Raw genomic sequence first — 72,089 nt, 5'->3', positions numbered from 1 at the left:
GTCAGTGGGTGGATGGGTGGGTCGGTGTGGGTGGGTCGGTTTGGGTCGGTGGGTGGGTTGGTCGGTCGGTGTGTGGGTCGGTGGGTGGGTGGGTGGGTCGGTCGATGGGTGGGTGGCCACTCACATTGATTGACATCACGTTGTCCTGGACGCACACGGGGAGGCAAGGGGAGGTCACGCTCAGAGGCTGCCCTGTGAGCGGTCAGCCAGCAGTGGATCGACCCACGAACAACGACAATTACAAAGGTCCCCTCGTGTAGCCGCTAGCAGGCTGTAGGGCCAAGTGCTGTTAGAAGTAGCTAGTAGCAGCACTGCCTATGCAAGCTGACAATGTGGCACACACAGAGGGAGTGGGTGGCCAGTACCACAGCCGGCCGCCTTTGTCTCCCCCATTGGGCGATGTTTACTACACACCACCGCTACAACAGGAGCGAGCGCGAGTGCGTCGTGGGGAGCGTGCGCGCCCCCAGAGTGCCCTCCGCTATCACCGGCTTTGATGACCGCGTGGACGATGCCGCGGGACTTGGTCTGGGCCAGGAAGCGGACGATTCCACTGGTGTATGACCTCAACGCGGCGTCGTTGATGCGCCAGATCACCGCTCGCTTGCTCAAGTCGTAGAGGCAATCCCGGCGGCGGCAGCAGCAGCAACGACGACGATAGCGATGATGACGGTAATGAAGATGATGATGATGACGATGATGATAATGACGATAATGATGACAATGACGATGGTGATAATCACGATGACGATGGTGATGATGACGATAGTGATAATGACGATAATGATGACGATAATAACAATGGTGATGATGCGTACTTCAACAGCTGCAGCACGAGGCAGTTGTGTCCGCGGAAGTGGAACGAGTGCAGGACGCGGATGACGCCGTGCAGCTCAGCACTGCCCTCCCCTGCAGCTCCGTGATCACCTTCAGCTCCATCCTCTGCATCTCCATCTTGGTAGGGCTGCGTGCACACAGCAAGTCTGTAGGTCTCTGGGTCTCTGTGGGTCTCTGTGGGTTTCTACGTGTGTCTATGGATCTCTATGGGTGTTTGGGGGTCATAGTAGTTTTACGGAGGTTATTATTATTTTTTACTATTTTACTCATTATTTTGTAACCACGTATTTACTTCCATTATCTATTATTTTCTTCATTTATAATTATTACGACAGCGGCCGCTTTGTTAAGACCACCACCACCCACACCATTTCCAACCACACCAAAACACCACCACCCACCCACACCACCATCCCCATCACCCCCGCAACAACCCACTTGATGGGCAGTGCCAGCATCTTCACAGCCACCAGGAATCCCATCTTGTGGTCCACACACCGCAGCACTACTCCCTGCCCTTCCTCGCCAAATTATTCTCTCGCACCTCGAAGTGGTATTGGAGCTGCTCCTGGGGAATATAAAATGGAGCAGATGAGGCAGCAGCGCCGCCACAAGCCAGTCAGTCACAATCACGATGTGAATGTTTAACGCTTAGTGGTAGGAGCAGCAGTGGTAGTAGTGGTTAGTAGTAGCAGTAGTGTGTGTGTGTCTGTATGTGCGAGTCTCACAGGGATATAGTTGTGGGTCTCTGTGGGTGTCTCTGTGTCTGTGCGTCTCACTGGGATGTAGCTGTGGGTCTCTATTGGTGCCTCTTTGAGTCTCAATGGGTATCTGTAGATCTCTATGGGTGTCTGTGAGTCTCACAGGGATGTAGTTGTGGGTCGTTATGGGTGTATCTATGGGTGTCTCAATGGGTGTCTCAATGAGTGTGTCTATGAGTGTCTGTCTTTGTGAGCCTCACAGGGATATATTTGTGTTCTTGGTTGTCGTAGCCATCGTTGTTGATGCAACCGCGGGATTTGCCCTCGTCCATAGAGACAAAACAAACTTGACAGACGTCGGCCAGCTCCTCATGTCGCTCGGTCAGGCGAGGCAGGAAGAGTGCCAGGATCACTGCACACCTGACAACAACTATGGGTTTTTTTTTCTTTACCGACAGAACCAGAGTGTTTCTTACACACCAATAAGCCCAGTAAATTGGCACAGTAGGGGGCACAGGTGGTGCATCAGCCACTCGTCTCAGTCGGTCGACCCGTGGCACCTGTTGGGTCTGCCCCGTGACCTCCTGCCAGCGGGAGTTCGACACTTCACTTGGCTTAAAAGTGCACATAGCCTGGCACAAGCGTCGTTATGATGTCACCGCCACTTAGTGGCGAATGGCGGTTGTTGTGTGTGTGTGTATATTCAATCAGGCCAAGAATGTGTGCACCACAGAGTGAATCTCACTGCGGTACAGTGGACAGGCCATGCCGCGCCGCTGCAACTCGAAGATGCAGCGGCGGCACGTGGCAAGGTGGCCGCCGTCGCCGTGAACCAACGTGCAGCTACGCGGCTCACACTGGCACACCACGCACCCACCCACAACACCACCACTACCCACACCACAACCACCACCCACAACACCACCACCACCCACAACACCACGCACCCACCCACAAGACCACCACCATCAGCCACACCAACACCACCCACACCACCAACACCACCAACCACACTTCCAGCACCACCACCCATGCCACCACCACCTATACCAACACCCGCACCAAAACCACCCACACCACCAGCACCACCCACAACAACACCACCACCCACAACACCACCACCACCCACACCACCACCCACACCAACGCCACCCGCACCACCAACACCACCAACCACACTACCAGCAGCACTACCCAGGCCACAACCACCCATGCCACCACTACCTACATCACCACCACCCACACCACCACCAACAACCACACCACCACCACCACCCACACCACGCACCCACCCACAACACCACCACCCACACCATCACCACCACCCACACCACCACCGCTACCGGCTGGAGTGTAAGAAGGAGAGGCAGTGGTGGAGGTGGTGTTGACGCTGGCACCTGCTCGCCTGTTGTCGGCTGTCACTACGGAGAATATCTTCATGAGCAGCGCTAATACTGAGTGTCTGAGATATCTGAGTGAGAATCCCTCCACACCAAACACCTCCCCCAGGGGGTCCCCCGCCACACCTCACCAGGTACTGCCTCTCTTCATCGTAAAGTCGCCTCCGCTTGATGTACTGTTCCACGTAGTGGAACACCTGCTCCACAGTGAATGTGTCGCCCTCGGCACCGACCGACTGCAGCAGTGGAAGCATCCGAGGCACCGGCTTCAGGAGTGTTCCTCCGAGCTTGTCAGAGACATGGACAATTCCATGCACTGTATGTGTTCTGTATTTGTACGTGGATAGTAACGACAGTGGATGTACATTCACTCCGAGTCTTTACTGGGTCGTTAAACAGCATGGGGTACACAATGACGTGAAACTTCACATCTACCCTACCTCCGTGCTCCATGCCGAAAAGCCACTGCAGTGGTAATAAAACTGCAACGTATTTTATTCATCAACCTGCATTTTCTTATTTTTCCCAAATTTTAACCCGGGTTGGGCTGTCGCCATCCTGCCCTGGAACCAATTATTCATTCGTGTCTCTGGCAGACCATTGCAAGCTTTGTGTTAGAGAATGGCTCACTGAAGCTGATATCACAGAGCTACTTCTGAGTACCCTTCAAGTGCCCTCTGGTCCACAGTAAAGAGCAGCACCCTCCCACCTGTCCTTTAAGTAGGAGTAACGTTGGTCATAACAATGTTCTTTTCGTTGAAATTTATCCAAATTAAGTGCAGAACCACATTGCAGCAATGTGATGGTTTATTTTGTGCTGTCAATGACGACAAGGCTGAGATCATTTACTCGCTAGACTTGAGAACCCGTTTTAATCACTTGCGGGTGCCTGTATTCAAACCCAAGTACTCCGTGGTGCCAGTTCCGTGCTATGACCTCTTGGCCACTGGGCCGCCTCTAAACACCCCCCATGTCAAATACATAAGCAGCAACCTGTACCGTGAGCAGCAGCATTCTTTGAATACTCTGCCAAAATAATTTTTATCGTGGAATGCTGACACAATTCCTCTCCTCAGTGGGCGTCCCCAGCCCAAATGCTCGCAGGAAGCGCCCCCAGCCTCCCTGCTCGACGAGCCAGTTCCCGCACGCGTTCACCAGCAGGGCGGCCACCGCGTCCGTCACGGCCGACGTCTCCTCCGCGTTGCTCAGACGTACGCATTCCACCAGCCTCTTCGCGAGGGAGGAGCGAGCAGACCACCACCAGGACCACCACGCGGCCCCAGCTCGCGGAGCCATCGCGGAGGACCTCCCAGGCCACGTCCACGAGCAGCCGGCGGGGCCCTCGGTGCTCCACCCGCTCCTCCGTGTAGCTCACCAAGTCCAGAACGGAGTCTCTGAACCGCGCGAGGGACAGGTCTCCCAGGCAGTTGACCACCTCCTGCACCAGCTGCGTTGGCTGAACCTCCTGCAGCTGCTGAACCTTCTGCACCTTCTGCAGCTGCTCCTGCACCTGCAGCCACTCCGTCTGTGTCGCTAGGTGAGCCATGAAGCCGGCGACCAGATTCGCTGGCAAGACGGTCAGCAGCTGCAGCGCCTCCTTCTCTTCCTCCCCCTCGTCTTCCTCCTCCACCTCATCATCTTCCTCCTCCCCCTCCTTAGACTCCTTCTCCTCTGTCTCCCTCTAACTCCCTGTGTGACCCTCCTCCCCCGGTCTCCTTCCTCGTCCCCGTGCGTCCCTCCTCCTTCCCCCGTCTCCCTCTTCCCTGTGTCTCCCTCTTTTTTCTTTTTGCTGATGAAGTTTTTTTTTTATTTCCACAAGGTGTAAACGCCGTATCCCTTATTTTGTAATTGTAATTCTGGGCCAAAGAGGTCCCACAAACGTAAACGTTTTGTATTTAAAATATAACACAACAACAATGAATGGCTTAGTGGGTAAAGTAAGACGCACGCCAAAACGGGTGAGTTAAATAAATCCAATCTCTCCTACCGGATTATAGGACGCAAACCAAACTTTGTTGTAACAAGAACATAAAAAAACTGATTCTCTTAATCAGGTGAATACGGTAAAGGGGCTGAGTCTGTGGTTGCCGGTGTGGTGAGTCTGTGGGTCTCTGTGTGGTGACGATGTCTATGGGTCTCTGTGGTGATGGCAATGTCGGGTGGTGGCGGGTTTAACCACACAACATTTATATATTCACGCGATCTAACCCAAACAAAACCTGTACTACGGAGTCAACAACAACGACGTGAGGGCTCTCCGACGCGCGTCTCGGTTGGGGTGAGGGTGCTTTCTGTTGTATATGTAGGTTATGAAAATTTGATGTAAATAATAAAAATTAAATGAAATTTGCATAATAATCCGACATTATGCTAATTGATGTAAGTGCATAGACTATGCTAATTCGAGAGATAATCGTATTAATTTATGCTAGTGTATGTGTGATTATGCTACTGCGAGCCGTTATGATAATTAGGCCCCGCCTCGTTGACGAGGGTCGTTTATCAATCGGGATAATGCAATTAATCGTATGCAGTTATGCAGGTACTGTGAGCATGTCACATTAAACTCGGCTGTGTTGTTTAACTTCGTATTATCGATGGGTATAATACAATTATTCTCGCTTTAACATTTACTGAGTATGTGTTAGTGTGTTCAGCCAGGTCTCCAAGTTCAGATCTCAGCACAGAATACAGTTCTTATGCATAAATTTCAGGAAAGAACACACAACACTTCCGTGTTAATCAATTTTAATGACGATAGTGATAATGACGATAATGATGACGATGGTGATAATGATGACGATGGTGATAATGATGACGATAATAACAATGGTGATGATGCGTACTTCAACAGCTCCAGCACGAGACAGTTGTGTCCGCGGAAGTGGAACGAGTGCAGGACGCGGATGACGCCGTGCAGCTCAGCACTGCCCTCCCCCTGCAGCTCCGTGATCACCTTCAGCTCCATCCTCTGCATCTCCATCTTGGTAGGGCTGCGTGCACACAGCAATTCTTTGGGTCAGTTTAACACGTAGGCTTTCGCGACCAATATCATTCATAATAAAGGTTTTTGGGTTAGATCGCGTTTATTTATAAATGTGTCGCAACCCTCCACCACCCGACACGGCCAATCAGCAAAAAAGTGTCACGTTGACAAAAGACAAACAATTCACTACTTCAGCCCACCGGTGTGTTGAAGAGTCAATCCACATTTACAGTTTGAGTACGACGTTTCGCTGGTAAATACATCCAGCATCATCAATTGCTTGATGATGGTAAATACATCCAGCATCATCAATTGCTTGATGATGCTGGATGTATTTACCAGCGAAACGTCGTACTCAAACTGTAAATGTGGATTGACTCTTCAACACACCGGTGGGCTGAAGTAGTGAATTGTTTGTCTTTTGTCAACGTGACACTTTTTTGCTGATTGGCCGTGTCGGGTGGTGGAGGGTTGCGACACATTTATAAATAAACGCGATCTAACCCAAACACCTTTATTATGAATTATTTGGGTCTCTGTGGGTCTCTATGAGTGTCTAAGGGTGTCTATGGATCTCTATGGTTGTCTCTAGTTTATAGTAGTCTTAAGAGGGTTATTATTTTAGTGAGATAGTTTCAGTTTATATTTAGAGAGTTTTACGGAGGTTATTATCATTGCTGTTTACTATTATACTCATTATTTTGTAACCATGTTGTATTTACTACCATTTATGATCTATTATTATTTTATTCATGTATAATTATTACGACTGCTCCCACTGTGTTAAGACCACCACCACCCACACCATTTCCAACCACGCCACATCACCACTACCCACCCACCCCCCCACCAACCCCATCACCCCTGCCCCAACCCACTTTCCGTGCAGTACCAGCATCTTGACAGCCACCAGGAATCCCATCTTGTGGTCCACGCACTGCAGCACCACACCCTGCCCTCTCTAGCCAATCTTCTCTTGCACCTCGAAGCCCTATTGGTGCTGATCCTGGGGTATCTAAAAAGCAGCCGAAGCAGCAGCAGCGCCGCCACAGCCAGTCAGAGTCACAATCACGATGGGAATATTTAACGCTTAGTGGTAGGAGCAGCAGTGGTCGTAGTGGTTAGTAGTTAGTAGTAGCAGTAGTGCCTGTGTGTCTGTGTGCCTTTGTGTGTGTGCCTGTGTTTGTGTGTCTGTCTGTGCGAGTCTCACAGGGATATAGTTGTGGGTCTCTGTGGGTATCTCTGTGTCTGTGCATCTCACTGATATATAGCTGTGGGTCTCGATTGGTGCCTCTGTGAGTCTCTATGAGTGTCTCTGTGGATCTCTAAGGGTGTCTGAATGGGCTCTGTGGGTGTCTCTGTGAGCCTCACAGGGATGTAGTTGTGGGTCGTTATGGGTGTTATCTATGGGTCTCTATAGGTGTCTCAATGGGTGTATCTATGGATGTCTGGGTCTCTGTGAGCCTCACAGGGATGTATTTGTTTTCTTGGTCGTCGTAGCCATCGTTGTAGATGCCACCGCGGGATTTGCCCTCGTCCATAGAGAAAAACCAAACTTGACAGACGTCGGCCAGCTCCTCCTCCTGGCGCTCGGTCAGGCGAGGCTCGAAGAGAGCCAGGATCGCTGCAGACGTGACAACAACAACTTAAATCATTAACTATGTTTTTTTTCTTTACCGAAACAACCAAAGAGTGTTTTTACACACACCAAAAAGCCCAGCAAGTTGGCGGTTGTTGTGTGTCTGTGTGTGTGTCTGTGTGTGTGTTCTGTAGCGGTTAGCGCGCTGCGCTATGAACCTGGCGACCCGGGTTTGATTCCCGCTCACGGCCAACACCAGTGACGATTTTCTGAACCGGTCCCGGGCTTCCCCTAGGTCGACTCAGCCTCAAATGAGTACCTGGTGCGGTGTGTAAACATTGCCACTGGGGAGACAAAGGCGGTCGGGCGTGGTGCTGGCCACCCACCCCCTCGTGTACCGTTCCGGCCTTCATAGGTGCTCGCTAACAGCACTTGCCCCTACAGTCTGTTAAGGCTATATGGGGGATCTTTATCTTTGTGTTCTGTCAGACCAGGAATGTGTGCACCACAGAGTGAATCTCCCTGCGGCACAGGGGACAGGCCATGCCGCGCCGCTGCAACTCGAAGACGCAGTGGCGGCATGTGGCAAGGTTTTCGCTGTCGCCGTGAACCAACGTGCAGCTACGTGGCTCACACCGGCACACCACGCACCCACCCACAACACCACCACCACCCACAACACCACCCACAACACCACCAGCACCACCACCCATGCCACCACTACCTACACCACCACCAACCACACCACCCACACCATCACCATCCACCACCGCTACCGGCTGGAGTGTAAGAAGGAGAGGCAGTGGTGGAGGTGGTGTTGACGCTGGCACCGGCTCGCCTGTTGTCGGCCGTCACTACGGAGAATAACTTAATGAGCAGCGCTGCCACCGAGTGTCTGAGATCTCTGAGTGAGAATCCCTCCAGACAAAACACCTCCTCCAGGGGGTCCCTGCCACACCTCACCAGGTACTGCCTCTCTTCATCGTAAAGTCGCCTCCGCTTGATGTACTGTTCCACGTAGTGGAACACCTGTACCACCGTGAATGTGTCGCCCTAGGCACCGACCGAATGCAGCAGAGGAATCATCCGAGGCACCGGCTTCAGGAGAATGTTCCTGCGAGCTTGTCAGAGACATGGACAATTCCATGCACTGTATGTGTTCTGTATTTGTACGTGGATAGTAACGAGAGTGGATGTGCATTCACTCCGAGTCTTTACTGTGTCGTTAAACAGCATGGGGTACACAATGACGTGAAACTTTACATCTACCCTACCTCTGTGCTCCATGCCGAAAAGCCACTGCAGTGGTAATAAAACTGCAACGCATTTTATTCATCAACCTGCATTTTCTTATTTTTCCCAAATTTTAACCTGGGTTGGGCTGTCGCCATCCTGCCCTGGAACCAATTATTAATTCGTGTCTCTAGCAGACCATTGCAGGCCTTGTGTTAGAGAATGGCTCACTGAAGCTGATATCACAGAGCTACTTCTAATTACCCTTCAAACGCCCTCTGGTCCACAGTAAAGAGCAGCACCCTCCCACCTGTCCTTTAAGTAGGAGTAACGTTGGTCATAACAACGTTCTTTTCGATGAAATTTATCCAAATTAAGTGCAGAACCACATTGCAGCCATGTAATGGTTTATTTTGTGCTGTCAATGACGACTGGGCTGAGATCATTAGCTCGCTAGAATTGAGAACCTGCTTTGATCACAGGCGGTGTGGATTCAAACCCAAGTACTCCGTGGTGCCTGGTCAGTGCTATGACCTCTGGGTCACTTAGCCGCCTCCAAACACCCCCCATGTCAAATACATAAGCAGCAACCTGTATCGTGGGCAGCAGCATTCTTTGAATACTCTGTCAAAAAATGTTTATTGTGGAGTGGTGGCACAATTCCGCAATTGCTTTCTCATACCTCTGGTGACAGGAAGAATTTCTACAAGACGGAGTTCTAGAGAACCCCTTTACTCGATGTTTTGGTCTACTCTTCCACACTGGGCAGATGAAGAGGAAGTAGTACCTACACTTTAACACACCGCATCCGCAGCCCCTCTCCTAAGTGGGCGTCCCCAGCCCGAATGCTCGCAGGAAGCCCTCCTAGCCTCCCTGCTCGACGAGCCAGGCCCCGCACGCGTTCACCAGCAGGGCGTCCACCGCGTCCATCACGGCCGCCGTCTTCTCCGCGTTGCGCAGACGTATGCAGTCGACCAGCCTCTTTGCGAGGGAGGAGCGAGCAGAGCACCACCAGGACCACCACGCGGCTCCGGCTCGCAGAGCCGTCGTGGAGGACTTCCCAGGCCACGTCCACGAGCAGCCGGCGGGGCCCTCGGTGCTCCACCCGCTCCTCCGCGTGGCTCACCAGAACGGAGTTTCTGAACCGCGCGAGGAACAGGTCTCCCAGGCAGTTGACCACCTCCTGCGCCAGCTGTGCTGGCTGAACCTTCTGCAGCTGCTGGAGCTGCAGCTGCTCCTGCACCTGCAGCTACTCCTGCACCTACATCTACTCCGTCTGTGTCGCCATGTGAGCCATGTAGCCGGCGATCAGATTCGCTATCAAGACGCTCAACAGCTGCAGCGCCTCCTTCTTTTCCTCACCTTCCTCCTCCCCCTCGTTTTCCTCCTCCCCCTCCTCCTCCTCCTCCCCCTCCTCCTCCACTTTCAAAACAAAGAGTGAGGACATAATATCAATAACCCGGGAATTTTATAGTGACCTCTTCTTTCCTGATAAAACGTCTATGCCTGCCCAGAATTTCCTAAAGAGCTCGGTGAAAGTACTGTCCTCCAGCAGGGCGTTGTTGAAGTGCCAGTAGGCCTCACCACTTGGTGTTCCACGCAGCCTGAGGTCCAGCAGGATCAGGCTGTGGTCTGTTAGTGATGCAGCCCCTGATGTCAGCAGTCAGAATGCTCGAGACAAGACTTCTGGAGATGTAGAAACGGTCGATCCTGGACTGTGTAGCTGGTTCATTGCCCCGTGTCCGCGTGAAGGTGAAGCCTCGCCGCCTAGGGTGGTGAAGCCGCCACACGTCCACCAGATCGGAGGCGTTCAGAAGGGCTTGGAGCTCTCCCCGGAGATTGGCGTTGCAGTGCCCCTTCCCTGTGTGGTCGAGAGCATCCAGCGTGCAGTTGTAGTCACCTCCCGTGACCACAAACTCGTCCCCTGGAATGCCACCGAGGTGGTTCCGCAGAAGTTGCAGGAACCCGGGTCTCTCACTGTCAGTGGTGGGAGCGTACACGTTGACGAGGTGGATGGCGGTGACGCCGACCTGCACCGTGAGGTCCAGGATCCTCCCCTTGATCACCTCCACCTGGCTGACGGTGTCGGGGGAAAAGTTTGGTGACAGCACGGTTGCTACTCCTGAGGAGGTGTTGCTGAAGTGGCTGATGAAGGGCTTCGCTCTCCACTCCGTCCTCCAGGCAACGTCATTGTCCATGGCGAGATGGGTCTCCTGCACGAACAGCACGGAGACCTTATGCTGCTTTGCAAGGTATCCTACGTAGTATATTCTCAGCGCCCCTCTGCACCCATTCATGTTCAGGGAGGCGTTGCGCAACGTCATTGTGAGTGAGTCGCCCGCCTGTTCCAATGAGTCACCTTGCTGAGGAGGCTCCTTACCCTGGACGTCTCCAGGTCTCTCGATTGTTTTCCTTCCTGCTGGAGCTCTGTGAGGATGCGTCAGAGGGAGACCTCTATGGCGTCTGGCTCGCCATCTTGTCAAGGCCTCCATCACCTTGTTTGGTTTCCTGGGGGTCTCTTTGAAGAATCTCCACAGGTCTTCCTGGCAGAAGATGGGTGCCCGCGAAGATGACCTCTTTGAGACCTGGTTGGTTTCGCTACCCACACGGAGGTCATCATCCGAGTCCCCCTTCTTGCTTCCATGCCCTGCATGTGGGGGCCAAGAGTCGGGGGCCCATGGTTGGCTCCATGTGGCCTCCCCCAGGGGCCGTGGCAGGTGGAATGCTACCGCACGCCTCTTCCACATTAGCAGGGCACTCTGCGAGGCTTGCAGGGTGTCCTTATTCTGTCTTTTTAATTCTGGGCCAAAGAGGTCCCATGAACGTAAACGTGTTGTATTTAAAATATAACACAAACAACAGCAATGAATGGCTTCGTGGGTAAAGTAAGACGCACCCCAAAACCGGTGAGTTAAATAAATCTGATCTTTCCTATTACCGGATGATAGGACGCAAACCAAACTTTGTTGTAACAAGAACATGGAAAAAACTGAGTCTCTTAATCAGGTGAATACGGTAAAGGGGCTGAGTCTGTGGGTGTCAGTGTGGTGAGTCTGTGGGTCTCTGTGTGGTGAGTCTGTGGGTCTCTGTGTGGTGATGGCCATGTCGGGTGGTGGCGGGTTTAACGACACAAAATTAATATATTCACGCGATCTAACCCAAACAAAGCCTGTACTACGGATTCAACAACAATGACATGAGGGTTCTCCGACGCGCGTCTCGGTTGGGGTGAGGGTGCGGTCGTGCCGTCTCCTCCGTACGGATTGTTTCTTCCTTTCCCAACTGCGATGTTCTCGCTCTCTCCTTTCTTTTTGTCTCCACCGTCGCCAACCGTCGGAGCTCGGCATCCGCGGCCCCTCTCCTAGGTGGGCGTCCCCAGCCCGAATTCTCGCAGGAAGCCCTCCCAGCCTCCCTGCTCGACGAACCAGGCCCAGCACGCGTTCACCAGCAGGGCGGCCACCACGTCCGTCACTGCCGCCGTCTTCTCCGCGTCACTAAGACGTACGCAGTCCACCAGCCTCTTCGCGAGGGAGGAGCGAGCAGAGCACCACCAGGACCACCACGCGGCCCCAGCTCGCGAAGACGTCACGGAGGACCTCCCAGGCCACGTCCACGAGCAGCCGGCGGGGACCTCGGTGCTCCACGCGCTCCTCCGCGTGGCTCACCAGAACAGAGTCTCTGAACCGCGCGAGGAACAGGTCCCCAGGCAGTTGACCATCTCCTGCACCAGCTGTGCTGGCTGAACCTCTGCAGCTGCTGGACCTGCAGCTGCTCCTGCACCTGCAGCTACTCTGTCTGTTTCGCTAGGTGAGCCATGAAGCCCGCGATCAGATTCGCTGTCAAGACAGTCAACAGCTGCAGCGCCTCCTTTTTCTTCCTCCCCCTCACCTTCTTCTTCCTCCTCCTCCACTCATAAAACAAAGAGTGAGGACATAATATCAATAACCTGGGAATTTTATAGTGACCTCTTCTCTCCTGATAAAACGTCTATGCCTGCCCAGAATTTCCTAAAGAGGTCGGTGAACGTACTGTCCTCCAGCAGGGCGTTGTTGAAGTGCCAGTAGGCCGCAGCACTTGGTGTTCCACGCAGCCTAAGGTCCAGCAGGATCAGGCTGTGGTCTGTTAGTGGTGCAGCCCTGATGTCAGCAGGCAGAATGCTCGAGACAAGACTTCTGGAGATATAGAAGCGGTCGATCCTGGACTGGGTAGCTGGTTCATTGCCCCTTGTCCTCGTGTAGGTGAAGCTTCGCCACCTCGGGTGGTGAAGCTGCCACACGTCCACCAGATCGGAGGGGTCCAGAAGGGCTTGGAGCTCTCCCCAGAGCTTGGCGTTGCAGTGACCCTTCCCTGTACGGTCGAGAGCATCCAGCGTGCAGTTGTAGTCACCTCCCATGACCACAAACTCGTCCTCTGGAATGCCACCGAGGTGGTTCCGCAGAAGTTGCAGGAACCCGGGTCTCTCACTGTCAGTGGTGGGAGCGTACACGTTGACGAGGTGGATGGCGGTGTTGCCGACCTGCGCCCGGACGTCCAGGACCCTCCCCTTGATCACCTCCACCTGGCTGACGGTGTCAGGAGTGAAGTTTGGTGACAGCACGGTTGCTACTCCTGAGGAGGTGTTGCTGAAGTGGCTGAAAAAAGGCTCCCATTTTCCACTCCGTCATCCAGGCAACCTCATCGTCCATGGCGAGATGGGTCTCCTGCACGAACAGCACAGAGACATTATGCTGCTTTGCAAGGGACGCTGCGTAGTATCTTCTCAGCGCCTCTCGGCACCCATTCATGTTCAGGGAGGCGATGCGCAGTGTCATTGTGAGCGAGTGGCCCGCCTGTTCCAATCAGTCACCTTGCTGAGAAGGCTCCTTACCCTGGACCTCTCCAGGTCTCTCGATTGTTGTCCTTCCTGCTGGAGCTCCCCTAGGATGCGTCTGAGGGAGACTTCTATGGCGTCTGGCTCGCCATCCTGACAAGGCCTCCATCACCTTGTTTGGTTTCCTGTGGGTCTCTTCGAAGAATCTCCACAGGTCTTCCTGGCAGAAGATGGTGCCCGCGAAGATGACCTCTTTGAGACCTGGCTGGTTTCGCTACCCACACGGAGGTCATAATCCGAGTCCCCCTTCTTGCTTCCATGCCCTGCATGTGGGGGCCAAGAGTCGGGTGCCCATGGTTGGCTCCATGTGGCCTCTGTTGTATATGTGGGTGTGTGAAAATTGATGAAAAATAATTAAAATTAAATGAAATTCGAAATTTGCATAATTAATCCGAAATTATGCTAATTTGTGTACTTATGCGTGTAACTATGCTAATTAGAGAGGTAATCGTATTAATTTATACGAGTGGGTGTGGCTGTGTTAATGATAGCCTTTATGATGATCAGGCCCCGCCTTGTTGACGAGGTTGGGTTATCAATCAGGATAACGCAATCAATCGTGTGCCGTTACGCTAGTGTCAATTCGGCCTCGTTGTCTAACTTCGTATTATTGATCAGCATAATACAATGATTCTCGCTTTAACACTCCCCGAGTGTTCATATTTTAGGTCCCATGTTCACATCGTTCGTTTTAGTTTAATGAGTGTGGATTGGTGTGTTTATAGTTTAGGTTCCCGAGTTCATATCTCGTCGCAGGATACAGATCTTATGCAAAAACTTCAGGAAAGAATCACACGACCACTTCTGTATTAATCAATTTATTTTCTAATTAAACCTTAACTATAATATGTATGTGACTCTCAATCTCGGAACTTCAAAACGGTATCCACAAGGTATCAAGACAGTATCATCAACGACTGTACGATTTCACTTTGATAACACATGGACCCCGCATAAAGCGATTGCTGTTAGTGAGAGAGAGAGTCAGAATATGCAAATGCTATGTTACACAAAAGCTTATACATTATAATATGAACGATCATTATGCTTGAAATAGTCAGCACATTATCACAGGCGACTGATTAACATGCAACGGTATTCATATAAAAAAGACAATCAAACAGTTATTATTTCCAAAGGCATGAATGTAACAACAGATCCACCGGACAGACTATAAGATTATCGAAATGGCTTAGTGTGAGGGTATGCGGCGGAATGTGTTATCTCACGGGAGATTAATTAATTAATTCGTGAATAAGAATGTATGATCAGAAAATCGGTTTAGCACGATTCCTCCCCGGGAGCGTAGCTCCGTGGCGAAGGTGCCAAGGGTTAATTCGTATTGATGGATCGGTTGGTAACTTATGCGATTAGAAGTACAGTCCAAAACAAAATATTAAAGAGGGAAATTATGAATATACTTATAAATGACGGACTGTTATCACACGATCGATGCTTCCACAGCCAGATGGTTCACGGACTTGAGTGTTCGCTTCTGGTTAAGGACCTGTGTATGTTTGAGTGATATGAATTGTTTTGAATAGTCAGTGTTTGGAATTAATTATTTGCGTTGCCATATGCTGAAGTTGGCATCGCTTGTAGGAGAAGTAGCCTCGCTCCCTTTAGAGCGGTGAGGTGTGTGGGAGTGCATCATACGAATCGCCGCCCTCCTCCACGCAGCAGCCAGCCTCTGTCCACGGGGGAGAGTTGCTTGATCGCTCTCAGTTCTGCTCAGTGGACACCTCTCTCCACTGCTGGATGAGCTGCGCGATCATGCTCGTGCTGGTTCGCTGACAGCAGTTTCTCTCCGCTGTTGGATGAGCTGCATCGGCACGCTCCCTCTCTCTGGGTGGAGAACTCGAACGTGCTCGTTGCTGGTTTGCTGAAAGCAGGTTTTTCTCCACTGCTGGATGACTCAAGTCGCACGTGCTCTTGCTCTGGTTTGCAGAAGCTCTTGCTTGGTGCGTCGGTCGCTCTGCAGCTGGACTCAATGTAGAATAATCTTTCAGCAATACTCTGTCTTTCAGCTCTTGGAAATCACACTAGGTGACGCCTCACTACCTTGCGAGTCTTGCCAACGTCAGTGGGTAGCGACGGGGCCACTTTGGCTTCTGCTCGCCGCCTCCTGCTCTGCAGCTCGCCGGCTGGCGACCTGTTGCTCTCGTTCCCGATTGGAACTGCTCCTGAGCCGGCCCACTGGTCGAACTCCCCGCGTTCCGACCTCCTCCGATTCGAACTCCCCGAGTTCCGATCCCCCTGGTAGAACTCCCCGAGTTCCGACCCCTCCGAGTCGAACTGTCTCCCGAGAGTCGACCCCCCCCGGTCGAACTCTGGTGAGCCGACCCCCCCCGGGTCGAACTCTTCCGAGTTGCTCCTCCGAGGCGAACTGTCTCCCGAGAGTCGACCCCCCGGTCGAACTCTGGTGAGCCGACCCCCCCCCCCCCCCAGTCGAACTGAGGTTTCAATGCTCAGGATTCTCTTTTTATGCCCAAAAATCCGGCCCACAAGGCGAGGTTTCTTTCGATTTTTGCTGTGTCAGGGTTTGTCCGTATGTATCTGCGTCCGTGTGTGTGTCCGTACATGTGTCAGTGTGTGTCCTTGTGTGGATCACCCACGGTATATTCCGTTGTCATACTCCTACCATAAAACCCACAATTAAAACAATCAAATGTTATAAATTGTCTCGAAGGCGCCTCTCTGTCTGGGTGCACAACCTGAGGGAGGGGCGATATTCCCTCCGACTTTCACCGACGCACAAAGAAATGGTTAAAAAGTTTTAAGTTAACATTTCATTTCATCAGAGTTCCATAGTTATGATTCTGTATTAATCCAAGGTCTGAGTCAGCTTCTCGTTGTGGTGTTTGACTCGTGTTTCCCCAAGCGTATACACACTCCTACCCCGCGCTGCAGGGATACAAAGACGGTCGGGATTTGTCTTTCTCTCCGACCCTGGGTTTAACATCACCCTTTGCTTACGTTGCAGTTTTGCTGTGCGCTTGCATTTCTTTTCCTCTCTACTCTTACTTTAACCCTGCATATTATTTGCTTATGGGTGGAGGCTAGAGCATTTATGTTGACTTAGGAAAACCTGATTGTTATAGGCTTCGGGTCAAGTCGTATAGACATTATTAAAATATGGAAATACATTTCATATTAAATTAATAGACGGGTGATGGTTACATTGACGTAGCTTGTGGCAGGGTTCAATTGAAGTGGGTGTGAAGATCAATAACTTTAGCCTACCCTGTCGTTAAATTCCGACTTTAAGTTACTTTAATAGTAATGCAGAACCAATTAGCTTTTTTTGACTTAACTAGATCTAGGCTAACGCAACCTCCCAGTGACCCTGGCTTTGTGTTTACGTCAGCCCTTTGCAATCCACTGCGCTCTGCTCTCTATCTGCTCCCTCTGACCCTGGGAGGGCTCTGAACGTCAAAATCGTGTTAGTGGGTCAAGGTAAATATGACCCCCACATGCCATGCTGAGGCCTGGTTTGGTGTTTTTATTCATTATTCAAATTAAAAGAAACAATAGAAATATGTATCTATATGTATTGAAAAATTACTTGTTAATATTAAGATGGAAAAGGTGCCTAGATACAACATTCCGCCCTTTTAAAAATGATCGGTGGTCAATTGGCCACGGGTCATTTTTAAAACAAAGAATCTATGTACTTTTCCATCATGAATCATCAATATTACTCAAGTAATTTTTCCTTACAACGCGCGCACGTCACAACTTATGATTACATTTGAAATAAGAAAAGAAATACTAAAAGGAAGGTAAAACAAGGGGAAATTGTTTAACTGGCTACATGTTATAGGAGATGTCGTTATTCCATGTACCCACATTCAATACTGTCCGCAATCGAAATACATTTTCGGGTTTGACCAGTGGGAAATTCAACAAAAATCCCACCTGTCCGGTCTGGGAGTCCCCATGTATGGGTGTGGCTGTACCCATTTTAAAGTCAATTTGTACCTGTGTTGTACTGATTGTTTCCAGGGATGCTAATGGTATCACATTTTTTTTAGTGTTGGAGTTACCAGATATGAAGGAAATTGTCCTTGGAGAAGATCACTGATGCTGCCGCTGGTGCAATGCAACAAGTCTTTGGATCAACTATTGAATTTGCTGTCGAGTATTCTCTTCTTCGTACAGATCTCGGATTGCGAAACCCAATTCTTGGATTGTTAAGTTAACCATGGCGGAGTGCAGGTTAACGAGAACCACGGTGTCTCTCTGACTTTCTCATGTTACCTCTCTGCCACCTTGTACCAAGTCATTGATAACCTGACTGACTCTTTTAGTCACGAGTGTATCATATCTCTCATGGCCAGGTATCTTAGAGTTACCGATGACCCTTCCATGCAACATCATCACATCATCGTCCCGGCTCATCGTCGTGATGGCTTTGGCCTAATGAACATGGCTCACTGGTTCGTATCGGTAATTTATTTTATCACTCCCTTTCCATGTGAGATTGTGTGGCGTGAAGTTATGCTGTGCGTAACCAGGATCAACATACACCACGAGTTTCCGTACTCGACTGTTGGGGTCATTTGTATTCTCCGCAGCCCTGTGCACATCTGCTGCCTCTGGGAGTCGATTTGACTCTGGGCCACGATTCCCTTCTGCGCTACGATTCGATTCCGTGCCACGATTCGATTCTGGGTCACGATTCGATTCCGTGCTTTTGAGTATGCTGTGTTTCAACACAATTCCCGATCCGTCACGGATATTCTTCTCCTCCACTTCAACACTCTGATCTCCATCCCTCCTTAGTGTGCCCGAGCACAATTTAACATCCAAAGGCTGATGTCTGCATTCATCTGCCTCTTCCACAGTACACTCACGCACTTCCGCGACACAAGGGATGGCATTTATATTTACCAGACAATCAGGTTTTCCTTCCCCTCCCTGCGGTTGGTTATCATCTCCTGTAGGATCACACTTTAATGCAGTTATGTTTCCCTGCTCGATAGGTGTGTCAATTACGGGAGCAACACTTGCGCTCTCCACCACATTATCAGAACTGGTGCCCGACACATTTATTGTTTCCCAATCATTGGGACCCTCCTGGTTTACCTTGTCAACCGCAGCCTGCTTAATTTTTTTAACGGGTCCATAATTTCCCTGCAGCTCCACGGACACCACTCTCACTGAAAGCTCCCTCTCAACCAATGTGATTGATTCATCACGTGCCCGTGTCATTTTTTGTGTCTCAGCCAAGCTCACGCCTGTCTCCCTATTCCTCATGCCTCTGCTCTCTCCTGGTAAAACTGGTGGGGGAATCGATCGGAAGTGGGCCGATTGTGTTTGATCCCTCGTGTGTCGTGGCATTGGGACCCGGCATGATTCTGCTCTTGGTCTACACACACCGCGATTCTCGCAAATATGCGTCCCTGCACACTGCGATCGCTCCCAGCCTGCGGGCCATTGCCTCGCTGGTGGTGCTGTGTTTCTGCTCACGTGATTTTTATTTCCCTCTGAAACGCTGGTTACATCATCCCTCTCTCTGGGTGTCGTAGAACTATTGTCTTTAGCTCTGTACAGCCAAGCTCTGTGCGCCTTATCCTCTATATGGTGTAAGGAGGCTGTTTCTGGATTCAATACCATTCCCACAATTTCTGTAATCTCTGGACTCAAAGACCCGAAAAACATAACTTTGAACCTTTTGTCACCTTCGTGATACTGATCCACATCACCCGCGTAGTACGCTCTTTTAAACCGTAGGAGGTAATCTCGCGGATCCTCGTCTGCGCACTGGGTCATAGATTTTGCAGCATTAAATCCCTCAGACCATGTTAAATATTCTCCAAACTTCCGGCTCACTGCCAGGCTCAGCTTTTTGAAATCGTTCCGAACCTTGTATGAAAGCGACTTTACCCATGGTATAGACTGCTCGTGCAAGCTTCGTCTCAGTAAACTGGCTTTCTCATTCGTTTTCCTCAAACCCCTGATCACTGCTTCTGCTTCTACCGTTGCGATGTGAGCGTGTATGTCTCTGTTCCTATCGTGTGGATCAAAGTAGGGAATTCTGACGAGAGCCTTGTCCATCAATTTCAGAGTTTTACTACTGAATGAGTATTCGGACAGTTGATCATCGTCAGAGGCGTCTGTTCCTGAGGAGTGCTCACTCGAGCTGTCACCATCACGGTGGCGCTGCTTAACATAACTTTTGTAGTGCCTTTTGCACCTGTAACGTGAGTCAACTTTGCTCGGTGACTCCTGCTTATCCCATGGCTCATGCTTGTGTGATGTGCGTCTTTCTGGAAAGTAATCTCTGCCATAGGTTCCACGTCGGTCGTGCTTGCGTGGAATGTGTCTACCAAATGAGCTGTCTCTGTCATGTCGCTCGTCTTGCCCCAGCTCCGCCCTTTTTTGCTCGATCAGTACAGAATATCCTGCTGACTTAGTGTTAATATTTTTTTCCTCTCTACCCTCGAAGTTGTCAGTCCTATGTTTTCCTATTTTCATCCGTATCTCTCCCTCCCCTCTCTCGAGTCGCGAGGGGGAATCTCTGTCAAAACCACTTTGATTGGTAGCCACACCTCCTGTGTGACCTGTCTCTGGTTTACGTCCGCGTGGCTCGGAGTGTGGTAAACTGTTACTCCCGTATGTGTTATGTGTATCAACATCTGGGGGTTTCGCTGGTGCATTCAGCGCCGACTCTTTTTCTCTCACGAGGGCGTGCAGACGCTCAACCTCCTCTATTAGGGACAGTTTCTCCTTCCTTTCCCTGTCAAATTTTTCCCCAGTCCATAATCTTTCTCTGTATGTCTGTGTGAGGAGATACGAGTCTAACCTTGCTATTTCTGCAATTTTTACGTCACGTTTGGCTTTGCTACATTTCATCACATCCTTAAGTAGTTTCCTCCTATGTGCCTTAACATCTTCTATATGTCTCCCCTCCCATACGTCTCTCTGCTCTGTCTGCTGTCTAGCAGTCCGTCCAGTACGTTTTAACACAAATTCACGATATTGTTTTTCCATAGATTCTATCTCCTCCTCGGAGGTCCATTCTGTATCAGTGTTATGCGTTGGGATGTCACCCTCAGAACGTTGCGGGTCATGTGCCATCTCTATTACGTAGTGTAGTTAATAGACCTAAGAGTGTATCTTAACTCTAGTCTCTTATGTGTGGCGTGAGTTACTCTGGAATTCCACTTCAGAGTACATATAAAAACATTCGTATCACAGGATGTGTTGGTTCAACTCGAGCAAATAATCTTACCCCCACTGTCTTTGTTATCCACTGCTACTCTGGTATTTTCCTTCAGAGTGCGTTTTTTTGTTTGTTTACACCGTTTACAGTCACAGGGCAATGTTAGTTCACAATACCTTGATTAATACAACAGTGATTCGTTCCTTAATTTAAGCATAAACTGTCTGCGAGAGATCCCGGATACGAGCCCCCAATTTGTTGTATATGTGGGTGTGTGAAAATTGATGAAAAATAATTAAAATTAAATGAAATTCGAAATTTGCATAATTAATCCGAAATTATGCTAATTTGTGTACTTATGCGTGTAACTATGCTAATTAGAGAGGTAATCGTATTAATTTATACGAGTGGGTGTGGTTGTGTTAATGATAGCCTTTATGATAATCAGGCCCCGTCTCGTTGACGAGGTGGGGTTATCAATCAGGATAACGCAATCAATCGTGTGCCGTTACGCTAGTGTCAATTCGGCCTCGTTGTCTAACTTCGTATTATTGATCAGCATAATACAATGATTCTCGCTTTAACACTCCCCGAGTGTTCATATTTTAGGTTCCATGTTCACATCGTTCGCATTAGTTTAATGAGTGTGGATTGGTGTGTTTATAGTTTAGGTTCCCGAGTTCATATCTCGTCGCAGGATACAGATCTTATGCAAAAACTTCAGGAAAGAATCACACGACCACTTCTGTATTAATCAATTTATTTTCTAATTAAACCTTAACTATAATATGTATGTGACTCTCAATCTCGGAACTTCAACACGGTATCCACACGGTATCAAGACAGTATCATCAACGACTGTACGATTTCACTTTGATAACACATGGACCCCGCATAAAGCGATTGCTGTTAGTGAGAGAGAGAGTCAGAACATGCAAATGCTATGTTACACAAAAGCTTATACATTATAATATGAACGATCATTATGCTTGAAATGGTCAGCACATTATCACAGGCGACTGATTAACATGCAACGGTATTCATATAAAAAGACAATCAAACAGTTATTATTTCCAAAGGCATAAATGTAACAACAGATCCACCGGACAGACTATAAGATTACCGAAATGGCTTAGTGTGAGGGTATGCGGCGGAACGTGTTATCTCACGGGAGATTAATTAATTAATTCGTGAATAAGAATGTATGATCAGAAAATCGGTTTAGCACGATTCCTCCCCGGGACCGTAGCTCCGTGGCGAAGGTGCCAAGGGTTAATTCGTATTGATAGATCGGTTGGTAACTTATGCGATTAGAAGTACAGTCCAAAACAAAATATTAAAGAGGGAAATTATGAATATACTTATAAATGACGGACTGTTATCACACGATCGATGCTTCCACAGCCAGATGGTTCACGGACTTGAGTGTTCGCTTCTGGTTAAGGACCTGTGTATGTTTGAGTGATATGAATTGTTTTGAATAGTCAGTGTTTGGAATTAATTATTTGCGTTGCCATATGCTGAAGTTGGCATCGCTTGTAGGAGAAGTAGCCTCGCTCCCTTTAGAGCGGTGAGGTGTGTGGGAGTGCATCATACGAATCGCCGCCCTCCTCCACGCAGCAGCCAGCCTCTGTCCACGGGGGAGAGTTGCTTGATCGCTCTCAGTTCTGCTCAGTGGACACCTCTCTCCACTGCTGGATGAGCTGCGCGATCACGCTCGTGCTGGTTCGCTGACAGCAGTTTCTCTCCGCTGTTGGATGAGCTGCATCGGCACGCTCCCTCTCTCTGGGTGGAGAACTCGAACGTGCTCGTTGCTGGTTTGCTGAAAGCAGGTTTTTCTCCACTGCTGGATGACTCAAGTCGCACGTGCTCTTGCTCTGGTTTGCAGAAGCTCTTGCTTGGTGCGTCGGTCGCTCTGCAGCTGGACTCAATGTAGAATAATCTTTCAGCAATACTCTGTCTTTCAGCTCTTGGAAATCACACTAGGTGACGCCTCACTACCTTGCGAGTCTTGCCAACGTCAGTGGGTAGCGACGGGGCCACTTTGGCTTCTGCTCGCCGCCCCCTGCTCTGCAGCTCGCCGGCTGGCGACCTGTTGCTCTCGTTCCCGATTGGAACTGCTCCTGAGCCGGCCCACTGGTCGAACTCCCCGCGTTCCGACCTCCTCCGATTCGAACTCCCCGAGTTCCGACCCCCCTGGTAGAACTCCCCGAGTTCCGACCCCTCCGAGTCGAACTGTCTCCCGAGAGTCGACCCCCCCCGGTCGAACTCTGGTGAGCCGACCCCCCCCGGGTCGAACTCTTCCGAGTTGCTCCTCCGAGTCGAACTGTCTCCCGAGAGTCGACCCCCCGGTCGAACTCTGGTGAGCCGACCCCCCCCCCCAAGTCGAACTGAGGTTTCAATGCTCAGGATCCTCTTTTTATGCCCAAAAATCCCTTCACTCGGATCCTGCCCACAAGGCGAGGTTTCTTTCGATTTTTGCTGTGTAAGGATTTGTCCGTATGTATCTGCGTCCGTGTGTGTGTGTCCGTACATGTGTCAGTGTGTGTCCTTGTGTAGATCACCCACGGTATATTCCGTTGTCATACTCCTACCATAAAACCCACAAGTAAAACAATCAAATGTTATAAATTGTCTCGAAGGCGCCTCTCTGTCTGGGTGCACAACCTGGAGGGAGGGGTGATATTCCCTCCGACTTTCACCGACGCACAAAGAAATGGTTAAAAAGTTTTAAGTTAACATTTCATTTCATCAGAGTTCCATAGTTATGATTCTGTATTAATCCAAGGTCTGAGTCAGCTTCTCGTTGTGGTGTTTGACTCGTGTTTCCCCAAGCGTATACACACTCCTACCCCGCGCTGCAGGGATACAAAGACGGCCGGGATTTCCCTTTCTCTCCGACCCTGGGTTTAACATCGCCCTTTGCTTACGTTGCAGTTTTGCTGTGCGCTTGCATTTCTTTTCCTCTCTACTCTTACTTTAACCCTGCTTATTATTTGCGTATGGGTGGAGGCTAGAGCATTTATGTTGACTTAGGAAAACCTGATTGTTATAGGCTTCGGGTCAAGTCGTATAGACATTATTAAAATATGGAAATACATTTCATATTAAATTAATAGACGGGTGATGGTTACATTGACGTAGCTTGTGGCAGGGTTCAATTGAAGTGGGTGTGAAGATCAATAACTTTAGCCTACCCTGTCGTTAAATTCCGACTTTAAGTTGCTTTAATAGTAATGCAGCACCAATTAGCTTTTTTGACTTAACTAGATCTAGGCTAACGCAACCTCCCAGTGACCCTGGCTTTGTGTTTACGTCAGCCCTTTGCAATCCACTGCGCTCTGCTCTCTATCTGCTCCCTCTGACCCTGGGAGGGCTCTGAACGTCAAAATCGTGTTAGTGGGTCAAGGTAAATATGACCCCCACATGCCATGCTGAGCCTGGTTTGGTGTTTTTATTCATTATTAAAATTAAAAGAAACAATAGAAATATGTATCTATATGTATTGTAAAATTACTTGTTAATATTAAGATGGAAAAGGGGCCTAGATACAACACCTCCCCCAGGGGCCGTGGCAGGTGGAATGCTACCACACGCCTCTTCCACAGTAGCAGAGCACTCTGCGAGGCTTGCAGTGTGTCCTTATTTTGTCTTTTTAATTCTGGGCCAAAGAGGTCCCATAAACGTAAACGTGTTGTATTTAAAATATAACACAAACATAACAACAATGATGAATGGCTTAGTGGGTAAAGTAAGACGCACCCCAAAACGGGTGAGCTTAATAAATCCGATCTCTCCTATTACCGGATTATAGGATGCAAACCAAACTTTGTTGTATCAGTGTGGTGAGTCTGTGGGTCTTTGTGTGGTGACGATCTCTCTGGGTCTCTGTGTGATGATGGCCGTGTCGGGTGGTGGCGGGTTTAACAACACAACATTATGAGATTCACGAGATCTAACCCAAACAAGACCTGTACTACGGAGTCAACAACAACGACATGAGGGCTCTCCGACGCGCGTCGCGGTTGGGGTGAGGGTGAGGTCGCGCCGTCTCCTCCGTACGGATTGTTTCTTCTTTTCCCAACTGCGACGTTTTCGCTCTCTCCTCTCTTTTTGTCTCCACCGTCGCCAATCGTCGGAGCTCGGCATCCGCGGCCGCTCTCCTAGGTGGGCGACCCCAGCCCGAATTCTCGCCTGAAGCCCTCCCAGCCTCCCTGCTCAACGAGCCAGGCCCCGCACGCGTTCACCAGCAGGGCGGCCACCGCGTCCGTCACGGCCACCGTCTTCTCCGCGTCGCTCAGACGTAAGCAGTCCACCAGCCTCTTCGCGAGGGAGGAGCGAGCAGAGCACCACCAGGACCACCACGCGGCCCCAGCTCGCGGAGCCATCGCGGAGGACCTCCCAGGCCACGTCCACGAGCAGCCGGAGGAGCCCTCGGTGCACCACCCGCTCCTCCGTGTGGCTCACCAAGTCCAGAACGGAGTCTCTGAACCGCACGAGGAACAGGTCTGCCAGGCAGTTGACCACCTCCTGCACCAGCTGTGCTGGCTGAACCTCCTGCAGCTGCTGAACCTTCTGCACCTTCTGCAGCTGCTCCTGCAACTGCAGCCACTCCGTCTGTGTCGCTAGGTGAGCCATGAAACCGGCGATCAGATTCGCTGTCAAGAAGGTCAGCAGCTGCAGCACCTCCTTCTCTTCCTCCCCCTCATTTCCCTCCTCCTCCTCCTCCCCCTGTCTCCCTCCACCTCCCTGTGTCTCCCTCCTCCCCCGGTCTCCTTCCTGCTCCCCGTGTTTCCCTCCTTCCCCCGTCTCCCTCCTCCCTGTGTCTCCCTCCTCCTTTTCCTTTTTTGCTGATGAAGTTTTTCTATTTCCACGAGGTGGTAACACCATATCCCTTATTCTGTAATTGTAATTCTGGGCCAAAGAGGTCCCACAAATGTAAACATTTTGTATTTAAAATATAACACAAACATAACAACAATGAATAGCTTAGTGGGTAAAGTAAGACGCACCCCAAAACGGGTGAGTTAAATCAATCCGATCTATCCTACTACCGGATTATAGGACGCAAACCATACTTTGTTGTAACAAGAACATAAAAAAACTGAGTCTCTTAATCAGGTGAATACGGTAAAGGGGCTGAGTCTGTGGTTGACAGTGTGGTGAGTCTGTGGGTCTCTGTGTGGTGACGATGTCTATGGGTCTCTGTGTGGTGATGGCCGTGTCGGGTGGTGGCGAGGTATAACAACACAACATTTATATATTCACGCGATCTAACCCAAACAAAACCTGTACTACGGAGTCAACAACAACGACATGAGGGCTCTCCGACACGCGTCACGGTTGGGGTGAGGTTGCGGTCTGTTGTATATGTAGGTTATGAAAATTTGATGAAAATAATAAAAATTAAATCAAATTTGAAATTTGCATAATTATCCGAAAAAATGTTAATTTGCTGTAATTTATGCGCATAAACTATGCGAATGCGAGAGATAATCGTATTAATTTATGCTAGTGTATGTGTGATTATGCTACTGCGAGCCGTTATGATAATTAGGCCCCGTCTCGTTGACGAGGGTCGGTTTTCAATCGGGATAATGCAATTAATCATATGCAGTTATGCAGGTACTTGGGCATGTCAGATTAAACTCGGCTGTGTTGTTTAACTTTGTACTATCGATCAGTATAATACAATTATTCCCGCTTTAACATTTACTGAGTATGTGGTAGTGTGTTCAGCCAGGTCTCCAAGTTCAGATCTCAGCACAGAATACAGTTCTTATGCATAAATGTCACGAAAGAACACAACACTTCTGTGTTAATCAATTTTAATGACGATAGTGATAATGACGATAATGATGACGATGGTGATAATGATGATAATGATGACAATAATAACAATGGTGATGATGCGTACTTCAACAGCTCCAGCACGAGACAGTTGTGTCCGCGGAAGTGGAACGAGTGCAGGACGCGGATGACGCCGTGCAGCTCAGCACTGCCCTCCCCCTGCAGCTCCGTGATCACCTTCAACTCCATCCTCTGCATCTCCATTTTGGTAGGGCTGTGTGCACACAGCAAGTCTGTGGGTCTCTGTGGGTCTCTAGTTCATAGTAGTTTTACGACGGTTAATTTTTTAGTGAGATAGTTTCAGTTTATAGTTAGAGATAGTTTTGCAGAGGTTATTATCATTGTTGTTTACTATTATACTCATTATTTTGTAACCATGTTGTATTTACTTGCATTTATTACCTATTATTGTATTCATTTATAATTATGACCATGGCCGCTGTGTTAAGACCACCAGCACCCACCCACACCACCACCACCAACCCCATCACCCCTGCCCCAACCTACTGGATGGGCAGTGCCAGCATCTTGACAGCCACCAGGAATCCCATATTGTGGTCCACGCACCGCAGCACCACTCCCTGCCCTCCCTCGCCAATCTTCTCTCGCACCTCGAAGCGGCATTGGAGCTGCTCCTGGGGTATCTAAGAAGCAGCAGCAGCAGCGCCGCAACGGCCAGTCAGAGTCACAATCACGATGGGAATGTTTTACGCTTAGTGGTAGCAGCAGTGGTAGTACTGAGTAGTAGTTAGTAGCAGTAGTGTCTGTGTGCGCCTGTGTGCCTGTTTGTGTGCGCATCTGCGTGTGTGTGTGTCTGTCTGTGCGAGTTTCACAGGGATATTTCTGCTTGCAAGCTTTGACTTTAACATAGCCATTTCTGTGACCAGACACAAGCTAATCACTCAGCAATTTCAATGCTAAATTATCCTGTTTGATTTGTACTAGGTGCCTCTGTGGATGTGTAGGCTTTGACTTTAACATAGCCATTTCTGTGACCAGTCACAAGCTAATCACTCAGCTCTTTCAATGCTAAATTTTATGCTAATTCGTTTGTCAAGGCGCTCTGTTTCTTCTCACACAGCTTAAAGGTCGCGGTCTGAGCTTGGCTGTGTTCACTCCAGCGCTTTCCTCCAGACAGTCTCGTCCCTTCACCTGATGAAGGCCGCTTGTGTTGTGGCCGAAACGTCGTGAGAATTTTATTGTGTTATTTTATTTGATCAATGTATTATTTTATTCTCATTCTACGCTACTTTACCGAAAGAACCAAAGAAGATGAATCCTTGCAGCCAAGATAGCTTTAAATCGAAATTTAACAGAATGGTATTGAACCTTTTTCTTTACAGGGTGGCCCTGGGGCTTGCCACGTGGCAGGTGTCGTCCATTGTCCATACCAGACCCCTCCAGCTCTCTCACCCTGGGTCAGCTGCCCCTTCCATGTCCTGGAAACCATGGCAAGGTCATCCTATGAGGACTGCCTGGATGAAAACCAGCATGGAAGGGGCCCAGGGTGGGACCGGCTATGCTTTTGGGCTAGTCCCGTTTGTGTGTGGTGTGCGGTGTCTTCGTAGCAATCGTTCTCCACTGTAGTCCTGGCATCTGCTGCTCAGCTTCATTCCACAGCTGTGGTTCCAGTGGCGCGGTCTCTCCGGGGACCCATGTGGTGTGTGTGTGGGTGTGACATGTATCACGGGGTGGGTGGATAGTATCGTGATAGTGGTCATGGTAGGCACCGATCCACGACCTCCATCACCCCTACTGAGTGGTGGACATGCCACCACAAAGCAGCATGCGGCGGAGGAGTGAGGTGACCGCTCTCGCCTCACGAGCGAGGCCCTCTCGCTTCCTCTTCATTCCCTGCATCACCACCTCCATCTCCTCCTTTGTCTCATCCTCCTCCACCTCCTCTTAATCCTCCACCACCATCTTCTCCCCCTCTTCTGTTTTCTCCATTCTCTCTTCATGCTCCTCAACCTCCGAGGTGGCGTCGGTGGCATCGGTGGTGGCAGCGGAGGTGCTGGAGGTGATGGCCGTGGTGGCGGTGGCAATGGTGGTGATGGTGGCAGCGGAGGTGGCGGTGGCGGCAGCGGTAATGGCGGTGGCGCCAGCGGTGGTGGGGCGGAGGTGGCAGCGTTGGTGGTGGTGATGGTAGTAGTCCTGGCGAGGCACCGCTCTTCCTCCATGAGGCGCTTCTCCTCCTCGACGCTCTTCACGTTGGCGAGACACTTCTCCTCCACCAGACGCTTCTCTTCCGTGAAGCACTTCACTTTAACGAGGCGCTTCTTGAGGAAATAGTCTCTGAAGCAGTTCTCCTCTGTGCGGCGCTTCACCCTGGCAAGGCGCTGCACCTCAAAGAGGTGCTCCTCTACCATGTGGCGTTTCTCTGTCGCATGGTCCTTCTCCTCCTGGAGATGCTTCACCCCGCTGAGATCCTTCAACTCCCCAATTATCCTCTGTTCAAGCAAAGATAATCACATGAATATACAGACATGCAAGCAGAAATTCATTTAAGTTTTTCAGATTCATTTATTTGGTATAACCCTGTGAGCTATGTTGCTCTTGACTCGGGTGCAACCGCAACAAACAAAAACATGATCAAGGAATATCTTAAAGCGACTACACGCAACAGAAAAATCCAGGAAAAGACAGCAAAGTCTTCCAGAAAAGCACCGTATATCAACACTGTGTGCAAAAATCCCGGTGGGATGCAAGTCGAATAATAACAATCATAAGACAATTTAGATTAAAGTTATCAGGCTAACTCTGTACTACAAAAAACAAACATGGCTAAACCAAAACGTTTTCAAAATCACCAAAATAAAGCTATAAAAACAATGTAACAGTGATCATAGGAACTGTGATTCAAATTTAACAATTAACGATATATACATAACATGTACGACCAAACTTTGCAGCCATAGCTGGCTGTATGAGTCACTCCATAACAGCAGGATTATGAGTCGCAGTATGTAAAAAAAATATTCAATACACCTTTAAAGATCAGCACACTATTCAAGTGTACATCTATGGTACAATTTATTGAAAATAAGTTTTGGGAACAGAAACTTATTTCTTTTAAACAACAGACAAATATTAACAAGCACTGTTTATTACATTAACTTTGTTTAACTTTTTTCGTCCCAGTTGAGACATTCAGAACTATGACAAAACAAATAATTGTGCTCTGATCTAATGTGCAATCTGTGGCATATGAATTTGTTAAGGTGATGTCCGGTCCTGTACATATCAAGTACAGTGAGGGAAAAAAATATTTGATCCCCTGCTGATTTTGTACATTTGCCCACTGACAAAGAAATGAACAGAATATAATTTTAATGGTAGGTTTATTTGAACAGTGAGAGGCAGAATAACAACAAAAACATCCAGAAAAACATGTCAAAAATGTTATAATTTGATTTCCATTATCCTCCTAGCGAGGCCACGCTAGGAGGATAAAAGGGGACCCCGGGCAAAGGTTTGGGGCTGTTGCTTGGAGTGGAATCTCGTCGGACTGCTGGAGTCATCGTCACCATCTGCATTTTCTCGGCGGTGTCAGACAGGCAGTCTGTTAGCTCTCTTGACTGAAAGTGTAGTGACCCCTTGTACCCTGTGAAGGCTATAATAAATAGAGTACCTCCTGCTCCTCGTGTCTCTGCGTGTATCGCTAGACGTGGATCATAACGACAGTAGATGTACACTCACTCTGAGTTTTTACTCAATGACGTTAAACTTCACATCTACCCTACCTCCATGCTACATGACGACAACCCACTGCTTTGGTAACCAAACTGCAACGTATTTTATTAGTAAACCTGCATTTTCTAATTTTACCCAAATCTTAACCTCGGTTGGATGTTGCCATCCTGCCGTGGAAACAACGAATCATTCGTGTCTCGAGCAGAAGATTACAAGCCTTGTGTTAGAGAATGGCCCACTGAAGCTGTAATCACGGAGCTACTTCTGAGTACATTTCAAGTGCCCTCTCATCCACGTAATAAAGAGCAGGATCCTCCCTCCTGTAACGTTGGTCGTAACAATGTTCTTACTTCTTTGTGCTGTCAAGGACAACCGGGCTCACCTTGGTCTGTCTCACTGTCACACTCACCTCTATTCGTACACTCACTCATCTGGGTCTGTCTCACTGTCATACTCACCTCATCCACACGCACTGACGTAGGTCTGTCTCACTGTCACACTCACATCACTAGTCACACTCACCCACCTGGGTCTGTCTCACTGTTACACTCACCTCTCTACCACACTCACCTGGGTTTGTCTTACTTTAACACCACATTCCACAGACACTTACATTGGTCTGTCTCAATGTCACACTCACCTCTACCCACACACACTCACCAGAGTCTGTTTCACTCTCTCACTCATTTGTCTTCCTACACTCACTCACTTGGGTCTGTCTTACTGTCACACTCACCACTCTACCCACACTAACCTGGGTCTCACTGTCTCACCTCTCTTCAAAAACACTGAATTCCTGCTGAACAACACGCGGTTCAACCCACAAGCACTTGGGAGAGCTACAGGGCTCACATGCCATGTCCTTCACAGTCCTGTAATTCGTTTTATTATTATTGCCATAATTGAGTTTGGCAAAAGCCTGTGCGAGACTTTGAACAATGTACACACAGGACCGTCCATAAGGGTGCTAGGCCAGGGGAAAATCCCAGCATGTGGGCCTCCGACGCGTTCAAATTCCACCGCAAGTATTACATCTGACACCCCCGTGACATTGAAGCGCAGGGCCCCCCCAATGCCCGCGGACCTGGGCGGTCGCTCCGATTCTCCGTATCCAAGGGGCGATTCTATGTGCACAATGCAGACCTTCTTGTAAAAACATGGTTTTACGAGGGCCTCCTCACGCAAATTAAGTAGAGAACCACATTACTGCCATGTGATGGTTTATGTTTCGCAGTCATTGACGACCAGGCTGAGATCATGAACTCGCTAGACTTGACAACCCACTTTGATCACAGGCGGGTGCCTGGATTCAGACCCAGTTACTCCGTAGTCCCACTTCAGTGCTCTGACCTCTCGGTCACTGGGCCGCCTCTAAACACCCCCCATGTTAAATACATAAGTAGCAAACCTGTATCGTGAGCAGCAGCATTCTTTGAATACTCTGCCAAAACAATTTGAATTGTGGAGTGTTGACCCAATTTCGCAATTGCTTTATCATACCTCTGGTTGCAGGAATAATTTCTACAAGACCGAGTTCTAGAGAGCCCCTTTACACGATGTTTTGTTCTACTCTTCCACACTGAGCAGATATTTTAGAAGATGGAGTACCCACACTTTAACACACCACATGCACCTTGCTGCTCGATTGTGGCTTACCCATTTCTACTTATTGGTGGACAGAGGCAGGGGGGGTTAAGAAACTCAAACGTTTGTTTCAACTGCTGTTACAGAAGGGGAACAGATGGGCAGTGGAGCAGGGAGGTAGAGGGGCAGTGGAGTAGAAGGGCAGTGGAGCATTGGAGTAGTTGAGCAGTAGGGCAATTGAGCAGATGGGCAGTGGGACAGCGGAGCAGAAGAGCAGTGGGCCAAATGGGTAGTAGGGCAGTGGAGTAGTGGAGCAAAGGGACAGTTGGGCAGAGGGGCAATGGATCAATTGAGCAGTGGGACAGTGGGACAGTGGGGCAGTGGAGCAGTGGATCAGTGGGGCAGTGGAGTAGAGTGGCAGTGTTGTGAAGGAGGCGAATCACCTGAATATCTTTTCCCACCGACATTTGTATGTGCTCTAAAGAAGGACCATCTCTCAAAACGGCGATCATTCTATATTTGTCCTTGTACCTCCACACACAGCTGGAAAACCGCACACCTGAGCCAAGGCACATTTAACCAACTCAGGCAGCACTTGCAAGCAATTCAAATATATTTTTTGTCATCATGGGTTTATTTCAAAGAGTTTATAGTACCAATAAGAACAATGGTATTTAACCGTATTATTTGCAGGGTGGCCCTGGGGCTTGCCATGTGGCAGGTGTCGTCCATTGGCCGATCCAGACCCCTCCAGCTCTCTCACCCTGGCTTTTCTGCCCCTTCCATGTCCTGGAAACCATAGCAAGGTCATCCCATGAGGACTGCCTGGATAAAAACCAGCATGGAAGGGGCCCAGAGTGGGGCCGGCTATGCTTTTGGGCTAGTCCCGTGTGTGTGTGGTGTGCGTGGTGTCTTGGTAGCAATCGTTCTCCACTTCAACAGCTGTGGTCCCACTGGCAACGTTTCTCTGGGGAACCGTGTGGTAAGTGTGTTTCATGTATCACGGGGTGGGTGGGTGTGGCATGTATCACAGGGTGGGTGGGTAGTATGGTGATAGTGGTCATGGTTGGCACCAATCCACGACCACCACCATCACCCCTACTGAGTGGTTGACATGCTACCACAAAGCAGCACGCGGCGGAGGAGTGAGGTGATCGCTCTTGCAACGCGAGCGAGGCCCCCTCGCTTCCTCTTCTTTCCCTGCATCACCACCTCCACCACCTGCACCTCTTCCATCTCCTGCTCCTTTGTCTCGTCCTCCATTTCATCTTCATCCTCCACCACCATCGTATCCCCCTTCTCTGTTTTCTCAATTCTCTCAAAGGTGTCGGTGGTGGCGGTGGCAGCAGTGGTGGTGGCGCTGGCAGTGGAGTAAGTTGTGGTGGTGGCAGAGGTGGTGGTTGCCGCGGTGGTGGCGGTGACGGTGACGGTGGCGGTGGTGGCAGTCGTGTCAGTGGTGGCAGGGATGGCGGGGGTGGCAGCGGTGGTGGTGGTTGCAGCGTTGCTGGCAGTGGTGGTGATGGCAGCGGCCCTGACGGGGCACTGCTCCTCCTCAAGGTACTTCTCATCCTCCTCCAGACGCTTCTCCTCAAGATGCTTCATCTCACGAAGTCGCTTCTCCTCCGCGAAGCACTGCACTATAACGAGTCGCTTCTTGAGGAGATGGTCTCTGAAGCAATGCTCCTCTGCGCGGCACTTTTCCCTGGCCAGGCGCTGCACCTCAAAGAGGCGCTCCTCTACCAGGAGGCGTTTCAGCGTCCCAAGGTCCTTCTCCTGAAGACGCTTCACCCCGCTGAAGTCTTTTAACTCCCCAATTATCCTCTGTTCAAGCAAAGATCACCACATTAATATTCAGACATGCACATGCAAACAAAAATTAATACCCACATGCATGCAAACATAAACGTGCACATAAACCCAACACAAATGCATACTCACACATCTTTGTACAGATGCAGACATCCACGTTCACTCATTCAAACTCGCTTTTTACACTCGCATGAATATACACAGTCAAGAAAATTTCAAATCAAGATTGAATATATAAAATCACCTGATAACATAACACCTTATCCATCAATACTTTTATCACATTGTACGTGTAGCCCTAACCCTTAATAATCCCAACCCCTACATAATCAAAATACATGTTACATCCTCATATATCCTCACACACCCCATACATGCACTTAAGTCTGTGATCGACTGGGAATATTTCATAGCAATTGTTGGCAACAATCATCACTGGCAATAGTTTCCACAGAATGTTACATTATAAAGATCTCGTAGCCCATAATCTCGACAAATTTCACGCAGTGCCCATAGTGGGCAACTGGAATGGCTACTTCCAATCAACTGAACTAGCAGACGTAATTAATGTGACTGATTTATATCATTTCGTCCTCAATGGTAATAAATGACCAATGCATGAGTGGGATGGTGGAGAGATTGGCTGATGGTGTCTGGAGCTGGTTTTGATATACAGAGAGGTGAAGCAGAGGAATGTTCCAGAGAGATGGTGTCTTGTGATGTTATAGATTCATGATAAGGCTATATGATGGTCTATTTAATTGGTGGTGGTGTGGTGAGAAAGGTAATGTGGAGAGATGGTGTGCCAGTTTTGTAGATAATGTGTATTTGACCCCCACAGACCCCATACACACCTTTGGGGAGCGATGCTTGTAACCTTGGCCTGGGAAAGGGTCCACTTTATCCATAATGTCACCCCAGGTGGTCGACTGGCGCGACGATTCCCGGCCTGCGAAGAGCAGACAGGTAATTCAAAGGACGAGTAATGAATTAGAGAACGAAGAACATGGAGTTTCACAGAACGAATTTTAAGATCCCTGTAATTAGCTCTTTCCACACAACAGGAGCTGCTATTGAGAAATATTCATCACATGGCAGTAAAACTTTACAAGCCATGTTTTTGTGGGCATGCTGAGACCATTAATTCCATAAGCTTGAGACCCCAGTTTAAACAAAAATGGCTGAAATTCAGATATAAACCCATCGTTTCTGGAACACTCGATCATTACGTCTTCCCATCACAACCAAGCCATGTCTTCTCAAAGTAATTGATAAAGGAGCCTCCTTCTCTGTATATAAGCCACGTGATGCAGGTATCTGGGACTTACCCTCATAGTCATCCACAATCTCAGCCCACTTGATATGGCTATCCATGTTGTTGGGAAAGAGTAGATTCTGCGTGAAGTTGGATGGCCTGTGGAGTTTGGAACAACGCTAAGATTTAGCAACAATTTGAATCACTCATCCTCTAAAATATTACATATTTGGCCACTCACTGTACCAATCCCATCACTTCCATGCCTGTTGCTTTCAAGCCAACGCCCGCACTTGTTTGCCACTCATACGTGCTTCTGATCACTCACTCATCGATCCACACAAACATGTTTATTCCACCAGCCTATTACATTAAACATAATCGCCAAACTTAATGATATTTAATCCACACATGCATGTTAATGTACAGCCCATTTGCATTAATCGAATTCTTGATAAACACCCCCCCCCCCCCCCTATGCCTTGTAGGTCATGAGGGTCATATGACCTTACTTAAATTATTTGTTATAAACCGAGCATGACGTCGTGGGTCACGTGATGTCAGAGACACCACCCATGTGGCTGTGACATCACAGATTAGAGACAACTATGGCAGCAGCTGGGGTCTGAACAAGAAGGCAGACTCCTCCCCAATGTTGAATAACATTCAATACATAAAATGTAGGGCACAATTGTGCCAGCAATCAGAAAACAATAATTGTAGACATGTTATTCATACTCTGAGATTTAAACAAGTTAGTTATTAATTTTAAAATGCTGACTCGCTTATGTCTAAACAGTGACAGTAAAAGCAACATATCAGGGCATGCCAAGTAACCTATCTAGCAGTCCTAATTTGATTGCAGAAAATAAAAATACCAACATATCAACAATAATGAGGCTTTAATTTGCGGTCAAAATGTAAAATAAAGATAAACAACACTCATAGTCAACAGGGACGCTCACCTCGTTGAGGATTCGCTCTCCAACGTCGTCTGCAGCTGCTCCCTCGTGCGCATTCCTCTCGACTGGCGGTGGAGGCGTGGCTATGACGTAGCAGAAATGACGTCACTTCCGCGAGGCTCCGCCCCCACGCGCACAGCTGCCGCACCACGTGGTGCAGTGCGGGTGGTGGCCGTGGGTGGTGATGATGATGGGTGATGATGATGGGTGGTGGTGGTTGATGATGGTGGGTGGTGATGATGGTTATAGATGACGATGGGTGGTGATTATGATGGGTGCTGATGGCTGTTGATGATGATGGTTGATGGGTGATGATGTGTGTTGATGATGGTCGGTGGTGGTGGTGTTGATAGGTGGTTGATGATGATCGGTGGTGATGATTGTGATAGATGGTGATAATGATGGTTGGTGATGATGGTGGGTGTTCATGCTGATAATTGGTGTTAATGATGTAAGGTGGTGATCACGATGGGTGGTGATTATGATGGGTGATGATGCTGATTTGTGGTGAGGATAATGATGGGTGATGGTGATGTTGGGTGGTTGGTGGCAATGATGATGATGGTGGTCCGTGATAATGGGTGGTGGTGATGATTAGTCATGGTGATGATCATGGTTTATGGGTGGTGGTTATGATAGGTAAAAGTGATGATGGGTGGTGCTGATGATTGGTCATGGTGATAATGATGGTTGATTGGTGGTGGTTTTGATAGTTGGAAGTGATGAAGGGTGGTAGTGATGAAGGGTGGTGATCATGATGGGTGGTGATGATGGGTGATGATGATGATTGGTGGTGATTGGTGGTGATTGGAGATTGGTGGTGATTGGAGATTGGTGGTGATTGGAGATTGGTGGTGATTAGTGGTGATTGGTGATTGTTGTGATTGGTGGTGATTGGTGATGATTGGTGATTGGTGGTGATTTGTGATTGGTGGTGATTGGTGATTGGTGGTGAAAGGTGATTGGAGATTGGTGGTTATGGATGGTGTTTGGTGGTGATTGATGGTGATTGGTGATTCATGGTGATTGGTGGTGATTGATGGTGATTGGTGATTCATGATGAGTGGTGGTGATTGGTGATTGTTTTTGATTGGTGATTCGTGGTGAATGTTTGTTATTGGTGTTTGGAGATTGGTGTTGTTTGGTGGTGATTGGTGATTAACACTGATTGGTGGTGATTGGTGTTTGGCGGTTGGTGGTTATTGGTTGTGATTGGTGATTAACGGTGATTGGTAATTTGTGGTATTTAGCGATTAGTGGTGATTGGTGGTTCTTGGGTGGCGGTTGTGGTTGCTTGGGGGTGGTGGTGGGTGGTGGTGGTTGGAGGGTGGTGGTGGGTGGGTGGTTGTGGGTGAGTGGTTGTGGGTGGTGGTGGTGGTTGGTGGTGGTGGTTGGTGATATTGGGTGATTGATCATGATGGGTGGTGGTGATGATGGGTCTGTGGTGGTGGTGATGATAGGTGATGGGTGGTTGTGATGAAGGATGCTGGTCATGATGGGTGGTGATGTGTGACGATGATGTTGGGTGGCGATGATGATGGATGATGATGATGGATGATGATTATGTGATGATGAGGGGAGGTGGTGGTTGTGGTTGGTGGTGGTTGTAGTTGCTGGTGGTTGTGGTTGGATGAGTTGGTCGTTGGTTGTGGATGGTGGTGGTTGGTGGTGATTGGTTGTGGGTGGTGGGTGGGGGTGGGTGGTGGTGGGGATGGGTGGTGGTGGGTGGTGGTGGGTGGTGGTGGTTGGTGGGTGGGGATGGGTGGTGGTGGGTGGTGGTGGTTGGTGGGTGGTGGTGGTAGTGTTTGGTGGGTGGTGGTGGTTGGTGGTAGGTGGTAGTTGGTGGGTGTTTGTGGGTAGTGGTGGTTATGGTGGTTGGTGGGTGGTGGTTGTGGGTGGTGGTTTGTGGGTGGTGTTGGTGGATGGTAGTGGTTGGTGGGTGGTGGTGGTGGGTGGTGGTGGTTGGTGGTAGGTGGTAGTTGGTGGGTGTTTGTGGGTAGTGGTGGTTATGGTGGTTGGTGGGTGGTGGTTTGTGGGTGGTGGTTTGTGGGTGGTGGTTGGTGGATGGTAGTGGTTGGTGGGTGGTGGTGGTGGTTGGTGGGTGAGGGAGGTGGTTGGAGGGTGGTGGTGGTGGTTTGTGGGTGGTGGTTGGTGGATGGTAGTGGTTGGTGGGTGGTTGTGGTGGTTGGTGGGTGGTGGAGGTGGTAGTGGGTGGTGGTGGGTGGTTGGTGGATGTGGGTGGTTGGTGGTTTGGTGGTGGTGGGCGGTGGGTGGTTGGTGGAGATCGGTGGTGGGTGATGGTGGGTGGTGGGTGATGGTGGGTGGTGGGTGGTGATGCGTGGTGGTGGGTGGTGCTTGGTGGTGCGTGGTGCTAGGTGGTGGTGGATGGTGGTGGGTAGTGGTGGGTGGTGGGTGGTCGTGGGTGGTGGTTAGTGGTGGTGGGTGGTGGGTGGCGGGTGGTGGTGGAGGTGCGTGGTTGGTAGTGGGTTGTCGTGGCTCGTGGTTGGTGGTGGGTGGTGGTGGGTGGTGGCTAGTGGTTGGTGGGTAGTGGGTGGTGGTGGTGGTTGGTGGTGAGTGGTGGATGGTGGAGGTGAGTGGTGGTGGGTGGTGTTGGGTGGTGGTGGGTGGTTGGTGATGATGATTTATAATTGGTGCTGTTGATGATAATGATGATTGGTGCTGGTGATGATGATTGCTGCTGGTGATGATGATGATTGGTGCTGGTGCTGGTCATAACGCTGATTCGTGCTGGTGCTGGTGATAATGATGATGATTGGTGCTGGTGATGACGACTGATGATTGGTGATGACAATGATGATTATTGGTGATGCTGGTGATGATGATTGGTGCTGGTGATGATGATTGGTAATGAAGATGATGATTGTTGCTGGTGATGATGATTGGTGCTGGTGATGAGCATGATGATGAGTGCTGGTGCTGGTTATGATGATGATGATGATTCGTGCTGGTGAAGATGATCATGATTGGTGCTGGTGATGATGATTATTTGTGCTGGTCATGATGATGATGGTTCGTGCTGGTCATGGTGATGATGATGATTGGTCCTGGTGCTGGGGATGATGATGATGATTGGTGCTGGCCATGATGATGATTATTGGTGCTGGTTATGATGATAATGGTTCGTGCTGGTGCTGGTGATGATTATTGGTGCTGGTGATAATGAAAGGTTGGGTTCATAATTGCCCGGTAGAATGAGTATATAATGGCCAGGTAGGGTGGGGTCACTCACCAACTCATCCACTCATCTTGTGTGTGGTGATCCACCAACCCCCGCCTAGATTTCAGGCGCCTTCCCAAAACCGCAATTCAATCACTCACGCACCCACTCCTTTACTCACCCACCCCCTCATTCACTCACCCACGCACTCATTCACTCGCCCATGCACTCATCAACGTACACACCCACTCATTCACTCACCCATACACTCATCAACTTACAGACCCACTCATTCACTCGCCCACGAACTCATTCACTCACTCACCCACTCATTAACTCACCCACCCACTCATTCACTCACCCACCCACTCACTCATTCACTCACCCATACACTCATCAACTTATCCACCTACTATTTCACTCACCCACTACTCATCCACTCACTCACCAACTCGTTCACTCACCCATTAATCATTAACTCACCCACCCACTCATTCACCCCCCCCCCCCCCCACTCATTCGCTCACCCACCCACCCACACATTCACTCACCCAACTATTCATTCACTCACCTACCCACTCATTCACTAACTCAACCACTCACCCACCCACTCATTCACTCACCCACCCACTCACTTATTCACCAACCCATCCACTCATTCACACAACTGCCCTTCTGTTCACTAACCCACCCTATCCACTCATTCACTCACCCACCCATTCACTCACCCACCCTTTCACTCACACACCCATCTACTCATTCACCATCACATCTACTCATTAACTCAACCACCCACCCATTCACTCACCCAACCACTCATCCACTCACTCATTCACCCACCCACTCATTCCTCGACATCAGGAGGAAACAAGGAGGTGGAAAGGTGCTGATGCAGGCCGTTTTAACAGTCTTTGACGACCGCTTTTGTTGCAATCGAAACGTCGTAGTTTTTTGTTATTTTTTGCTACTTTCTCTGAACCTATCTACGTGGTGACTTTACCGAAAGACCCAAGAATACAAATACAACTTATTGGGTAGTCAGAATTCATCAGCACCAACCTGTATGTTGAACCTCTTTCGCACCGTACGTAGCCAACCGTGCAAATCTGTAGGTCTCTCTGGGTGTCTATAATGAGTGACCCATTGTTACTTAAAACAATTTTGGCAATGAAGTGATACGTGATATAATTGAATAGATTTTAAGCACTACAATTTTGAAAAAAAAAGTATTGAATAAATTAAAAATAAAGAATAAAAGTAAGTACATGGTAATAAAAGCAACAGTTAAAATGTGTTGGATTTCGTAATAGCATGCCAAATGATGAGTTATTTAGCCTGAAAAATAGTGCAAATACAAATAGATTTTACAAGGAAAAGTGATTTATATTTACTAAATGTCTGAGCAATGGTAATTTAGATTTACTAAATATTTGGAGGAATCTGATTAATATTTATTAATGATCTGGCTGAAATTGATTTACATGTACTAATTGCCTGGGTGAAATTGATATAAGCTTACTAAATATCTGGTTCAATGATTTGGATTTACTAAATAAAATACTTATATTGAATGTCTGTTGCCATAACATTTATATTTCTAATCCACCCAATAGCATGCCTTCATGGTGCCACAATTCACTTACGTTAAGTCAACCGAGCACCATCAAAAAGATAAGAACTATGAAAAGGAACAGCAGATTGACATGTATTTGTGCAATTTTGTCTCAACATGTTTATCCAACATATTACAAGTACAAAAGAAAGAGGGGCTATGAAAAAACAAAGACAGAAACCATGTATCTGTACAATAGGGATACAATACCTGAAGTCTATTAATAATTTGTGGGCATTACAGGCACAGATTCCTTTTTTGGATGTGATTCAAGGTTTTAGTCTTGTTAGTGCATTTAAATTACGACAATTAAAAAAAAATATGTAAAGATACTTTCATAATATTTCTTTCTTATGTGCGCAAATTGAAATCCTAAGGGCCAATATGTTTATAAAACAGCTAAAAGAGATTAAAACATCACGTGAATTGATCCACAATCCAGGTGGACCTATCTTTTTTAACATGCACAATTACAAGCATGGCTTCCTAACAAGTAAACTAGCACAGCCTTCAGATGTTCCATGCATCTTACATCTATTCCGTTCGAAACGTCGTGAGAATTTTTATTGTTTTATATATATTTATTATTTTATTGTTTCCCTTCAACGTGACTTTACCGAAAGAGCTAAGAATATGAATTACTGCAGTCACGAAAGCTTTAAATGAAAATTTTACCGCCTCTACGGGGAGGGTTTCCACGTCACTTTAAGATCCTTCAACAAACTCCGGGATAAGAAGGCTCAGCTGATCGAGTCTCTCACCTTTCTGAAGAGATGCCGCGACTCTGGGGTAATTCCAATCGCATTTACACTGACCTCTGCTGCTGTAACTTCTTCTAATGCGAAACGAATTCTTTTCAAAACTAGCTTAGCTCTTATCTCAGAGAAAATCAGACTTATACGCACCGAACTAGATCAGTTAGACAAGACACTCTACAAATCACACTTATCATTGACGGCAACAATGTCCAGGTGACCGTCCCTCCCGCCTCTACATGGTGTGTGCGTGCATTCGTGCGAGGGGGGCGCCGCGTCGGCGCCGTCACTCCCAAGTGGCGGCGTCACGGCGGTGGGCACGGCCCCGACGGAGAGGCTCCGCTGCGGCAGCACCACAACTGTGTAGAGGCTAAACAGCGGACGTCTGCGAGAGCACCGGCCTCGGGAGAGTGGCGGGAAATCGGAGGCACCGGTGGCGGCGTCACGGCGGTGGGTATGGCCCCGACGGAGTGGCTCAGCTGTGGCAGCACCACACAGCCCCCCGAGGTGTCAGTCCTCGTCCCGGGCTGACTGGAGCACCTCGCCTGGGTTGCCCCTACAAGGTAGCGCCGCGGGGTCCGCGGGACTCGTCCGGCTCTCGTGGCTGGCCTTGACGGTGGTGGCTCCACCTCTCGGGGTTCCGGCGGCGGTCTCCTCCTCCACTCCAGTGGTTCTCACCGGTCCTGGGTACGTGCGAGCTGGAAGACAAACTCGGTAGCGGTAGGGTGCAGGGGCCATCGTACCCGTCTCTCCTGGCTCGGGTCGGGACCCCCTGGGGCCCGGGGCTCCGTGGGGCCCATACACTGTGCAAGGCCCCCGGGTATGGGGGGGGGGGGGTGTGGGGACCCCGGGGTATCGGGGTCCTCGAACGGCGGGGTTCTCCCTCGCTGGGGCCGCCCTCCATGGTTTTATTCGCCGGACATTGACCACCATCTCCCGGCCTCTCTCCCCCCCTTGAATCAGTACCGTCCAGGGGGAGATCTGTCGCCCCACGGTCCAGGGTCCCCGCCAGTAGGTGGTTAGCTTCCCCATCTGTCCGGCCCCGACGCGAGGGGTGTCCAGCCACACCTTGGAGCCCGCCGAGTAGAAGGGGGCTCCATCCGGGGTCGGGCGCCCTGCTCCTGCCGCTGGTGTGCGGCCTCGCCTTGCAGGTAGGCCCGGACCCTAGCTCCGCATAGGGTCGAACTCACTACCCTGGTCAGTAATGACTCGTTCGGGGATCCCGTGCTTAAGTACGTAGTGTTCCACGAATGTTCGGGCCACTATGAGGGTTGTCTTATCGGGGATGGCCACCGCTATGGGATAGCGTGTGAAGTACAACACCGCTACAAGAATATATCGGTTGCCCCGGTGGGATCGCGGGAATGGCCCCTGCAGGTCGATCCCAACCAGCTGATTCGTCCGACTGACGCGGAACGGTCTCAGGGGGACCTGGTATCGCGCTGGTTTGGGCCCGCATTACTGACACGCGCGGCAGCCCTGCACCCAGGCGGCCACGTCTTGTGCTAACTTGGGACAGAGATATTGGCGATGCAGGGTCTCCCCGTCGTGGCCCCCGAGCAGGTGGTCATGCACTAGTCTTAGCAGCTGGGGTCGCACCTGGGCGGGAACACAGATGCACCCAGGCTGGCCGGCTTCGGTGAGCTCCCGTACCACCCCGTTCTGCATGCACAACCGGGCGTACAAACCACGCCAGGGTCCTGGTAGGGTGTCCCTCTTCTCCCGTAGGGCCGCTTCCACCGCCGCCAGATCTGGATCCTCGCAGCTGGGTCCATCTCAGCTACTCGTCGTCCAGGCCTGGGAAGGCGCAGCCGATGTTCTCCTGGATTCGATTGGGTGGGGTTAAGCGACCCGTTGGGCCCCGGGGCGTGGGCTCCGCGTCCGCCGGGTGGTCCCCCGGTTCCCTGGTTCCCCCTGCCGGGGTTTCTGTGGCACATATTGCACTCTCCCCCGCGAGGGGGGGTTTTAGTTTCGGCGCGCCCTCGGTGGTCCGCTGTTTGCTGGCAGCGTCCCCCCGTGAAGCACGGGCAGACTTCCTCCGCCCTTGTCTCGGCGCACACCGCGGGTCGCCTCGACAAGGCGTCCGCGTTTGCATGTGTACGCCCAGCTCTGTACTCGATTTGCAATTTGTACTCATGCAACTCCGCTAACCATCGGGCCATCTGCCCCCGTGGTTCCTTGAACGTAAGGAGGAAATGCAGGGCATGATGGTCGGTGCGCACCCGACATTTCCTGCCATACATATACGGTCGGAACTGTTTACACGCGAAGATCACGGCATACAGTTCTTGACGGGTCACGCAATAATTCAGCTCGGCCCCACTCAGGGTCCGACTGGCATATGCGATGACCCGCTCCGTCCCACCCTGCACCTGCGACAGCACCGCGCTCAGCCCACTGCTGCAGGCATCGGTGTCTAAAATAAAATTAGTGGTGAAATTGGGGAAAGCTAGAGTGGGGGTGTGGGCGAGGTGGTCTTTGAGGGTGGTGAAGGCCGTCTGGCAGGCCTCCGTCCACTGATAGGGGTTCTTAGGGGAGGTGAGTTGGGTGAGGGGGCATGCAATCTCGCTGAATCCCTTTACAGATCGACGATAATAGGTGGCGAGCCCCAAGAATGATCTCCGTCAGGTTCCTTGGCCGTGGCCATTCCACTACGGTGCGTACCTTCTCCGGATCGGTGCACACCCCGCCTCGCTGACTCGGTGACCGAGGTATGCCACCTCGCACTGCGCAATGTAGCACTTACGCGGCTTGAGCTTGAGATGGGCTGCTCGCAATCGCTGGAACACCTCTCGCAGCCTGGACCAGTGTTCCGACAGATCTACTGAACACTGTCACCTCGTCCAGGTAAATCAGGCACTGTTCCCACTGCAAGCCCCGCATCACCAACTCCATCAATCGCTGGAACGTTGCGGGCGCGTTAGTGAGTCCGAACGGAAGCACTCGAAACTCGAACAGTCCAATTGGGGTGGTGAATGCGGTTTTTGGCCGATCCTCCTCTGCCATCTCCACCTGCCAGTACCTGGACCCCAGATCGAGGGTGGAAAAATACTGTGCTATTGCGAGGCTGTCAGAGGTGTCGTCGATGCACGGTATGGGGAAGGCGTCGCCGAGGGTGACTGCGTTCAACTTTCGGTAATCAACACAGAATCGGGTCGACCCATCCTTTTTCGTCACTAGCACTACCGGGGAAGACCAGGGGCTCGCCGAGGGCTGGATTATGTTATCACGTAGCATATCCGCGACTGCCTCTTTGATCTGGGTCCGATCAGGCGCGCCCACTCGGTATGCGGGGAGTTTGATGGGTCGGGCTGCACCTGTGTTAATTTGGTGCTTAACAAGGTCTGTCCGGCCCATATCTGAATCGTGCTCACTAAACACGTTGGCGTGCTCCTGCAACAATCCGCACAGTTGATCGGCCTCCCCCTTAGGTAAATCTGCCCAAGGCACATGTAACGCATCATGCAAGGGAACGATCTCGGCTCGGGGGGTCGGGCCGACTCGCCAGGCCAGATCCTGGTTGTCCTCGGGGCAGCCAGGGTCTTCCGCCCAGAGTGCAAACACCGAGTCGTTAGAATGGCGCGCGTGCAGGGGGTGTATGGTGGCTACCGTGGTGCGTCGTCGTAGAATTTCCGGGGTACTGTGTGGGTTAAACACCCGCATAAACAGTCGGCCCTCATCTGCGTTTACCAGTGTGGCTGACCCCACAACTCCGTACCGGTCCGCCAGCTCCGGGTGAGGAGTTAGCATTACCTCGCCCGATGGTCGGTGTGTGGGGTCGGCGGAGGGTGTTGCTACGGGCACCAGCATCTCGGCAAGCGGGCCGATGGTGACGGCCGACACCAGGGTGGCGGCCATGGGTGTGAAGTGAGGGCGATTCCGTTCTTGTCCCAGGAGCGGGATCCTCTCCCCGCTGTCCTCCACGGTGGCGCATCGCTGGCCTGGCTAGTCGTTGAGCCCCAGTTTCTCCAGGAGGTCCGTACCCGCAATACACTCATGGCACAACACACTCGAGACATAGAATTCCTGTGTACACACCTGGTGTCCGAGACGGACCTCGAGGGAGATCCTTCCCAGCAACCCCATCCCGGCTCTGCTCGCTGTGTGCCTGCAGGCGGCTCATGTCAACCCCGAGCACGCTGCAGTGTGTGGCGCTCACGAGTGAAGCCACTGCCCCCGTGTCGAGTAGGATCCAGGTGCGCTGCCCGTTCACCTGTCCTACCAGTGATGTGGCCCCCGTGATCGCCGCCACCAGCTCCCATAGCCAGTCACCTGTCCTCACCGCGTCCTTGGGTGTTGTGGTCGGAATCTGTGCGGGGGTCACCCGCTCACCATTATTACTATCGTTGTTTTGTTTTGGGACCTCGTCGATTGCACCCTTAGGTGGTCCACTCTCTAGGGGGCGTTGGCGTTTAACCCTGGCGCCTGTCTAGTGCGGGCGATTTGAGGACAGTCTCTCACGAGGTGCCCGCGGCGGTCGCACAGGTAACACGCTCGGGGAAGGGCGGTGGCCCCGTAGGAGCTTCCCCGCACGCTCCCTCTTTCCCCTCCCGTACGCCGCTGCCCAGACTCTGCCTCTAGTCGGGCCACCCTCCCGGCTAGCCCCCCTACCGTGGAGCGCATTTCCCCCATTTCCGACTGAATGGTCTCCACTGTGGACTGTAGTTTGGTGATATGGCCACCAACTTGGGTCACCTGGCCGACTATATCACCCATGCCGGTCTGTAGCCCTGCTACCCATCCCGGGGTTGTCTCGCGGGCTACCGGGGGCTCCCTTTCCCGACCCCTTACCGTCGTGGCGAGCTCCTGTTCCTCCTCTTCCTACTCTAACGACAGGCTTGCGATGGTGCACTCTCTTCCCAGCCCCCGGAGCTGCGCGTGTTCGCTGGAAATTCCTTCACATTTACGCGCGCGCTCGACAAGGGCGTTAAAGGGGAGACGTGTATAGCTCATGTCTGGCTGCCACCACGACGTGTGAGTCAAGTATCGCTGGATCTTCTCAGCGGCAAGCTCCTCAATCATCTCTGTCGTGTATCCCAGGTGTGCGATCTTTGTTAGCTCGCGCACATCCTCGGCATAATCACGCAGGTCCTCGCCGGGTTGGCGGTAGCGTGCCTCTAAGGCTGCTTTTGCCTACTCCTCATCACGCGTACCGAAACGCAGATCAAGTCGGCGCATCAGTTCCTCTAGCTGTGTCTGCGCGCTTGTGGGTAGGGCTTCCACAAAATTGGCTGCCCGCCCATCCAGGTTCATAATAAGTTGGCGTAACGCCTGCGCGTCCGTCCACCCATTAATCTCTTTAGCCCCTATGACGTTGCGGGCGAATGCCTTCCACCAAGGAGCCCGCCGGCTGGTAAATATATGCCATATTTTTGCGTGGGGTAACGCGGGGGTTCGTACCGCTTCTGACGCCAAACTGTGGGGGCTGCCGTCCCCCGCCATCACTGAATTGTCGGGGCCGTTGCCCCCTGACTCCCCCATTACATTTGTACTACTACCACCTGGCAGTTCTGTAGGGTTCGGGTTAGCGACCTCCAACTCCTCGCCCCCCGTGGCCCCTGACTTTGTTACCGACCGCGTTGGCATGGCTCAATTAGTGGGCTTGTACGCTTTACTCTTGCGGCGCGCTACGCGGGTTCAGTGGCGGCGTGCTGCGGTGAGCGCGCTCGCGAAGCAAGACTCTGTCCCGTACGTAAAAAAATGGGTACCGCGCACTGATGCGTGACTCACGTACGTAAACAAATGGGTACGGTGCGCCGACGCGTGATTTCAGTACGTAAACAAATGGGTACGGTATGCTGACACATGACTCCCTCACACACACGCTCTACGCGCCTAGGCAATAACAAACCCAACACCGCTACCTGCCCAGCCCCATACACCAATCACACGCGAGGGAGTTGGGTTCGGGGGTGAGAGGTCAGGGGTGTCTGCCGTGCGCGCGCCGCTTATTGGAGGGAGTCACTCCGCTCTGATTTAAAAGGGCCGTTTAAACAGCCGCGCGTGTACGCGCACACCAGGCGCTTAGCTCTCTGCTTCGCTAGAAACAACCGCGCATGCACGCGACCGCAAGACACTCCCGTAAATAGTCGCCCAGGTATGCGAACGCTAAGCACTCCCGTAAACAGTCGCACAGGTACGCAAGCGCTAAGCACTCCCGTAAACAATCGCCCAGGTACGTGAACGCTAAGCGCTCCCGTAAACAGCCGCACGGGCACGCGAATGCTAAGCACTCCCGTAAACAGTCGCCCAGGTACGCGAACGATAAGCACTCCCGTAAACAGTCGCCCAGGCACGCGAACGCTAAGCACTCCCGTAAACAGTCGCCCAGGTACGCGAACGCTAAGCACTCCGGTAAACAGTCGCCCAGGTACGCAAACGCTAAGCACTCCCGTAAACAGTCGCCCAGGTACGCAAACGCTAAGCACTCCGGTAAACAGCCGCACGGGCACGCGAACGCTAAGCACTCCCGTAAACAGTCGCCCAGGTACGCAAACGCTAAGCACTCCGGTAAACAGCCGCACGGGCACGCGAATGCTAAGCACTCCGCCTTCCTCTTCACACTCACAAAGACCACACGACACAGTTTATCCCTCTACTAGCTATTTTATTCACCGCGAGTAACCCGCTAAACTACTCGTGATTGTGTGGGTCAGCAGACTTTAGCTTATCCCTCGGGGATCCTGGGCTGAACTTATCCTGCCTGCCTCTCCGCTTTCTTCCCTCTGATCAATTAGCCCGCACTCACCTTAGTCCCAATCTGATGCTGCAGAAGCTGTGGAACGGTGATGTTCCCGCACCCCGTGCCCCCCTGTCCAATCAGAGGTCTGGATTTTCCCGCCCTCGGATCACCGCTCTGGTGACGTCACCGCAGTGGTTTATTGGACGTCCGCTTTCCGTTCTTCCCGCTATCCGCCCACTGACTCGTGTTTGTGTGTGTGTGGTTCCACTCGCGGTGGCTAAACAGCCCCTGCCATGACCATGCCATTACAATCCCAGGTCACAGCACCGCGGTGCTCTTCAGCCTCGGGGGTAGGTCGCCCAATTTCCCGGCTGCAGGAAACCATGAAGCTTGATCTCATTAGGGGCTTCTGGATAAAAACCTGTTGGCCAGGTGACCTTCCCTCCCGGCTCTACGTGGGGTGTGTGTGCATTCGTGTGATGGGCGCGCCACGTCGGCGCCGTCACTCCCCGGTGGCTGCGTCACGGCGGTGGGCACGGCCCCGATGGAGCGGCTCCGCTGCCGCGGCACCACAACCTCTGGGTCACTGAGCCGCTTCCAAACACCCCCCATGTCAAATACATAAGCAGGAACCTGTATCGTGAGCAGCAGCATTATTTGAATACTCTGCCAAAACAATTTGAATTGTGGAGTGGTGGCACAATTCCGCAATAGCTTTATCATATCTCTGGTGATAGGAAGAATTTCTACAAGACCGAGTTCTAGAGAACCCCTTTACGCGATGTTTTGGTCTACTCTTCCACACTGGGCGGATGTTTCAGTAGAGGAAGGAGTACCCACAATTTAACGCACCGCATCCACGGCCCCTCTCCTAAGTGGGCGTCCCCAGCCCGAATGCTCGCAGGAAGCCCTCCCAGCCTCCCTGCTCGACGAACCAGGCCCCGCACACGTTCACCAACAAGGCGGCCACCACGTCCGTCACGGCCGACTTCTCCGCGTCGCTCAGACGTACGCAGTCCACCAGCCTCTTCGCGAGGGAGGAGCGAGCAGAGCACCACCAGGACCACCACGCGGCCCCAGCTCGCAGAGCCATCGCGGATGACTTCCCAGGCCACGTCCATGAGCAGCCGGCGGTGCCCTCGGTGCTCCACCCACTCCGTGTGAGGAACAGGTCCCCCAGGCAGTTGACCACCTCGTGCACCAGCTGTGCTGGCTAAACCTTCTGCAGCTGCTGGACCTGCAGCTGCTCCTGCACATGCAGCTACTCCGTCTGTGTCACCAGGTGAGCCATGTAGCCGACGATCAGATCCGCTGTCAAGACGGTCAGCAGCTGCAGCACCTCCTTTTCCTCCCCCTCATCTTCTTCCTCCTCCTGCCCGTGTCTCATTCCTCCTCCCCGTGTCCCACTCCCTCCCCCTGTCTCCCTCCACCTCCCTGTGTCTCCCTCCTACTGTAATGTTTTGCTTTTGCAAAACACGTACTAATTTGTCAGTTACTCCCGAGATATATGGTATTTTAATTGTTTTAACAATCTTATCGATTTCAGCATTGTTGCTTTGCCATCGTGATTTGGCATTCAATGCTCTGTTTATTTGAGCATTATTGTAGCCATTCTGTCGTAGTGCTTCTTTAACGTGTTTAATCTCTCTCACGAGACTTTCACCATCTGACACTGCTTTAGCCTGATATATCAGCGTCTTGATAAGAGAGGATGTCTGAGCTGGGTGATGATGTGATTCTGCATTCAAATAGCATCAGTGTGTGCGTTCGCTTTCTGTAAACGCTGTGTGCTATTTTACCATTTAGGCCATGTCCAAGCAAAATATCTAGGAACGGGAATGTGTTATTCACCTCCATTTCCATGGTGAACTGGATGGCCGGGTTTTGTGCATTGAGATGATTTAGAAAATCATTAAGTGTATCTTTACCATGTGGCCAGGCAACCAAAGTGTCATCCACATATCTAAACCAAAAACATGGTTTCAATGTGCTCGAGACAAGTGCTCTTGTTTCAGAGTTTTCCATGTGCATATTTGCTAAAGCCGGAGATAAAGGAGAGCCCATTGCTGCTCCTTCCTTTTGTTTAAATAAATCACCTCCAAAAGAAGTAAGTGTTATTTAAACAATGATGAGCCAGTTTCAGAATATATTTTGGTAAACCTGTATTCTTTACTAGTGTATCAAGTAATTTAAGTGACTCGTTCACTGGAACCTTAGTGAATAGAGAAATCACATCAAAACTCACCAGAATATCATTAGGGTAAAGTTTAATATCTTTATTCACATTCACAAGATGTTCTGAATTTCTTATGTATGAAGATGTCCTCCCGATGTAGGGATGTAATTGTTTAGTTATATATTTTGCTAATTTATATGTGGCAGAGCGAATTGTACTGACTATGGGTCGTAATGGGATGCCGATTTCATGAATCTTTGGTAGCCCATACAGTCTAGATGGTTTTGAGGCCCTTGGAATTATTCGGTATTGCTCATTCTTAGGGATTAATGAATTTGCAATTATTGCAGTAGTCTGACGTTCTAAAGTATTAATAGGATCTCGTTTAATTTTAATGTGGGTACTTTTCTCTAGTAAATCTTTAATTTTATTATCATAATTGGCTCGTGGCATCACCACAGTAGTGCGGCCTTCATCAGCTGCCAGGATTTTAAAATCTTTATTTAAATGAATCTCTCTTAAGGCTTTTGCTTCGTTCGAGCTAATATTTATTTTTGGTACTTTGCTATTTTCAATTATTTTGGCAACCTCGTGTCTAGTCATCACTGCCTCATTATGTGGAAGGAGTCTAACTGCTGATTCTACCTCAGCAATTATCTCATCCACTGGAATTGTGCGTGGGGTAACGGCAAAGTTAAGGCCTTTAGAAAGGACAGAGATCATGTCACTGGTTAAAACAGTGTTAGTCAAGTTCATTACGGGTTTGTTTTTAAATTGTTCGTTTTTAGTGGGTATTTGTTTATTATGAAGTCTAGATAATTTATTCATTTGGCTAGTTTTGGTTAGATTAAACACATTATCAGCCGATTGTTGTGTTATGGTCTCGATTATATTCCAATAATGCATTGATCTACTTGCTTATATCTAAGTGCAACTGCCTTAGAGATTCTGAAATGTAAGATAATTCACTCCTGTTGTGCTGTATTCTCTCTATTAATAATCATTTGCTAGCTTTGTGTAGTATTTGGTTAGCTTTAGCAGACTTTGTGATGTGTTATTTTAACTGCGTTTGGTATTAACTTCGAATCTCTGCACCTTTTGAGGAACGTCAGTGAAGATATCAATTCCATCCGCTTGATGCGGAGCTTCTCCAACTTTCTGGTTTTAAGAAAAGTATCCTCCCCATAGAGGTTAGTCAGTTTAACACGTAGGCTTTCGCGACCAATATTATTCATAATAAACGTGTTTGGGTTAGATCGCGTTATTAATAAATGTGTCGTAACCCTCCACCACCCGACACGGCCAATCAGTAAAAAAGTGTCATGTTGACAAAAGACAAAATAGTTCACTACTTTAGCCCACTGGTGTGTTGAAGAGTGAATCCACAACATTTACAATTTTTTAGTATGACGTTTCGCTGGTAATTACATCCAGCATCATCGGGCAATTCGCCAGAATGGTGAAGCCCTCACTCACTCGCGGTCTTAAATAGAGCAGCAGGGTAACATCATTTAACTCATTCAGGTGCAGTGATTTGAGGCGGAGTGGGGGGTATTTTAATTATATAATAGATTAGCAATCAGTCAAATGTTATGATCAGTAATAAGTTGTAGATTAGTAATTAGGTGTAATGTGTATTATTGTAATTATATACTACGTTAGTAATCAGTTAATTAGTATGTTTCCCCACAACGAGGGTATACAGCTGCTCTGACATGGGACGACCCTGTCGTACACCTCTTCTGAAGCTGACAGGGGCAGTGAGCGTACCGTTGACTTTGATTAGACACTGGACTTCAGTGTAGAGCAGGCGGTTCAGTCCCAGGAAGCTGGTCCCAAAACCAAACGCCCTCGGTGGTCCCATTAGGTACCCGTGGTCAAACGCCTTCTCTTGGTCGAGGGAGAGAAGCGCGAGTGGGAGCCCCCTTTCTCTCGAAGAGGGTGCTGAGGTCTCTGACGAGGAAGACGCCATCATGAATTGTTCTCACTGGGACCGTGTGGGCCTGGTCACTGCCCACCACCTGAGCCAATACAGTCTTCATCTTGGAGAATAGCGCTTTGGCCAGAATTCTTCTCTCCTTATAAACGTCTATGCCTGCCCAAGATGAAATCTGGAGAGACCTACCGCGCAGTCAGGGCCGCAGTCGCGACAGCAGCTCCCTGCGTCCCGGGAGCCGGTGCGGGTTGCCGGACCGCGTCACCGGCGCCGTTCGGAGCGCCGCGGGCGCTGTGTCGGGCGGAGTGGCGCAGCGCGTGCCCGTGGTGCCGTCGCCGGGCATTGCGCGCAAGCAGCATCACGTGTCGTGCAGTCAGGGCGGCATGGGTCGGTGGGTGGGTGTGTGGGTCGGTTTGGGTGGGTGGGTCGGTTTGGGTGGGTGGGTCGGTTTGGGTCAGTGGGTGGATGGGTGGGTCGGTGTGGGTGGGTGGGTCGGTTTGGGTCGGTGGGTGGGTTGGTCGGTCGGTGTGGTGTCGGTGGGTGGGTGGGTCGGTCGATGGGTGGGTGGCCACTCACATTGATTGACAAACATAGAAGCTGCAACCAATATCGGTGACTCTCATGTGGCCGGCCTGAGAGAGCATCACGTTGTCCTGGACGCACACGGGGAGGCAAGGGGAGGTCACGCTCAGAGGCTGCCCTGTGAGCGGTCAGCCAGCAGTGGATCGACCCACGAACAACGACAATTACAAAGGTCCCCTCGTGTAGCCGCTAGCAGGCTGTAGGGCCAAGTGCTGTTAGAAGTAGCTAGTAGCAGCACTGCCTATGCAAGCTGACAATGTGGCACACACAGAGGGAGTGGGTGGCCAGTACCACGGCCGGCCGCCTTTGTCTCCCCCATTGGGCGATGTTTACTACACACCACCGCTACAACAGGAGCGAGCGCGAGTGCGTCGTGGGGAGCGTGCACGCCCCCAGAGTGCCCTCCGCTATCACCGGCTTTGATGACCGCGTGGACGATGCCGCGGGACTTGGTCTGGGCCAGGAAGCGGACGATTCCACTAGTGTATGACCTCAACGCGGCGTCGTTGATGCGCCAGATCACCGCTCGCTTGCTCAAGTCGTAGAGGCAATCCCGGCGGCGGCAGCAGCAGCAACGACGACGATAGCGATGATGACGGTAATGAAGATGATGATGACGATGATGATAATGACGATAATGATGACAATGACGATGGTGATAATCACGATGACGATGGTGATGATGACGATAGTGATAATGACGATAATGATGACGATAATAACAATGGTGATGATGCGTACTTCAACAGCTGCAGCACGAGGCAGTTGTGTCCGCGGAAGTGGAACGAGTGCAGGACGCGGATGACGCCGTGCAGCTCAGCACTGCCCTCCCCTGCAGCTCCGTGATCACCTTCAGCTCCATCCTCTGCATCTCCATCTTGGTAGGGCTGCGTGCACACAGCAAGTCTGTGGGTCTCTGGGTCTCTGTGGGTCTCTGTGGGTTTCTACGTGTGTCTATGGATCTCTATGGGTGTTTGGGGGTCATAGTAGTTTTACGGAGGTTATTATTATTTTTTACTATTTTACTCATTATTTTGTAACCATGTATTTACTTCCATTATCTATTATTTTCTTCATTTATAATTATTACGACTGCGGCCGCTTTGTTAAGACCACCACCACCCACACCATTTCCAACCACACCAAAACACCACCACCCACCCACACCACCATCCCCATCACCCCCGCAACAACCCACTTGATGGGCAGTGCCAGCATCTTCACAGCCACCAGGAATCCCATCTTGTGGTCCACACACCGCAGCACTACTCCCTGCCCTTCCTCGCCAAATTATTCTCTCGCACCTCGAAGTGGTATTGGAGCTGCTCCTGGGGAATATAAAATGGAGCAGATGAGGCAGCAGCGCCGCCACAAGCCAGTCAGTCACAATCACGATGTGAATGTTTAACGCTTAGTGGTAGGAGCAGCAGTGGTAGTAGTGGTTAGTAGTAGCAGTAGTGTGTGTGTGTCTGTATGTGCGAGTCTCACAGGGATATAGTTGTGGGTCTCTGTGGGTGTCTCTGTGTCTGTGCGTCTCACTGGGATGTAGCTGTGGGTCTCTATTGGTGCCTCTTTGAGTCTCAATGGGTATCTGTAGATCTCTATGGGTGTCTGTGAGTCTCACAGGGATGTAGTTGTGGGTCGTTATGGGTGTATCTATGGGTGTCTCAATGGGTGTCTCAATGAGTGTGTCTATGAGTGTCTGTCTTTGTGAGCCTCACAGGGATATATTTGTGTTCTTGGTTGTCGTAGCCATCGTTGTTGATGCAACCGCGGGATTTGCCCTCGTCCATAGAGACGAAACAAACTTGACAGACGTCGGCCAGCTCCTCCTGTCGCTCGGTCAGGCGAGGCAGGAAGAGTGCCAGGATCACTGCACACCTGACAACAACTATGGGTTTTTTTTCTTTACCGACAGAACCAGAGTGTTTCTTACACACCAATAAGCCCAGTAAATTGGCACAGTAGGGGGCACAGGTGGTGCATCAGCCACTCGTCTCAGTCGGTCGACCCGTGGCACCTGTTGGGTCTGCCCCGTGACCTCCTGCCAGCGGGAGTTCGACACTTCACTTGGCTTAAAAGTGCACATAGCCTGGCACAAGCGTCGTTATGATGTCACCGCCACTTAGTGGCGAATGGCGGTTGTTGTGTGTGTGTGTATATTCAATCAGGCCAAGAATGTGTGCACCACAGAGTGAATCTCACTGCGGTACAGTGGACAGGCCATGCCGCGCCGCTGCAACTCGAAGATGCAGCGGCGGCACGTGGCAAGGTGGCCGCCGTCGCCGTGAACCAACGTGCAGCTACGCGGCTCACACTGGCACACCACGCACCCACCCACAACACCACCACTACCCACACCACAACCACCACCCACAACACCACCACCACCCACAACACCACGCACCCACCCACAAGACCACCACCATCAGCCACACCAACACCACCCACACCACCAACACCACCAACCACACTTCCAGCACCACCACCCATGCCACCACCACCTATACCAACACCCGCACCAAAACCACCCACACCACCAGCACCACCCACAACAACACCACCACCCACAACACCACCACCACCCACACCACCACCCACACCAACGCCACCCGCACCACCAACACCACCAACCACACTACCAGCAGCACTACCCAGGCCACAACCACCCATGCCACCACTACCTACATCACCACCACCCACACCACCACCACCAACCACACCACCACCACCACCCACACCACGCACCCACCCACAACACCACCACCCACACCATCACCACCACCCACACCACCACCGCTACCGGCTGGAGTGTAAGAAGGAGAGGCAGTGGTGGAGGTGGTGTTGACGCTGGCACCTGCTCGCCTGTTGTCGGCTGTCACTACGGAGAATATCTTCATGAGCAGCGCTAATACTGAGTGTCTGAGATCTCTGAGTGAGAATCCCTCCACACCAAACACCTCCCCCAGGGGGTCCCCCGCCACACCTCACCAGGTACTGCCTCTCTTCATCGTAAAGTCGCCTCCGCTTGATGTACTGTTCCACGTAGTGGAACACCTGCTCCACAGTGAATGTGTCGCCCTCGGCACCGACCGACTGCAGCAGTGGAAGCATCCGAGGCACCGGCTTCAGGAGTGTTCCTCCGAGCTTGTCAGAGGCATGGACAATTCCATGCACTGTATGTGTTCTGTATTTGTACGTGGATAGTAACGACAGTGGATGTACATTCACTCCGAGTCTTTACTGGGTCGTTAAACAGCATGGGGTACACAATGACGTGAAACTTCACATCTACCCTACCTCCGTGCTCCATGCCGAAAAGCCACTGCAGTGGTAATAAAACTGCAACGTATTTTATTCATCAACCTGCATTTTCTTATTTTTCCCAAATTTTAACCCGGGTTGGGCTGTCGCCATCCTGCCCTGGAACCAATTATTCATTCGTGTCTCTAGCAGACCATTGCAAGCCTTGTGTTAGAGAATGGCTCACTGAAGCTGATATCACAGAGCTACTTCTGAGTACCATTCAAGTGCCCTCTGGTCCACAGTAAAGAGCAGCACCCTCCCACCTGTCCTTTAAGTAGGAGTAACGTTGGTCATAACAATGTTCTTTTCGTTGAAATTTATCCAAATTAAGTGCAGAACCACATTTCAGCAATGTGATGGTTTATTTTGTGCTGTCAATGACGACAAGGCTGAGATCATTTACTCGCTAGACTTGAGAACCCGTTTTAATCACTTGCGGGTGCCTGTATTGAAACCCAAGTACTCCGTGGTGCCAGTTCCGTGCTATGACCTCTTGGCCACTGGGCCGCCTCTAAACACCCCCCATGTCAAATACATAAGCAGCAACCTGTACCGTGAGCAGCAGCATTCTTTGAATACTCTGCCAAAATAATTTTTATCGTGGAGTGCTGACACAATTCCTCTCCTCAGTGGGCGTCCCCAGCCCAAATGCTCGCAGGAAGCGCCCCCAGCCTCCCTGCTCGACGAGCCAGTTCCCGCACGCGTTCACCAGCAGGGCCGCCACCGCGTCCGTCACGGCCGACGTCTCCTCCGCGTTGCTCAGACGTACGCATTCCACCAGCCTCTTCGCGAGGGAGGAGCGAGCAGACCACCACCAGGACCACCACGCGGCCCCAGCTCGCGGAGCCATCGCGGAGGACCTCCCAGGCCACGTCCACGAGCAGCCGGCGGGGCCCTCGGTGCTCCACCCGCTCCTCCGTGTAGCTCACCAAGTCCAGAACGGAGTCTCTGAACCGCGCGAGGGACAGGTCTCCCAGGCAGTTGACCACCTCCTGCACCAGCTGCGTTGGCTGAACCTCCTGCAGCTGCTGAACCTTCTGCACCTTCTGCAGCTGCTCCTGCACCTGCAGCCACTCCGTCTGTGTCGCTAGGTGAGCCATGAAGCCGGCGACCAGATTCGCTGGCAAGACGGTCAGCAGCTGCAGCGCCTCCTTCTCTTCCTCCCCCTCGTCTTCCTCCTCCACCTCATCATCTTCCTCCTCCCCCTCCTTAGACTCCTTCTCCTCTGTCTCCCTCTAACTCCCTGTGTGACCCTCCTCCCCCGGTCTCCTTCCTCGTCCCCGTGCGTCCCTCCTCCTTCCCCCGTCTCCCTCTTCCCTGTGTCTCCCTCTTTTTTCTTTTTGCTGATGAAGTTTTTTTTTTATTTCCACAAGGTGTAAACGCCGTATCCCTTATTTTGTAATTGTAATTCTGGGCCAAAGAGGTCCCACAAACGTAAACGTTTTGTATTTAAAATATAACACAACAACAATGAATGGCTTAGTGGGTAAAGTAAGACGCACGCCAAAACGGGTGAGTTAAATAAATCCAATCTCTCCTACCGGATTATAGGACGCAAACCAAACTTTGTTGTAACAAGAACATAAAAAAACTGATTCTCTTAATCAGGTGAATACGGTAAAGGGGCTGAGTCTGTGGTTGCCGGTGTGGTGAGTCTGTGGGTCTCTGTGTGGTGACGATGTCTATGGGTCTCTGTGGTGATGGCAATGTCGGGTGGTGGCGGGTTTAACCACACAACATTTATATATTCACGCGATCTAACCCAAACAAAACCTGTACTACGGAGTCAACAACAACGACGTGAGGGCTCTCCGACGCGCGTCTCGGTTGGGGTGAGGGTGCTTTCTGTTGTATATGTAGGTTATGAAAATTTGATGTAAATAATAAAAATTAAATGAAATTTGCATAATAATCCGACATTATGCTAATTGATGTAAGTGCATAGACTATGCTAATTCGAGAGATAATCGTATTAATTTATGCTAGTGTATGTGTGATTATGCTACTGCGAGCCGTTATGATAATTAGGCCCCGCCTCGTTGACGAGGGTCGTTTATCAATCGGGATAATGCAATTAATCGTATGCAGTTATGCAGGTACTGTGAGCATGTCACATTAAACTCGGCTGTGTTGTTTAACTTCGTATTATCGATGGGTATAATACAATTATTCTCGCTTTAACATTTACTGAGTATGTGTTAGTGTGTTCAGCCAGGTCTCCAAGTTCAGATCTCAGCACAGAATACAGTTCTTATGCATAAATTTCAGGAAAGAACACACAACACTTCCGTGTTAATCAATTTTAATGACGATAGTGATAATGACGATAATGATGACGATGGTGATAATGATGACGATGGTGATAATGATGACGATAATAACAATGGTGATGATGCGTACTTCAACAGCTCCAGCACGAGACAGTTGTGTCCGCGGAAGTGGAACGAGTGCAGGACGCGGATGACGCCGTGCAGCTCAGCACTGCCCTCCCCCTGCAGCTCCGTGATCACCTTCAGCTCCATCCTCTGCATCTCCATCTTGGTAGGGCTGCGTGCACACAGCAATTCTTTGGGTCAGTTTAACACGTAGGCTTTCGCGACCAATATCATTCATAATAAAGGTTTTTGGGTTAGATCGCGTTTATTTATAAATGTGTCGCAACCCTCCACCACCCGACACGGCCAATCAGCAAAAAAGTGTCACGTTGACAAAAGACAAACAATTCACTACTTCAGCCCACCGGTGTGTTGAAGAGTCAATCCACATTTACAGTTTGAGTACGACGTTTCGCTGGTAAATACATCCAGCATCATCAATTGCTTGATGATGGTAAATACATCCAGCATCATCAATTGCTTGATGATGCTGGATGTATTTACCAGCGAAACGTCGTACTCAAACTGTAAATGTGGATTGACTCTTCAACACACCGGTGGTCTGAAGTAGTGAATTGTTTGTCTTTTGTCAACGTGACACTTTTTTGCTGATTGGCCGTGTCGGGTGGTGGAGGGTTGCGACACATTTATAAATAAACGCGATCTAACCCAAACACCTTTATTATGAATTATTTGGGTCTCTGTGGGTCTCTATGAGTGTCTAAGGGTATCTATGGATCTCTATGGTTGTCTCTAGTTTATAGTAGTCTTAAGAGGGTTATTATTTTAGTGAGATAGTTTCAGTTTATATTTAGAGAGTTTTACGGAGGTTATTATCATTGCTGTTTACTATTATACTCATTATTTTGTAACCATGTTGTATTTACTACCATTTATGATCTATTATTATTTTATTCATGTATAATTATTACGACTGCTCCCACTGTGTTAAGACCACCACCACCACCCACACCATTTCCAACCACGCCACATCACCACTACCCACCCACCCCCCCACCAACCCCATCACCCCTGCCCCAACCCACTTTCCGTGCAGTACCAGCATCTTGACAGCCACCAGGAATCCCATCTTGTGGTCCACGCACTGCAGCACCACACCCTGCCCTCTCTAGCCAATCTTCTCTTGCACCTCGAAGCCCTATTGGTGCTGATCCTGGGGTATCTAAAAAGCAGCCTAAGCAGCAGCAGCGCCGCCACAGCCAGTCAGAGTCACAATCACGATGGGAATATTTAACGCTTAGTGGTAGGAGCAGCAGTGGTCATAGTGGTTAGTAGTTAGTAGTAGCAGTAGTGCCTGTGTGTCTGTGTGCCTTTGTGTGTGTGCCTGTGTTTGTGTGTCTGTCTGTGCGAGTCTCACAGGGATATAGTTGTGGGTCTCTGTGGGTATCTCTGTGTCTGTGCATCTCACTGATATATAGCTGTGGGTCTCGATTGGTGCCTCTGTGAGTCTCTATGAGTGTCTCTGTGGATCTCTATGGGTGTCTGAATGGGCTCTGTGGGTGTCTCTGTGAGCCTCACAGGGATGTAGTTGTGGGTCGTTATGGGTGTTATCTATGGGTCTCTATAGGTGTCTCAATGGGTGTATCTATGGATGTCTGGGTCTCTGTGAGCCTCAGGGATGTATTTGTTTTCTTGGTCGTCGTAGCCATCGTTGTAGATGCCACCGCGGGATTTGCCCTCGTCCATAGAGAAAAACCAAACTTGACAGACGTCGGCCAGCTCCTCCTCCTGGCGCTCGGTCAGGCGAGGCTCGAAGAGAGCCAGGATCGCTGCAGACGTGACAACAACAACTTAAATCATTAACTATGTTTTTTTTCTTTACGGAAACAACCAAAGAGTGTTTTTACACACACCAAAAAGCCCAGCAAGTTGGCGGTTGTTGTGTGTCTGTGTGTGTGTGTCTGTGTGTGTGTTCTGTAGCGGTTAGCGCGCTGCGCTATGAACCTGGCGACCCGGGTTTGATTCCCGCTCACGGCCAACACCAGTGACGATTTTCTGAACCGGTCCCGGGCTTCCCCTAGGTCGACTCAGCCTCAAATGAGTACCTGGTGCGGTGTGTAAACATTGCCACTGGGGAGACAAAGGCGGTCGGGCGTGGTGCTGGCCACCCACCCCCTCGTGTACCGTTCCGGCCTTCATAGGTGCTCGCTAACAGCACTTGCCCCTACAGTCTGTTAAGGCTATATGGGGGATCTTTATCTTTGTGTTCTGTCAGACCAGGAATGTGTGCACCACAGAGTGAATCTCCCTGCGGCACAGGGGACAGGCCATGCCGCGCCGCTGCAACTCGAAGACGCAGTGGCGGCATGTGGCAAGGTTTTCGCTGTCGCCGTGAACCAACGTGCAGCTACGTGGCTCACACCGGCACACCACGCACCCACCCACAACACCACCACCACCCACAACACCACCCACAACACCACCAGCACCACCACCCATGCCACCACTACCTACACCACCACCAACCACACCACCCACACCATCACCATCCACCACCGCTACCGGCTGGAGTGTAAGAAGGAGAGGCAGTGGTGGAGGTGGTGTTGACGCTGGCACCGGCTCGCCTGTTGTCGGCCGTCACTACGGAGAATAACTTAATGAGCAGCGCTGCCACCGAGTGTCTGAGATCTCTGAGTGAGAATCCCTCCAGACAAAACACCTCCTCCAGGGGGTCCCTGCCACACCTCACCAGGTACTGCCTCTCTTCATCGTAAAGTCGCCTCCGCTTGATGTACTGTTCCACGTAGTGGAACACCTGTACCACCGTGAATGTGTCGCCCTAGGCACCGACCGAATGCAGCAGAGGAATCATCCGAGGCACCGGCTTCAGGAGAATGTTCCTGCGAGCTTGTCAGAGACATGGACAATTCCATGCACTGTATGTGTTCTGTATTTGTACGTGGATAGTAACGAGAGTGGATGTGCATTCACTCCGAGTCTTTACTGTGTCGTTAAACAGCATGGGGTACACAATGACGTGAAATTTTACATCTACCCTACCTCTGTGCTCCATGCCGAAAAGCCACTGCAGTGGTAATAAAACTGCAACGCATTTTATTCATCAACCTGCATTTTCTTATTTTTCCCAAATTTTAACCTGGGTTGGGCTGTCGCCATCCTGCCCTGGAACCAATTATTAATTCGTGTCTCTAGCAGACCATTGCAGGCCTTGTGTTAGAGAATGGCTCACTGAAGCTGATATCACAGAGCTACTTCTAATTACCCTTCAAACGCCCTCTGGTCCACAGTAAAGAGCAGCACCCTCCCACCTGTCCTTTAAGTAGGAGTAACGTTGGTCATAACAACGTTCTTTTCGATGAAATGTATCCAAATTAAGTGCAGAACCACATTGCAGCCATGTAATGGTTTATTTTGTGCTGTCAATGACGACTGGGCTGAGATCATTAGCTCGCTAGAATTGAGAACCTGCTTTGATCACAGGCGGTGTGGATTCAAACCCAAGTACTCCGTGGTGCCTGGTCAGTGCTATGACCTCTGGGTCACTTAGCCGCCTCCAAACACTCCCCATGTCAAATACATAAGCAGCAACCTGTATCGTGGGCAGCAGCATTCTTTGAATACTCTGTCAAAAAATGTTTATTGTGGAGTGGTGGCACAATTCCGCAATTGCTTTCTCATACCTCTGGTGACAGGAAGAATTTCTACAAGACGGAGTTCTAGAGAACCCCTTTACTCGATGTTTTGGTCTACTCTTCCACACTGGGCAGATGAAGAGGAAGTAGTACCTACACTTTAACACACCGCATCCGCAGCCCCTCTCCTAAGTGGGCGTCCCCAGCCCGAATGCTCGCAGGAAGCCCTCCTAGCCTCCCTGCTCGACGAGCCAGGCCCCGCACGCGTTCACCAGCAGGGCGTCCACCGCGTCCATCACGGCCGCCGTCTTCTCCGCGTCGCGCAGACGTATGCAGTCGACCAGCCTCTTTGCGAGGGAGGAGCGAGCAGAGCACCACCAGGACTACCACGCGGCTCCGGCTCGCAGAGCCGTCGTGGAGGACTTCCCAGGCCACGTCCACGAGCAGCCGGCGGGGCCCTCGGTGCTCCACCCGCTCCTCCGCGTGGCTCACCAGAACGGAGTTTCTGAACCGCGCGAGGAACAGGTCTCCCAGGCAGTTGACCACCTCCTGCGCCAGCTGTGCTGGCTGAACCTTCTGCAGCTGCTGGAGCTGCAGCTGCTCCTGCACCTGCAGCTACTCCTGCACCTACATCTACTCCGTCTGTGTCGCCATGTGAGCCATGTAGCCGGCGATCAGATTCGCTATCAAGACGCTCAACAGCTGCAGCGCCTCCTTCTTTTCCTCACCTTCCTCCTCCCCCTCGTTTTCCTCCTCCCCCGCCTCCTCCTCCTCCCCCTCCTCCTCCACTTTCAAAACAAAGAGTGAGGACATAATATCAATAACCCGGGAATTTTATAGTGACCTCTTCTTTCCTGATAAAACGTCTATGCCTGCCCAGAATTTCCTAAAGAGCTCGGTGAAAGTACTGTCCTCCAGCAGGGCGTTGTTGAAGTGCCAGTAGGCCTCACCACTTGGTGTTGCACGCAGCCTGAGGTCCAGCAGGATCAGGCTGTGGTCTGTTAGTGATGCAGCCCCTGATGTCAGCAGTCAGAATGCTCGAGACAAGACTTCTGGAGATGTAGAAACGGTCGATCCTGGACTGTGTAGCTGGTTCATTGCCCCGTGTCCGCGTGAAGGTGAAGCTTCGCCGCCTAGGGTGGTGAAGCCGCCACACGTCCACCAGATCGGAGGCGTCCAGAAGGGCTTGGAGCTCTCCCCAGAGATTGGCGTTGCAGTGCCCCTTCCCTGTGTGGTCGAGAGCATCCAGCGTGCAGTTGTAGTCACCTCCCGTGACCACAAACTCGTCCCCTGGAATGCCACCGAGGTGGTTCCGCAGAAGTTGCAGGAACCCGGGTCTCTCACTGTCAGTGGTGGGAGCGTACACGTTGACGAGGTGGATGGCGGTGACGCCGACCTGCACCGTGAGGTCCAGGATCCTCCCCTTGATCACCTCCACCTGGCTGACGGTGTCGGGGGAAAAGTTTGGTGACAGCACGGTTGCTACTCCTGAGGAGGTGTTGCTGAAGTGGCTGATGAAGGGCTTCGCTCTCCACTCCGTCCTCCAGGCAACGTCATTGTCCATGGCGAGATGGGTCTCCTGCACGAACAGCACGGAGACCTTATGCTGCTTTGCAAGGTATCCTACGTAGTATATTCTCAGCGCCCCTCTGCACCCATTCATGTTCAGGGAGGCGTTGCGCAGCGTCATTGTGAGTGAGTCGCCCGCCTGTTCCAATGAGTCACCTTGCTAAGGAGGCTCCTTACCCTGGACGTCTCCAGGTCTCTCGATTGTTTTCCTTCCTGCTGGAGCTCTGTGAGGATGCGTCAGAGGGAGACCTCTATGGCGTCTGGCTCGCCATCTTGTCAAGGCCTCCATCACCTTGTTTGGTTTCCTGGGGGTCTCTTTGAAGAATCTCCACAGGTCTTCCTGGCAGAAGATGGGTGCCCGCGAAGATGACCTCTTTGAGACCTGGTTGGTTTCGCTACCCACACGGAGGTCATCATCCGAGTCCCCCTTCTTGCTTCCATGCCCTGCATGTGGGGGCCAAGAGTCGGGGGCCCATAGTTGGCTCCATGTAGCCTCCCCCAGGGGCCGTGGCAGGTGGAATGCTACCGCACGCCTCTTCCACATTAGCAGGGCACTCTGCGAGGCTTGCAGGGTGTCCTTATTCTGTCTTTTTAATTCTGGGCCAAAGAGGTCCCATAAACGTAAACGTGTTGTATTTAAAATATAACACAAACAACAGCAATGAATGGCTTAGTGGGTAAAGTAAGACGCACCCCAAAACCGGTGAGTTAAATAAATCTGATCTTTCCTATTACCGGATTATAGGACGCAAACCAAACTTTGTTGTAACAAGAACATAGAAAAAACTGAGTCTCTTAATCAGGTGAATACGGTAAAGGGGCTGAGTCTGTGGGTGTCAGTGTGGTGAGTCTGTGGGTCTCTGTGTAGTGAGTCTGTGGGTCTCTGTGTGGTGATGGCCATGTCGGGTGGTGGCGGGTTTAACGACACAAAATTAATATATTCACGCGATCTAACCCAAACAAAGCCTGTACTACGGATTCAACAACAATGACATGAGGGTTCTCCGACGCGCGTCTCGGTTGGGGTGAGGGTGCGGTCGCGCCGTCTCCTCCGTACGGATTGTTTCTTCCTTTCCCAACTGCGATGTTCTCGCTCTCTCCTCTCTTTTTGTCTCCACCGTCGCCAACCGTCGGAGCTCGGCATCCGCGGCCCCTCGCCTAGGTGGGCGTCCCCAGCCCGAATTCTCGCAGGAAGCCCTCCCAGCCTCCCTGCTCGACGAACCAGGCCCAGCACGCGTTCACCAGCAGGGCGGCCACCACGTCCGTCACTGCCGCCGTCTTCTCCGCGTCACTCAGACGTACGCAGTCCACCAGCCTCTTCGCGAGGGAGGAGCGAGCAGAGCACCACCAGGACCACCACGCGGCCCCAGCTCGCGAAGACGTCACGGAGGACCTCCCAGGCCACGTCCACGAGCAGCCGGCGGGGCCCTCGGTGCTCCACGCGCTCCTCCGCGTGGCTCACCAGAACAGAGTCTCTGAACCGCGCGAGGAACAGGTCCCCAGGCAGTTGACCACCTCCTGCACCAGCTGTGCTGGCTGAACCTTCTGCAGCTGCTGGACCTGCAGCTGCTCCTGCACCTGCAGCTACTCTGTCTGTTTTGCTAGGTGAGCCATGAAGCCCGCGATCAGATTCGCTGTCAAGACAGTCAACAGCTGCAGCGCCTCCTTTTTCTTCCTCCCCCTCACCTTCTTCTTCCTCCTCCTCCACTCATAAAACAAAGAGTGAGGACATAATATCAATAACCTGGGAATTTTATAGTGACCTCTTCTCTCCTGATAAAACGTCTATGCCTGCCCAGAATTTCCTAAAGAGGTCGGTGAACGTACTGTCCTCCAGCAGGGCGTTGTTGAAGTGCCAGTAGGCCGCAGCACTTGGTGTTCCACGCAGCCTAAGGTCCAGCAGGATCAGGCTGTGGTCTGTTAGTGGTGCAGCCCTGATGTCAGCAGGCAGAATGCTCGAGACAAGACTTCTGGAGATATAGAAGCGGTCGATCCTGGACTGGGTAGCTGGTTCATTGCCCCTTGTCCTCGTGTAGGTGAAGCTTCGCCGCCTCGGGTGGTGAAGCTGCCACACGTCCACCAGATCGGAGGGGTCCAGAAGGGCTTGGAGCTCTCCCCAGAGCTTGGCGTTGCAGTGACCCTTCCCTGTACGGTCGAGAGCATCCAGCGTGCAGTTGTAGTCACCTCCCATGACCACAAACTCGTCCTCTGGAATGCCACCGAGGTGGTTCCGCAGAAGTTGCAGGAACCCGGGTCTCTCACTGTCAGTGGTGGGAGCGTACACGTTGACGAGGTGGATAGCGGTGTTGCCGACCTGCGCCCGGACGTCCAGGACCCTCCCCTTGATCACCTCCACCTGGCTGACGGTGTCAGGAGTGAAGTTTGGTGACAGCACGGTTGCTACTCCTGAGGAGGTGTTGCTGAAGTGGCTGAAAAAAGGCTCCCATTTTCCACTCCGTCCTCCAGGCAACCTCATCGTCCATGGCGAGATGGGTCTCCTGCACGAACAGCACAGAGACATTATGCTGCTTTGCAAGGGACGCTGCGTAGTATCTTCTCAGCGCCTCTCGGCACCCATTCATGTTCAGGGAGGCGATGCGCAGTGTCATTGTGAGCGAGTGGCCCGCCTGTTCCAATCAGTCACCTTGCTGAGAAGGCTCCTTACCCTGGACCTCTCCAGGTCTCTCGATTGTTGTCCTTCCTGCTGGAGCTCCCCTAGGATGCGTCTGAGGGAGACTTCTATGGCGTCTGGCTCGCCATCCTGACAAGGCCTCCATCACCTTGTTTGGTTTCCTGTGGGTCTCTTCGAAGAATCTCCACAGGTCTTCCTGGCAGAAGATGGTGCCCGCGAAGATGACCTCTTTGAGACCTGGCTGGTTTCGCTACCCACACGGAGGTCATAATCCGAGTCCCCCTTCTTGCTTCCATGCCCTGCATGTGGGGGCCAAGAGTCGGGTGCCCATGGTTGGCTCCATGTGGCCTCTGTTGTATATGTGGGTGTGTGAAAATTGATGAAAAATAATTAAAATTAAATGAAATTCGAAATTTGCATAATTAATCCGAAATCATGCTAATTTGTGTACTTATGCGTGTAACTATGCTAATTAGAGAGGTAATCGTATTAATTTATACGAGTGGGTGTGGCTGTGTTAATGATAGCCTTTATGATAATCAGGCCCCGCCTCGTTGACGAGGTGGGGTTATCAATCAGGATAACGCAATCAATCGTGTGCCGTTACGCTAGTGTCAATTCGGCCTCGTTGTCTAACTTCGTATTATTGATCAGCATAATACAATGATTCTCGCTTTAACACTCCCCGAGTGTTCATATTTTAGGTCCCATGTTCACATCGTTCGTTTTAGTTTAATGAGTGTGGATTGGTGTGTTTATAGTTTAGGTTCCCGAGTTCATATCTCGTCGCAGGATACAGATCTTATGCAAAAACTTCAGGAAAGAATCACACGACCACTTCTGTATTAATCAATTTATTTTCTAATTAAACCTTAACTATAATATGTATGTGACTCTCAATCTCGGAACTTCAAAACGGTATCCACAAGGTATCAAGACAGTATCATCAACGACTGTACGATTTCACTTTGATAACACATAGACCCCGCATAAAGCGATTGCTGTTAGTGAGAGAGAGAGTCAGAATATGCAAATGCTATGTTACACAAAAGCTAATACATTATAATATGAACGATCATTATGCTTGAAATAGTCAGCACATTATCACAGGCGACTGATTAACATGCAACGGTATTCATATAAAAAAGACAATCAAACAGTTATTATTTCCAAAGGCATGAATGTAACAACAGATCCACCGGACAGACTATAAGATTATCGAAATGGCTTAGTGTGAGGGTATGCGGCGGAATGTGTTATCTCACGGGAGATTAATTAATTAATTCGTGAATAAGAATGTATGATCAGAAAATCGGTTTAGCACGATTCCTCCCCGGGAGCGTAGCTCCGTGGCGAAGGTGCCAAGGGTTAATTCGTATTGATGGATCGGTTGGTAACTTATGCGATTAGAAGTACAGTCCAAAACAAAATATTAAAGAGGGAAATTATGAATATACTTATAAATGACGGACTGTTATCACACGATCGATGCTTCCACAGCCAGATGGTTCACGGACTTGAGTGTTCGCTTCTGGTTAAGGACCTGTGTATGTTTGAGTGATATTAATTGTTTTGAATAGTCAGTGTTTGGAATTAATTATTTGCGTTGCCATATGCTGAAGTTGGCATCGCTTGTAGGAGAAGTAGCCTCGCTCCCTTTAGAGCGGTGAGGTGTGTGGGAGTGCATCATACGAATCGCCGCCCTCCTCCACGCAGCAGCCAGCCTCTGTCCACGGGGGAGAGTTGCTTGATCGCTCTCAGTTCTGCTCAGTGGACACCTCTCTCCACTGCTGGATGAGCTGCGCGATCACGCTCGTGCTGGTTCGCTGACAGCAGTTTCTCTCCGCTGTTGGATGAGCTGCATCGGCACGCTCCCTCTCTCTGGGTGGAGAACTCGAAAGTGCTCGTTGCTGGTTTGCTGAAAGCAGGTTTTTCTCCACTGCTGGATGACTCAAGTCGCACGTGCTCTTGCTCTGGTTTGCAGAAGCTCTTGCTTGGTGCGTCGGTCGCTCTGCAGCTGGACTCAATGTAGAATAATCTTTCAGCAATACTCTGTCTTTCAGCTCTTGGAAATCACACTAGGTGACGCCTCACTACCTTGCGAGTCTTGCCAACGTCAGTGGGTAGCGAGGGGGCCACTTTGGCTTCTGCTCGCCGCCTCCTGCTCTGCAGCTCGCCGGCTGGCGACCTGTTGCTCTCGTTCCCGATTGGAACTGCTCCTGAGCCGGCCCACTGGTCGAACTCCCCGCGTTCCGACCTCCTCCGATTCGAACTCCCCGAGTTCCGATCCCCCTGGTAGAACTCCCCGAGTTCCGACCCCTCCGAGTCGAACTGTCTCCCGAGAGTCGACCCCCCCCGGTCGAACTCTGGTGAGCCGACCCCCCCCGGGTCGAACTCTTCCGAGTTGCTCCTCCGAGGCGAACTGTCTCCCGAGAGTCGACCCCCCGGTCGAACTCTGGTGAGCCGACCCCCCCCCCCCCCCAGTCGAACTGAGGTTTCAATGCTCAGGATCCTCTTTTTATGCCCAAAAATCCTGCCCACAAGGCGAGGTTTCTTTCGATTTTTGCTGTGTCAGGGTTTGTCCGTATGTATCTGCGTCCGTGTGTGTGTCCGTACATGTGTCAGTGTGTGTCCTTGTGTGGATCACCCACGGTATATTCCGTTGTCATACTCCTACCATAAAACCCACAAGTAAAACAATCAAATGTTATAAATTGTCTCGAAGGCGCCTCTCTGTCTGGGTGCACAACCTGAGGGAGGGGCGATATTCCCTCCGACTTTCACCGACGCACAAAGAAATGGTTAAAAAGTTTTAAGTTAACATTTCATTTCATCAGAGTTCCATAGTTATGATTCTGTATTAATCCAAGGTCTGAGTCAGCTTCTCGTTGTGGTGTTTGACTCGTGTTTCCCCAAGCGTATACACACTCCTACCCCGCGCTGCAGGGATACAAAGACGGTCGGGATTTGTCTTTCTCTCCGACCCTGGGTTTAACATCACCCTTTGCTTACGTTGCAGTTTTGCTGTGCGCTTGCATTTCTTTTCCTCTCTACTCTTACTTTAACCCTGCATATTATTTGCGTATGGGTGGAGGCTAGAGCATTTATGTTGACTTAGGAAAACCTGATTGTTATAATCTTCGGGTCAAGTCGTATAGACATTATTAAAATATGGAAATACATTTCATATTAAATTAATAGACGGGTGATGGTTACATTGACATAGCTTGTGGCAGGGTTCAATTGAAGTGGGTGTGAAGATCAATAACTTTAGCCTACCCTGTCGTTAAATTCCGACTTTAAGTTACTTTAATAGTAATGCAGAACCAATTAGCTTTTTTGACTTAACTAGATCTAGGCTAACGCAACCTCCCAGTGACCCTGGCTTTGTGTTTACGTCAGCCCTTTGCAATCCACTGCGCTCTGCTCTCTATCTGCTCCCTCTGACCCTGGGAGGGCTCTGAACGTCAAAATCGTGTTAGTGGGTCAAGGTAAATATGACCCCCACATGCCATGCTGAGGCCTGGTTTGGTGTTTTTATTCATTATTAAAATTAAAAGAAACAATAGAAATATGTATCTATATGTATTGAAAAATTACTTGTTAATATTAAGATGGAAAAGGGGCCTAGATACAACATTCCGCCCTTTTAAAAATGATCGGTGGTCAATTGGCCACGGGTCATTTTTAAAACAAAGAATCTATGCACTTTTCCATCATGAATCATCAATATTACTCAAGTAATTTTTCCTTACAACGCGCGCACGTCACAACTTATGATTACATTTGAAATAAGAAAAGAAATACTAAAAGGAAGGTAAAACAAGGGGAAATTGTTTAACTGGCTACATGTTATAGGAGATGTCGTTATTCCATGTACCCACGTTCAATACTGTCCGCAATCGAAATACATTTTCGGGTTTGACCAGTGGGAAATTCAACAAAAATCCCACCTGTCCGGTCTGGGAGTCCCCATGTATGGGTGTGGCTGTACCCATTTTAAAGTCAATTTGTACCTGTGTTGTACTGATTGTTTCCAGGGATGCTAATGGTATCACATTTTTTTTAGTGTTGGAGTTACCAGATATGAAGGAAATTGTCCTTGGAGAAGATCACTGATGCTGCCGCTGGTGCAATGCAACAAGTCTTTGGATCAACTATTGAATTTGCTGTCGAGTATTCTCTTCTTCGTACAGATCTCGGATTGCGAAACCCAATTCTTGGATTGTTAAGTTAACCATGGCGGAGTGCAGGTTAACGAGAACCACGGTGTCTCTCTGACTTTCTCATGTTACCTCTCTGCCACCTTGTACCAAGTCATTGATAACCTGACTGACTCTTTTAGTCACGAGTGTATCATATCTCTCATGGCCAGGTATCTTAGAGTTACCGATGACCCTTCCATGCAACATCATCACATCATCGTCCCGGCTCATCGTCGTGATGGCTTTGGCCTAATGAACATGGCTCACTGGTTCGTATCGGTAATTTATTTTATCACTCCCTTTCCATGTGAGATTGTGTGGCGTGAAGTTATGCTGTGCGTAACCAGGATCAACATACACCACGAGTTTCCGTACTCGACTGTTGGGGTCATTTGTATTCTCCGCAGCCCTGTGCACATCTGCTGCCTCTGGGAGTCGATTTGACTCTGGGCCACGATTCCCTTCTGCGCTACGATTCGATTCCGTGCCACCATTCGATTCTGGGTCACGATTCGATTCCGTGCTTTTGAGTATGCTGTGTTTCAACACAATTCCCGATCCGTCACGGATATTCTTCTCCTCCACTTCAACACTCTGATCTCCATCCCTCCTTAGTGTGCCCGAGCACAATTTAACATCCAAAGGCTGATGTCTGCATTCATCTGCCTCTTCCACAGTACACTCACGCACTTCCGCGACACAAGGGATGGCATTTATATTTACCAGACAATCAGGTTTTCCTTCCCCTCCCTGCGGTTGGTTATCATCTCCTGTAGGATCACACTTTAATGCAGTTATGTTTCCCTGCTCGATAGGTGTGTCAATTACGGGAGCAACACTTGCGCTCTCCACCACATTATCAGAACTGGTGCCCGACGCATTTATTGTTTCCCAATCATTGGGACCCTCCTGGTTTACCTTGTCAACCGCAGCCTGCTTAATTTTTTAACGGGTCCATAATTTCCCTGCAGCTCCACGGACACCACTCTCACTGAAAGCTCCCTCTCAACCAATGTGATTGATTCATCACGTGCCCGTGTCATTTTTTGTGTCTCAGCCAAGCTCACGCCTGTCTCCCTATTCCTCATGCCTCTGCTCTCTCCTGGTAAAACTGGTGGGGGAATCGATCGGAAGTGGGCCGATTGTGTTTGATCCCTCGTGTGTCGTGGCATTGGGACCCGGCATGATTCTGCTCTTGGTCTACACACACCGCGATTCTCGCAAATATGCGTCCCTGCACACTGCGATCGCTCCCAGCCTGCGGGCCATTGCCTCGCTGGTGGTGCTGTGTTTCTGCTCACGTGATTTTTATTTCCCTCTGAAACGCTGGTTACATCATCCCTCTCTCTGGGTGTCGTAGAACTATTGTCTTTAGCTCTGTACAGCCAAGCTCTGTGCGCCTTATCCTCTATATGGTGTAAGGAGGCTGTTTCTGGATTCAATACCATTCCCACAATTTCTGTAATCTCTGGACTCAAAGACCCGAAAAACATAACTTTGAACCTTTTGTCACCTTCGTGATACTGATCCACATCACCCG

This window comes from Petromyzon marinus, chromosome 79 (assembly GCF_048934315.1).
Source record: "Petromyzon marinus isolate PM22_M1 ecotype Great Lakes invasive population chromosome 79, UKy_Petmar_22M1.pri1.0, whole genome shotgun sequence".
NCBI classification, from domain to species: Eukaryota; Metazoa; Chordata; class Hyperoartia; order Petromyzontiformes; family Petromyzontidae; genus Petromyzon; species Petromyzon marinus.
This window is presented reverse-complemented; position numbering follows the sequence as displayed.